We start from the raw sequence: 72,089 nt of genomic DNA on the forward strand, positions 1-72,089 counted from the left end.
AATGTTTCCAAAATACACCAAGTGTCGGAACACCAGCACGGTGTAGGTGTAGGACCTTAACTGCTGTTAACGTCACAAAATCCTTCTGGCCTCTGATGAAGCCTCTGTCTTCTCTTTTGTTTTGACACCCGTATGATTTCTACAGGTACTCCAGTGCTTGCCCTTATCCTTTCCACATATTCTGTCCTGAGCTGGTTACCATCTTTGGCTTTATTAGTGTCAGATATAGCCAGCTGAGCTTGACCACCTAATTACAAACATGTAACTCATGTCAGGCTTTGACTGGCAGTAACAAGGGTAATCTTCAGTTTCCAGAAGCCACTAAGAAACACTGTAATGAGCCACCAACCAAAAATCCAGGAAAATGAAATTAAACTGCTTGTGAGCTCAGTGGGTGCAGCTACATCACTAATTTAGTTTGATGAAGGGGTTCATTTCAAGACAGAGGTTGTCTTGTGTCCACACTTGGTGTCCTGTGATACTCTCTCAAGCACAACACTACTCACTCCAGGCCCTTTCCCTCCTGGTGGAAACAAAAACATGGAGCAGCGAGCTCTCTGAGTGTGTCCAGTCAATCTCAGAAAGAAAACTAGTGTGAAATTCATGCTGACAGAACACAGTGTGGACATCGGTTTGGGGACATGACAGATGAAATGAAATCTTACCCCACACTGGTTAGTAAAGCAGACTCACCAAGTGAACTTCTCCCTACTCCTCAAAGAATGAATGAAATGACTCAACAAAACTGTATTGAAGGGGGAGAATAAAGTAGAAATAGGAAGACAGAGTCATATATTCTTTCTCATTTTTGTTAATAGTTCTATAAAGAACAAAACTAACAGACCCGTCACAAAATGGGGAACAGTACATAGCTCAGTGAGAAGAAATACAGTCACCTGAGCAAACCAACTAAATGTGCCTCAGATGGAGTGGCTACCCTAATCCAATGCAAGAGCTTGCAGCCCTTTGGGGAGGAACTACTGAAAAATGGAGCTCTCTGAGTACCCATACAATTTAATTTTCACTGATCTCTGAATAATATCTCAACCTAATATTTATTACTTTACTCTAGGAATTGAATTTCTTCTCTGTTACTAGCAATCAAATCAATCCATTATTCTCTACACAAAGCATAATAATATTTTAAAGTCTTTCTGCTGTTTTCTTGGTGAAGCAACTGTTAAGAGCGCTTGCTGCTTTCCAGCCTGCTCTTCTAATACCAGCCTGCAAACTGTGGTTATCAAATCACAGGGCTCTATTGCCTATCCAACTAGATAGCAAGGGTATCCAGTATTATGCCCATCATCTGCTTCAGTAAGCCACTTCTTGCTTCACGAGCTATTCCATTAGCCATTCCACTCTTTCCCATCTGTAGCAGGGCTAAAGACAGAGTCCATTATTGCCTGAGGAAATTCCTTAAACAATTTTTCCTGTACTTTTCAAGTCTAGGATTTTGACACCCAAAGGCTGCAAAATCTTGCACTGGAGGAGAGAGGGTCATCGCTTAGCCCCAGGCATACTTATTTTGCCTAAGCTTCATACCATATTAATAATATGACATCCTGTTTTATAATACCATTAGTTTTGTTTGCCCCAAATATGATCAAACTTAAAATGAAAACTGAACACGTTTTGGGCTTGCCCACTGGCTTTCTTTATTAATTTCCCTTCTCTGCATGCACACCGACAATAAACTACTCCCCTCTGAGCTGCTGTCTGGAGCACTCCGGGAGGAGCCACTCTTTCTTTTAAGCTTCCTATTGCACCTAGGAGTGCCACCGTCTGCAGAATGGCATTTACATGGAAGGGAATGCAACGTTCAGAAAGCTAAAGAAACCTCAAGGGAGAACTCACTGTGTAAACCTGCAGTTAGGAAAATTTCCTGGGAGACATGATCTGTGGATTAGAGCCTTCAGCACAGGTCTGTGGATTCCCAAGAGTGTTTGCTAATCTCTGGGCACATTACGAAAACTAATCCTTCTTTTGGTCTCTGCTGAAATGAAAAACGAACGCATGTTAATTTCTTTCAAAAAATGGATGAGGGTTTCTGGCTTTATGAGATTTTGGCTTTGGATCCCAGCTGGATGGAGTCACCTTCCAGCAGTCCAAAGGGTAGACTAAAGAAGGGTGGGTTTTGAGCTATATCAGAGCGCTTACTGCTGCTGTCGGCTGGTGTGTCTCTGCTCAGCTTATTCTGAACTAATACTCTGAGCTCGCTCGCTCTTGTCTCGATACCATATTAAAGACACTGGGTCTCAGAGCAGGATCTGTAAGACCCTGCAGCGCTTATCTGTGAGTAACCCGGACCCTTCTTCAGCCTGGCTCTTTGCTTACTGCAAGCAGGTGCTGTCCATTTTGAGAGTCTCGTTCGTTCCCTGTCTTTGGACCAAATTCTTCCAAATCTTAGACTCAGTAATTTGGACTCTATTTTCAACGTGCAAATAAAGACTTTTATGAAATTTTATGTGATTATACCAATCATGATTTTCAAAGCCTCTCACAAATTAAAATAATCTAGAAAATTAGAGGAAAAATGAAATTCACAACTGCTATCTTTATTTAAATACATATGGGATGTTATAGCACCACAATCAGTTTTCATTTCACAGGCTCCTTCTGTGTCAGAAATTGGAAAAAATTTAATTATCTAGGATGTCTCTTTTAGTAACAACAGCAACTAAATTTTATAAACTTTATAAATATGAAAACAGTTGTGACTACCTCTACATTTCAGTAAAAGTATAGGCAAGTTTTGACTTAACATTATAATGAAAATGTCACCATAATGAGAAAATACAATAAACATTTATGTCTACATCAGTACAAAAATTTCCTTCCTACAGGAATTTAGAAAAACATATACAGTGGGAGTACAGTAATCTCTTAAATCATTACTCAGTTGTCTGCCACTACTTTTGGTAAACTATGCTTTGAAACTTCCAAGTAATAAAATTTATCCTTTGGAAGACTGTCCTAGACTAAATAGATCTTGCAAAGCAAGGATTCAGAAGAAAGAAAGGTATAGATCTGAACATACTAATCAGTGAAATTCAATAAAGTCACAAGGAATATTACCTGAGGAACATGTAGAGAGGAAATGGAGTCCATGTGAATTTCCCTGCAAGGAAGGGCTCAAGACAATTGTGCTGATTTAGAAGTTACAGTAATATACTGTAAAATCATGCAAGAGAATGAACTTTATGCAGCTCTTGAAAGAGAGTGACTGTTGTTAAGTAAAGTACAAGAGAAGAGGAGTTTCTGAACAATCTATTTCCTTTTGCAAGTCCTCAGGGACATGTTTTGCTGCCAGCCTCTGTGGGCACTGGTTCCCTGAATGATGTGGATCCATGCTTCTTCATTGCCTAAGCAGGTATGATATATTGGGCAACATACTTCATCAGTCAGTTAGGCTTAGTTTTGCAGAATCTTTCTGTGCCCCCCTACTTTGGATGGACTGCTGGACAGATTCAGTAACGTTAATCTGCTTTTTCCTTATGAACTATATATAATAACTGCGCTGTTTGTGATCCAAACTATAGACATGCCATTCTTTTACTGTAGTCAGTCAGTAGGATCTCAGGTAAGTAAATCAAACGCTCTCAAAAAGGATTTTATAAATTCCCATTTTGGTTGCTGCCTTCTGAGAAGGGTGTTACCAGTAAGAACACAATTAGGAGGGTGAACTGAAGCAGCTTTAGATCACTACGGTTCTATGGGATTTTAGGATGTACTGACCTAATCCTAGCCAAACTAAACAAATGCTCTAACATACTTGTGGTTTGGGTTTGGGTTGGTTTTTTTGTTTGTGTGTTTGTTTTTTAATCTCAAAGCTCATGAGTTAGCTGTGGGCTAGGAGGATTGTGAGGGGGGGAGCATTTTTTGTCCATTTTGCACTGAGTGAGAAAGAGAAGGACAATGACCTGGCATTTATTTGAATTCCTTTACATCACAGATTATATACACAAATATCATTCGTAAATGTCATTCTACCAAAGGCAAGACGTCTTAGCAGAAAATATTGTGCTATCTGATTACAGTACTAGTTGTTTAATTAATGTAATGGGTAGACAGGACAGTATCAGGCTAAGTAAATAAGCTGCTAATCTTAATGGGACTGTGTTTTGAAAGTGAAATGTACTTCTAATCTACTGATGACTTTTGTTATTCTAAGAATAATCATGGCATATTCAAAAATATTTTTCTGCATGCAATTTTGCTTTGCTTTCTTTACATAATTTTCCTTACAAGTTAATCTAAATTATTATCTAAGTATTTATATGGTGCTCACCTTTGTGGAAGAGAGCAGCTTACAATCTAAGGCTGCATACTATCAAATTAGATCTGAACTGCATACATCATCCAGGAAATTTCAGCATCTCCTTCAGCTTTGTGCAACACATTTATTCAGGTGGAATTTAATTAAACCGAACAAATTAAAGCTGACTACTGACTCATTTCAAAGCATTGGAGCAGAGAAGTAGACAGTGACACTGGAACAATTTGCAACCATCTAGGACATTGTCATCTCTCAGTAGCCCTCAATTAGCCATTAATAATTTGGTGAATTTTAAATTTGATTTGCACTGTGTAACAACTAATTTGAGAAGAAGAGAGACCTGTTAAGCTATGCATTTCAACAAGTCTCTCAAAATGTGAAAACACCAAAGTATACACTTTTTCACCACTACAAACAACCGTCATATTGGCTAAAATATATGTGTATATATATGTCACCGCATCATCTTTGCTTTATTAGCTTTTCCTTCATCTACTCAAATCATGGCTGAACATAAACTCTGCTGACCTGCTGTCTATATCCAGATTATACAAACTGAGGCTACAGCTAAATGAGCAATTTGTACACACATTTATGTACTTACCAATTTATAATTACAGGAATTGCAGAAACAAAACGAGTATTCAGAAAATACTTTGCCTCTCTTGGCTTAGTACATGTTTGATTGTCTTTACCAGTTAGATGTAACTGAAATTGAAATCTGCAGCTAGCAGTTGTAAAAGGCCATACAAAGGCCATATGCTCGCTCACCCTATGTGCTCAGACTGGCATACACCCCACCAGCTCCAGTATTGATCAGTATTTGTCCCGATCAAATCATCTGCTTCAGCCTCTTGCTTGTATAGGACCACCTCACAACCCTATAGCATTAACAACTACATGAAAACCACGTCTGACAATGTTTAACATAACCTGTGCTAAAAAGCCTCCAGTGAGGAAAGTCCCATAGCCTCCATGAGTAACCCGTTCCAGTGCTTAACTCTCCTTGCACTAGAAAGGCTTTCTAACTAAACTGATCTTCCTTGGTGCAGTTTCAGGGCACTATTTCTCCGTATGTCAATGGATGTGAAAAATAACTCAGTCCTTTAAATCTTAAAACAATCTTCTACATATTTGAAAACTGTTACTGTGTGTCTCTTTTACTCCCCTTTAGAAAAATCAACCCTAGTTCGGGGAGTCTTGTCTCCCGGACGGTGCTCTCAAGCCCTCTGAGCACTCTTGCAGGCCTCTCTTATGGAATAACCCCTCCTTGTGCTCCATCTGGAGCTGCTCGGCTCTGCCCTGGACCTGATTTTAGAAGCTGTGCAATTTCCAAGGTAGCACACAAAAGGTAAAAGAATTGACTTACAAGATTGGATGCCCAGAAACCTTTCTTCATAAAAAACAAAAGTTAAAACAGCTTGGGCTCTGACCCATGGTAGGGTCTCTAGATACCACCAAAATGCAGGAACTGCATTAACTCTGTAGTAACTCAAGAGTAGCGACAGGTTAAATATTTCACATTTCCTCAGAAAAATGGAGTGTACGGAATAGCCCTGATATGTTCCCATAAGTTTAAGCATTTAACCATATTCAAAATAAAATCTGTCTCTAAAATAAGCATTTGGAAAGCAGAAGGAAAATATAAATCACTGTGCTAAAACAAGTGCTAAAATAATGGATGAAAATAAAAATGAGCATCAAATAGCACAGAACATTTCAACAGAGTAAAATGGTGCTCAGTAAATGTTCACAACACTTGAATAGCTGAGGATGATTTTCCCTGTACTGAAAAAAAAAAAAAAAACCCGTATGGAAACGACTGCAGGAAGAAAAACTGGTAAACAAATTTACAATCAAAATCACAGTGGAAGAAAAGAATCAGAGTTGGCAGTATCAAAAATATAGGAAAAAGGAAATGTTCTGATCTACTTTTAAAGATCAGGAGCACTTAACTGACAAGGCAGATAATGCACAAATGATTCCCAACATTATATTTTCCCTACATACTAACCGGGCCATCTTCAGTGTGGTTTTATAATCTCACATGCAAAACCAGAGAAGCTGTCCATACAAACACGAGAGAAGCGCACACCTCCTGTGTTTTACACGGTGGAGGTCTGTGGAAACGCTCTATGTGCTGAGAGAGCTGGGGCTGTTCAGCCTGGAGAAGAGAAAGCACTGGGGAAACCTTATTGCAGCCTTTCAGTGCTCAAAGGGGACTCATAAGACAGACGGGGACAAACTTTTTAGTAGGGCCTGTAACAACAGAACAAGGGATAATGGTTTTAAACTAAAAGAGGCTAGATTCAGTCTAGATACAAGGAAGACTTTTTTGATTATGAGGGTGGTGAAACACTGGCACAGGTTGCCCAGAGAGGTGGTAGATCCCCCATCCCTGGAAACACTCAAGGTCAGGTTGGACGGGGCTCTGAGCAACCTGATCTAGTTGAAGATGTCCCTGCTCATGGCAGGGGAGTTGAACTAGATGACCTTTAAAGGTCCCTTCCAACCCAAATCATTCTATGATTCTATGATTCTGTGTGCGGTCCTATACTTCAGAAAGCCAAGAAATACTCATTACATGAAGAAAAGCCTACGGCTACCCATAAAAACTGTAAACCAGGTTATTTAATTTCAGTTGCAATTTAACTATGCAGGAGAAGCCAAATGAGGACAGACTTGAAGAGCAGGGCTGTATGCAGAACTTTCCATGTACTTTGATACTGGAAGTCAATACAGCTGTCACTTTCTTTTGCATGAATAATATTTGTTACTAACTTAGTTCTATTAGATTTATGAATTGTTCATGAGCAAAGTCTCATTGTCTTTAATACATTTGCTATGTGTAAGCTCTCCTGGAACAGTTTAGAAAACTAATTTTCAGGCTATTTTTTGTGAAATGTTTGGTTTATGTGTTCTCATATTTGGATAGTGGGTGGTTGCTGCACTATTTCAATTTCCATATTGGCTGACAACCTTCTTGCAAATCATAACAAATCCTCTTCCTCACCGCATGCCCAGAAGGAATTCTTAGATGCATAACTGATCCATCTCAAATAATTAAAACATCTGAGGCTTGTGCACATTTGTAAAATTAACCAGAAGAAGCTAGAAGGCTCATGACTTATGATCAGTAGCTCACTATGGAACATAAGTATTCAAAATTTGACACCTGTCCTCAGAAACATACTTGTATTTATGAATCTGATTTAAAACCTTTGTTTATTTTTGAACCAGCTGTGGACACTAGCTTGGAAACTATTTTTACTACTACATCGAAGCACAAAAAATAGACAGTGCAGATGCTATGGGCATGATGTTTGGCTAGGATAAATCAACAGATTTTATACAAAGCTGTACTCCCTTTGACAACTGCAGAGATTTGGCCAAAGATATTGAACAGACAGTTAATAGATCTTTTTGAAGCTATTAAGAAGTTAATTAGGCAGGGTCTCCACCTCTTTACTTTTGATATTAATGACATAAAGACATATAAAAGCAATGTTCCAACTTTTTCAAATTATCACTAACCAGGAAAAGGGCAGAATGATACCTATGAATAGACATAGAAGGACTTCATAGACTAGACCGCTGATTTGATGACTAGGTAAGAGTTCAGTGCACATGAATACTTTGTGAATGAAGCATACAAATGGAATTATTTACTAATAGAAGAGTGCATTAATGCAATCACTAAGCACAGAAGAGATTTAAGAGTTAAAATATTGGCAAATGTTCATCTCTGAAGACTGCAGGGATTATGAAAATACAAGCTGTGCAAAAACTATGAAGCTAAACGATTGAGCTTCTTCCTAGATTCTAGAAATGTCACTTTTCGGCTGTGTATTCTCTCTCTGAAATCTACAAGTACTACATACTGGAAAGCGTACTTATTTATGCAATGTTAAATAATGTGCAAATAGTAGAATTCTGCACGTATATGGCACTATGCAACCTTTTTCCTGGTCTGAAATACTTAAAATTTAAAGTCGTAGTCTGACAAACATTTCACAGAGCTTGTTACCAGGTACCTTCCCAGCACAGTTAATTGGGCTACACAGAATAAATGATGCCTGGTTGTAAATATTTGCAGGATCATCCCTAGAAGAGACAATATGACAGGTTTGGAATTCAACGTTAAATGCCACCTAATCAAACACTGAAAAAGTTTTGCAATAAATCATTCAAAGTAAAGGAGGACTAGATGATACTATTCAAGATAAATTATGTTCCACATATAAAAATAAAATGTTAACTTGAGCCTTTCAGCATGGTACAAGTGACTGAGTATAAAAATAACAATCAAGGCAGTCATTCAGGATTCAAAACCAAAAGAATTTAAATTAAAGACAATGGACATTATTCTGATAAAGGTTGTATTGTTATTTGGTCTCTACACAATGTCTAACGTTTTCCCCGCTAAATGCCTATGTCTACCATTCAGCACCCAGAAAGATATTATGGAGGGTTTTTTCTTTCCAATAATGTCTCCAGTTGTAATATTTATGTAAAGAGTGAAGACATAGATGTCTGCCTACCTGCACTTTCCATAGTTCAAATTAGGAATTCTTTCCTTGCATTATACACGTTAATGTCCTTGGAAGATAAACAGATTTGTTAAAGTGTCCTTAACAAGGTGATACAGTTTAGTATTTAATCAGTTATTCCCCAAAGTTTAAACATTAGAAAAGACATCACAAAAGCAGCAACTGCTAATACTTTCATTTCTACAGTCATTGACAAATTTGTATTTATCTACGTATTTTCAAAAATCTACTATCATCTAGATAGGTTTTTTTGGAAGACATAGATTATCCTAGAACAATTTAAAGAGAGACATTCAAGCTATTATTTTCCCCATGTTATTAGATGCAACATTTGACATTGGAGACTAGTAAGGAAATTTGTTTGTTTGTTTGTTAAAAAGACCATTTATTTTTTCCTGTTGACAGACTGTGTGTGGTTATTTTCCTCACTCTCCCCGCATGTAACAGGTTAGTTTTGTAGTTTGTGTGTTCTTCCCTACAACGGTAGAAAGGAAAAAAAACCAAACAGGAAAGTGTAACTGTAATTCCACCAAAACTGGCTGACAAGACCCTCTATTAGGTAAGATGCTTCTAACATTTCTAAGAATGACTAGATTACAAATTCATGGTGTTCTCTTAATGCTTGTAAAAGCTTTAAGTCTGACAGCCTGCAAAAAATGCAATCTTTTTTCATTACTTTCATTACTTCTCCCGTAGAACAAGTGTGACTGTAGTACAAGATTTCCCAACTTTACACCCAAACACCTTCCCCATTTTCAAAGGATCACTTCTACAAGAGTGAAACAGTAGTAAATTCATTTCCTGGGATGGCACTGCCAGCTGCAGTGCTAAGTGGCATACTCTCAGCTAGCTGGAGAGTCATCACATTGGTCTTGAGAGATAGACCGTATGTTGAGATCTTCAGGAGCTGGAAAAATGGTTAAAAACATTGTAGAGATTTTTTCAGCTTGAAATATATCTCCTTTAGATCTTATTTCTCCAACTCTTTTGCAGGCTCAATGAAAAAAAAAAAAAAAGAACACCTGCTCAAGAGGAAAATTGATTATTTTGAATTTTCAACACTGAGCAGCTATTCCCAGCTGCTGAGCACTCCAGAAGTTGATGAAGCTCACATGCAAGAGGGAGGAATACACTGGCAGCTCCTCATCAGTTGGCAGCAAAACTTCCACCCTTCCACATCTATATTTGGAGGTGAAAGAATGACTGACACAGTCCCTTGAAAGATATTAGCTTATAAATGATCAATAAAAGTCTCTGTTTTGGCAATGCTTTCTTGCTGCTGCTGTCAACAGCTATGAGGATTGCAAGCTTCTTTTGTCTATATATTTTACTGATGGATAAGATAACCACAACATGTACACTTTCATTGTTCAATAGGATCAATACCACTTTAATGTTGCTTTAGCACTGATTTAGAGTCGGTTTATTTTTAGAGTTTCTAGTGAGGAGAAAAATCTCTAACTAGCTACGGATTCTGAGTCCTTAACATAACATGGCCACCATTTTCATAACAGCAAATCAAGAGCAGGAAATTTGGCTGATTTTTTTCTTGACCAAACATTGCATGATCTCAGGATAGTATCAGGTCGAGCCTATAAAAGACAGAATAGTATTTATATTAAAAAGAAGCTGCTACACTTTGATTTCATTGATGTCTCTGTCACTGATTCTTTTTGTGACCTTGCACAATTCATTTACTCTCTGTTTTACTTTGTTTATCGTGAAATGAGTTCTTAACAACATTCAGTTATTGGTTATTGTAGGACTTTGTGAAAAGGGGGCTGGAAACTGGTTTGTGTTCATCAAGTAAACTAAATCGGCTTGCATTTTTATACGCTTAAATGCCTAACAATTCCCTGCGCTCTTCACAAAGAACCAGGGGTAAAAAAAGGTCTTCTGATGTTCAGTCCTTTCAAAAGTATGTTCAGCAGTGTCCATAATATGTTTGAATAAACCACTAATCAGGAATATTTATAAAAAGTACATACTTCCAGTAGAAACATTCCAATGGGTGTTTTGCCATTTTTCAGGTAAATCTCTGAATTTATTCACTCCTCTGCAATTAAACTCTTCTGTTTATCCGGGTCCTTTATGTCTTCAGCCTCAATAACTTTTCAGTTAACTATAGAAGATGTGATGAGGTACCAGGTTTGTTTGTTTCAATTTTATGGCCTACAAAGCAACATTTCCCAGGCCCTGCTAACTAACATTTTGGAGAGAAAAAAAAAAAAAAAAAAAAAAAAAAGGAAGAGAGGGAAATGAAAGAGCATTTATTTTCGGAAAACCTGTAATCTGCTATCTTTGATTATACTGACCTGAACCTGTGTCTAGAGTGCAGGACAGGCCTACGGTCCTGCTCCATGACCATCCAAACACAATACCGTTGTGTTCCACGTTTGTACTCCTACTTTTCTTCCAAAGGAATGCATGGTACAAAACAGGAAAAAGAGTCTAAAACTTATCTAGACATGGATACATACTAGGCATGCATTTATTGCTTGGAGTTAGGTAGTCTTCAAAGCTCACAGACAGGTATGTGTAATAATAAATAGAACTATTTAGTTTCACATTTTATCTTCTTCCTGCTCTCTGATCCGACAGCATTTGAAAACTTACTAATATAATAAATATGATCTAATTAAATGTTCACAAGATCTGTGTCCCATTGTTCCCTCAAAGAGTCACTAGCAGTGTGAGTTAGATCCTTGGAAATCACAAGCAACCTGTTCATTTTCAGGTGGTAGCTAACCTAGGTGATGCCACTGTGCTGGAATATTCAACAAGGGAAAAGTGCACAATCTAAAGAGGAAAAGGTGTGTTAAGGTTGGTTTATGCTTCCTCTGCCCGGTGTACCTACAAAACAAACCACTATTGAGTGCAGGGAGGAGAGTCATTACAAACCCAAGTTCTTTCTCTGATATTCACATCTTTCAGATATGCCAGTGCAAATGCTTCAAGGGATACAGCTAAGCAAGAGCAAGCCTCAGTAAAGACACAAGGCAGCCCCCAACCTGTGATTACAAACACAGTTTTACAAGCAGGCAGAAATATCACCAAGTTCTTTTCTGCAGCAGACAGCATCTGTGTCCCTATAGATAACGACTGAAAGAGGACTGTACAGTTCCCAAAGAGGAATATATCTCATAGACAGCAAACAGACTGACACTGATACTGTCATCCACTATGCTGTCCAGAAAGTAGATAATAAAGCACGAGTTTCAAAAAGCACACCTGAAGCAAGTTCGATGTGGTGTAAAAGCTGATAGTGACTCAGCTACACATAAGCAACATAAAAATCAACAGGAGTTTCAACACCATTTGGGATCACAGCCTTAAGTCAAACAGCTGAGGTCCCTCATATTGTCAAAAACCTGCGGCTAAATTATACTAGCAATTTATCTACGATAATTTGTGTTCATTATACCATGGTATCTTTTGCTTTTTCCTAATGGCAATATTCATGCTGTTATCCGATATCTTATATACAATCAGAACAATATGACTATACTTCCGTTTTATGCAAGATGTACCCTTTAGAGTTCGTTTGTCAAAAAGGTAGAGTAACATTAGATATCTACAACGCTAAATTTACCTTGCATTCACTGTATCTCCCCTTCCAGATTCGTTATGTCTTCTATACTTCCAAGTTCTTTAGATTAAATGCATAGCAGGCTTAATTCTGCAATTTCTCAATAAATATATTAATTTTTATCTCTTCCTTCTCTGGCATCCTGTCAGCGAGACATGGCAACATAAAGAAAAAAATATAATGTAATTAATGCAGAACTTTTTGATAACTATGACCTCAAAATTTTAAAAAGCAGTGGCTTGATTGACAAGCAATACCAGTTGAGATTTTTACACGGAAAACATTCCAGTTCTTTAACAAGTAATATAAAGAAGTAACCAGCATCTTTTACTAAATGGAAAGCAGTGAGTTTCAAATATCTGTTACTTATGCATTTATCTGGATTTTTACATCATCTCGTATAATGCAAACATTATAACATAACAACCTAGAACCCAAGTATTTAAGCTCTACACAGACAGAAGGTGGAGAACATAGGAATGACAAATTAAGCTTTCCTTTTCCTTGCTCTTCCCACCAGTCTGGAGCCACATGCTGGGTTTAACGCCCAGTGCCTCCCAGGCTGCTGCTCAAGCCCAGAATGTGGAGTGATGGATACAAATTTTCCTGTGGCAAGTCAGCATGAACCCACATCCCCTGTATATCACTGGCCTGCTGTCAAAATTACCTTTCCTACTGGTCTGCAGAGGTGTGGATATTATTGCCATGGCTCTTGGCAGTTGTGCAGACAATCCTTTACTTCACATCCCACAGCTCTGAGAGGAGCTCAATCTTGTCTGTGTTTGTATTTTTGAATGAAATTTTCTAAATGCCAGACATATAAATACACAGCACAGCAAGGTTTGTGTTCATACTGGTTCTAGCACCCCCACTCAACAGTATGTTCAAATAGTAAAGCAAGAAGTTTCTTTGAGCAAATTCAATCTTTGCTAAATTCTCCTTTCTCTTTCTCTGCCTTCCAGAAGCTCATAAAATAAATATAATAATGAATGGAGAGGAGTACACCAAAGAAAAATCTTAGTTCAGAATTATTAGGGGACAGGAACGATAGCATGTTGCTTTTTGGAATAAAGCAGACATTCAAAGTTCCTTGTGCTGTGAAGCAAAATCATGTAAACGCTTACTTCATAAATACATCTGGTCATGGGGATAGACATATCCACCATAGACACATAACTTTTGGAGCTGGTTCCCGCATCTCTTGTCTCTTAAGCCTCTCCAAAACAGGTCATGCAGGGAAAGAAGTGGATGTCAGGGAGGAGTTTCATTTTCATCTGCTCTTGCCCAGCATAGACTCCAACAGAGACAACATGTCACCAGCTTAGGTTTGAGGAGCTCTTTGGCTGTTCCATTTCTGCCTGCAAGTGATTTGGACTATTACACAGGGTCAGGAAGCTGTAAGTCAGTTTTTTCCAGCCGTAGGATGAAATGTTATTTTGGGATGATGATTTACATTGAGATTAATCACAATCATGGTAATGGCAAACTGTTACCCTGTTTTGTTCTAGTGATTTCATTGTACTGCACATGTTAAGCCAAAGACGATTGAGTTTGTATTCTCGGTATTGCTTGAAAGTAACCATACCGGTGCTATTACACATTGGCTGCCTGAGTTAACTGATTATATGGTTATTTAATGTAGCTAGGTGGTAAGTCTTATGTCATTATAATGATTCAATTGTTGCAGTCCTAAATAAAAGTGGACAATTTGGATCAGGAGCCCGAACATCTGACAAGCCGTGTGGTGTCTAGATCCAAAGTTGTGGTTTAGCACGCTATACATATGTGGGCAGCTGCACCATTTAGCTGTGGATCCAGGCTTGGGCTGGAACACCCCGGGCTGGTTTCAACACTTCCTTCCAAAGTCTGGTGGGTTTCAGCATGATGGTTTTCAGTTAGGCCCATTTTTAACAAAAGCAAATGCAAATGAGAAGCTACCCAGAAATAGCACTGCATATCAATTTTCTACATCAATTTATAATGCAATGGAAACAGATGGTACATTCAGGCACTGTCAGAGAAAGCCATTTGGGTTTTGGTGACTATTCCTGTTTTATTTTCGATGGTGTATTTATTCTATTTCCATTGCTGAGTTGTTTCAACACCTGTATAAAATAGGATACCACAGTAAGTGAAAGCTATGTAAATGCATTTTGGTAACATATGCAGCTTTCTCAGTCCTAAAGTGATTTTTCTGACCAATGGCATAAGCTGTAAAGAATACCACTTTTTGATGGCAATCAACACCATTCACTTGGTTGCTACTTGCAGAAAGAGGGAATAATTTATCAGGAATCCTTAGAAGCCATTTCCAAAACTATGAAAGGTTCCTTCTATTTTTAGGAGGTATGTTTTGTGTTAAAGATGAGTCAACAGACCATTTATTTTGATATTGTATTCCACACAGTATTTCTAGTCTACATTTTCTACAGTATTTACAAAAAAGGCCAGTATGGTGATTTAAATTCAGGACACAGCTCAGAGAAAAGATTAATTCAGATAAGGCTTGGGGCAACACACAGCTTATTTACTGCCACCATTTCCACTGAATCTTTGCTGATTAATTCAGCTGCAGCAAAAAAGTGACCATTGTTTTTTTAAGGGAGGAGCATGGTCAAGGTTGCTGGGTTGTATACTGATATTGTATAGTTCCAAAGTAACCCCCTTTAGTATCTACAGCCAGTCAGATATTCTCCAGTTAAATGTTTTCATCAGAAATTGTTCATTCATGAAGAAATGCAATCACTAAAATCCACCAAATATCTCATGCCCAGAATAAAATTTATGGTCGTGATGAGCAAAACAATGCAGAAGGCCCAGCTGTCTATTGTTATCACACAAAGAAGCTGATTTAATTCTGAGGACTGAACCTCGTTTTTCCATGTTCCAGTGTCCCTCACTCACTGTTCCTTCTCACACTCTTCAAGTCTTATTCCACCTTGCATTTAGTAATTTTTTTCCTGGAGCAAATACTTGAATCCCAGTCTCAGTAAAATAATAAAATCACCAAGCTAGAAAGTATTTCATCTGCTTGGTCGTCTTTTGTTCTACTCCCAAGCCCACAGTATTGAGTCTTTAAGTTCAAAAATTTTTCTCAGAACAATAAAAACATTTGCCTTCAAGTAAAGTCTCTCTTTGGGCAATACAGGCAAATAAATTTGCATCTTCTTGAACTGTTGCGTGAGCACCTAACACCAACTCTAAGAGTATAAGATTCTGAGTATCCTCTCCACTGTACGGCAAATATCTACACTGGATAAATGGATACAAGCCATTTATCATAAAACAGTTTTCCTGTATCCATCCTGTATAAATTAAGACTAATGTGAAGTATTGCAACAATTCTCACACCAGCTCAGACATATAATAGCTTTGGTAACTCAGAGAAGGGGTCACTGGGTTGTGAATGATTTTCTGACAGGTAAATCCTGAACAACTAGGGGGAAAAAAAGAAAAAAAAAAAAAAGAAAAAAAAAAGGAAGAGCTCATGTTCTGTGCTCCGTAAAGAAGCGAAGGAAAATGACTGATAGTTCAATATAGTGCATGAAAGGGGTAAAAGATCTGAATTAACTGAAACTGTGTTGTTTAAGAAAAGGATCAAGAAATGTTCTTCTGTGGGATGTAAAACAAATTGTTTAAATTTTATATGACTTGGTTTTCCCATTTTGCCAAATGGGGAGTATACGTTCTTGTTTTGCTTTTGTCTATTTATAATGTGAAGTCTCCATAGCAAGGTCTATGGAACCTGGTACAGTTGGACCAGATCACAGCCGCAGTCTTTAAATTCTACATTATTAAACAATGAACCTTATTTGTTACGTATTTATGATGGCACGGCCTTCCAGATTAGTGCTGTTGGTAATACCATTGAATTTACTAGCAATAGCTTTCAACCGGGTTGCTGTTGAGAGTCCGTACAGACAGCTCCTTAGGAGCAGTGTGAAGACATGAAATCTCACTGGAGGTGCTAGCCACAGGACCAGTGTGTGACCTACCATTGCACAGCCACCGTTTGGGACAAAAAGAGAAAACTACGTAGTATTTACTTCCCAGTGAAGGACATGATTAAAATTAGATTTACATTAAGAAGAAAATTAGCACATTATGTTATTTCCATATGTCAGAAAGTGGATGACTGTAAAAAAAAAAAAAAATCTTTGTTTACATACTGTAATCTATTTACCTGATATTTACAGATAAATAAAATAGACACAGATCAGGCATAAATCAATGCAAATCATATGTTTATGTTCATCAATTGAACATTATTTTCTGTGAATTTGTTGATAACCTATTATTTCAATAATGAAAACAAGTAAAAACTTCCCCCAAAAGAGCAAATTCTTTTTCTATTTACTATGCAAATAGAAGCAAAGTGCATTTTTCATTTCTAATTAAATCTCTACCTGTTCCTCAATCAGGTTGCTAAGTTATTTTGGGGACTATTTTGAACAGAACTATTCTGGTTGCTATAATTAAGACTTCTAAAATTAATATTTAAATTTTATAATTGCTGGACTATGGCATCCTGAGAAATAATAATTACCTGTCTGATTGCAGAGTTGAAGTGAGCTGTTACGTGCATTTGACTCTCTTTAATATTGCAGCCTGTATCCCTGTTCACTTGAACAATGTTATTAAGTTCTGAAGCTGATTACATGGGTTGGTTTGTGAGTCAGACAGCCAACCCTTCAGGCATCTAAAAATAATGTTCTGTTTCTTTCGTTAAGGGAAAAAAGAAAAAAGCCTGTACCACTTTAAGCAACCTGAGCTAGACCTTAGAGTGAAAGCCCAGCCTGGTCCAACCAATTCAAAAACCTCACATCAAACCTAAAGTTCTTTTTCGGTGCTAAAGGCAGGGAACAGAAAATTCTTGATCTCACCAGCTGAATGTCGAGCTGAGATGGATGTTAGTATCTCATCAAGTCTGTCCGCAGTTCCTGTCTTGAGGTCTGAGACTCTCTAGGCTTTGATAACAGCAGGGAATTTGAAGCAGGGAACACAAGAAATGATTAAAGTAATTGCTCAAAAATAGCATATAACTCCATCAGAGGTTATTTTCTCTGCAGTGATGTTATGTTTGTGAATGGGAGAGAGTTCAGTGCGCATATATAACCCCAAATGACAACATTCCTAGAAAACAAGGAGAACTACAAATTACTTTAAGGATGAAATACCCTGGGAGAGTAGGTGTCCATTACCTTTCATGCCTCTGTTTAGAGGTCTTCAAGAAAAGACTGGACTTCTTAGGATGCATTAAGGGACTGATGATGCAATTTTGTTTCCTTTCTTTTTGCCTCTTGGAAATTATGTTCTGAGTCAAATGTCTTGATTTCTGTATATTAAACCAAACATGAAGAGCAGCTCAATTTAAAGAATAGTAGAAAAGGCAGATGGAGGAAAGAACAAATTCTGGTATGGCATGAAAAGAAAAAATGAACCACTTCAAGAGACTAGTTTTCAAAACTAAAAGTCTACCCTCACTCTCCCTAATGTGAAGCAACCTAACTAACATTTGTTAGTAAAAAGCTGATTAAGAGTCAGTGGAGAAAGACTGCTCCTCCTGCGGTGATTGAGTTAATGTAAGACTTGAATTGCCCTCTAGAAGCTTCTCTCTATTGATTATACAGGAACCTAGGACAACTACACTCTTAATTAGGATCCTCAATTAAGTACTTAAAATTTGGTGGGATCAATGCCAACCAAAGCAATTACCCTCACTTTTTTGTACAAATAGAGCGCTACATCACGTCTTTTATTTCCTGGGAGACTCATCACTGAAGGTACAGTTCTTGAACTGAAAACAAACAGGTTTTTACCACTTTCTGTGTTGCCCTGATTCAGGGACCTTTTGGGGAGCTAAAATGGTCTCTGCAATACTATTCTTTTTTCCCCTCCCTTCCACTGAAGGATTTACCCCTGTTCTGTGTCTTCCACTGCTCCTGTATAAAACCACAGTGATATAGAGTGCAAGGAGGCAGACTCACCCCTCAATATCGAAATTAATACAACCAGGCAAGCACATTTGCAAATAGTCCCCAATGCATCTGCTCATGTCCTCCCCTCACCTTCAGTAAAAGAACTGTATTTTCCTCCTACATTAAAGTCTTTCTGTTGCTCTATAATTTCAGTTGCTCATTAGTATTTTTACCATAGCTTTCCTAGAAGATGGGGATCGGAACTGAACAGTTGTTAGGTTTCCTATCATATATTTGTAGAATTTCACAAACCTTAGTTTAATTTTGCTTCTGATTGCCCTTTTTATTTCCTATGCTTACACCATAAGCTTAAGAATATACCATGTACTAGCTATTAGTTTACATCTTGCTACAATCATTGCATAGTAATTCCATACATGACTAATTAAGCATCAAACATCAATTTGAACTATAGCTCATCAATTCTTTAGAGAACATTTAAAAAGAAAACATACTTCAGCCAACTGTTCCTTGCTTTATGTCATTTAACTTGTCAATAATAGAAGTTATGATATTTTCATCTTAATTATCATAATATGAAAATTCCTTTTTCAAATCAGAATAGTATTGCAGGATGAATTTCATGGTTTTAATTATTCCAAAATCATGCACTACTTACAATAATTAACAACTGTCTGTAATTATGGGTGCACAGGGGTTTCTCTGCTTAATGCAAAGTGCCCTGTTGAAAGTCAAGGTATTTCAGTGGGGGAAGGACATAAAATGTCAGAGGATATGCTGAACAGAAAGCTTTGCTCTTCTGATAGTAATATAATTTTGAAATTAAAGTTTAAATTTTTTACTGTCTTTAAAAACTGCTGATCTATTTTAGGAACCATAAAGACACACGTCTAGATATGCATATATAGCTGCATTTATTTGAAGTGTAATAATTATACTCAGTAGAATGAATGTGGCAGGATTATTTTACTGACAGTCTGTGTTATGTAGTCTGGTTATTACTGAGAAAATAATAACACTCTGGTCTGTGTGTGGTGGTGGGGTGGTTCTGGTAATCACATTCTGTTATTTTCTGAATCAGAAATTAGAAACATCCATAATATTTGCAGAAGATAATATAAAGCACCTAGTGAACTAATGACTTTTTCAAACTGAGAAAAAGGAGATTATTCCAAAAATGATCACAAAATTGCCTTTGTTTTTGTGCCCAAACAGGGTATCTTTCTTGGTTTAAATATAGCAGAACTGGTGATCAGAATGGTCAATGAGTTTGAAGCAGTCTCTTCAAATAAAATTTCAAAATCAGTCATGTAACATTCAATTTTCCTCCAAACTAGGAAATAATTGTTGTCAAAGTTATAAATTACTCATAAATGGAGTTATCTCTGATCTCAAAGTGTTCATTTTTTTAGTGTTCATCTTTGCCTAATGTCAAGAATTCAGACCTATATAGATTCATCTTTCCTAGCATGAGAACTTGCATTCGTATGCAGCTCTGTTCTTCTTTCTTTCCAAAATAATGGCTATGCAACAACAGTATATTTAGAAACGATTTTTCCTATAGAAAAGGGTGTTTTTTCTCAACTGACAGGTTGAAGACTGCACACGTGTGTGTGCACGCGCGCGTGTTCACATACATGTACGTTATCTGCGTACATATTTCTAGCTCTAGTAATAGAGTTGAGATTTCCTCTTTCTAAGCTTTTGTTCAATAAACAGAAACAAAGTCTTTTATAGTCAGGAATCAATGATCATTTGGAACCATTCAAGCTGTACTTTTTAATCCTGATTAGTGAGAATAGCAACACTCCCAATGAACAAAATTGTGATTGTATTAAGTAGAACTGACAAAAGTCCCATTAGAAAATGATGCACTCTGCTCTGTTTTCCTATAATGCCACTTTTTAAAACAAAAAGTCCCATATTTCTTTTGTCAAGTGCCAGCCAGAAGCTGAAATTCATCCCAAATGTCTCTGTAATGACTAAAAAAGGATTTTATTATAAAGATGATACTGCCATCTATTGGGTGACATTACTATACAAAAGAATTATGTCATTTCTCTCTGGATTCAGCAAGGACAAATAAATTGTGTGATTTCCTGTGGAGTTTATTAGCAACTAGATTACAACAACCTTTATTTAGTGTATAGTGTATGTCTTATACAAAGAGCTTGGTCCCCTCTTTGCTACCATTACCAAATTACATGGAGAGAGACATTTTAGCATAGTGATGAACTTAAATTTAAGGATGTGTCACTGGAACAGCAGCAAAATAAAAAACAAAAACAACAACAAACCCCACCAAAACCACCCATTAATACTGCCTCACATCTCAGAAAGATCTCAAAGAGATGTTTTCCTGCACAGTGTCAGTGAGAGGAACTGCATCACTTGCTGTGTTGGAATAAAAGATCTCATTTCCATGTAAGTGGCAATCTTTTGCAATACAAAGAGATTCGTGTGATATACAAAGACTTCACAGATATTTTTTTTAAGTAACCTAGTGAAACTTCAAAGAAATACTTTGCCCTTCCAAGATTGATTTTATTTTCTCATAAAATTTTAATTGAAGTTCTGGTTTCTTTTGCGACATCACCGCAGCAGCTATCTATGTCTTAGGCATATGAAATATGTGGTTTTATGAAGAATACAGGTGTCAAAAGTATAAGCACTGAAAACTTATATATGAGCTTTGATAGTTGTAGTTCAGTCCTTTACTTAGTGGGACCTCATGGAAGTAACTACATACTGTAAAATAAATGAAGTGAGTTGGAGAAGTGTCCCCCTGTGCTCTGTCAGTTCTGGCAGTGCAGAGGCCTTGAAAGCATCGATCTGCTACAGAAAACAGACAAACAAATACTAATGGCAACAGAAAATAATGGCAAAAGAATGACAGATCTCCTCCTTTAACTTCATTCTTTTTTCTCTTCTTTCTCTAGCTTGCAGAAGAGCAAGAAGTCATTTTACCTTTCACTGCCCAGGAGATTAGCTGACTACAGTAAGTATCACATACATAACCTCTGTTATTGTTGATGCATAGACCACCGTTAACTGGCTTGACTTCTTACTCCTAAAATGAACTTGGACGGACAGCAGTTGAAACCAGTAGGAAGAAAATTCCTCTCTACTTTTAAACAGAACATATGTGACTCAGAATGCTGAAGCAACAGCAAGCTGGAACCTCGCAATCCTAATTGTACTGGCACTGCAGAGCGCAGAATTTCACTTTGCAACCTCTTTGATTTTTTTTTTTATTACTGAGGTTAAACCCAGACAAGTTTAGCTACCTGTGGGCTAAGGCCAAGAGGATCCATCACAGAAAGTACAAGATTCTGTTCTGCCATGCTTGGGAAAAAAACATTTCTTCAGGCTAGTGTTCTTCTAGGTAAGTATAAATGCCTCCCATTACCATTAATGGTGTAGAAAGGATAGCTAATAAGTATTAGACTAGAACTCAGAAGATCTTGCATCTAATTATACTTCTGCTACAGCATTTCTACATGACCTTGGGCCAGACACAAAAAAAAAATCTATCAATGCTTCAGGCTACCACTGGTTAATGGAGATGATAATATATTTGCCCCTTACAGCAGTGTTGTGAGGTTAAACTCAGGTTACTCTAATATTAACATTTGTTTTCCAGTATTGAAGTGATAAAAGCCATTAGAGGTCTATTGCAGCAAGATTAGAAAGGAGTTTGACTTTCTTTTTTGTATGCTTACCTTTCCCTTAACATATCATTTAAAGAAAAAAGGGGATTCTTTTGGAAACAGTCTCTGCTAAACAGCAGCAGGAAGGTTTGTGTGTGGCAAAGCACCCGTAGAAAAAGAACATGCAGCAAAAGGGCAAGAAAGTTACACTCCCGTTCCATGGAAGATTGCAGAACCTACCTACAGAAGGGCTGATAATGTGAACTTAGTGTATTGTAGCAACCAGAATTTCGCCATTATTAAAGGGGAAATGTCTGTTAATCTCTGCCAGCTCCAATGGCAAAGGAGATATGGAAAAGTGGCACCCATGTAATATCAAAGCTGTGTTGTGGATTTTTTTTTTGAGAGGCAGCAGGTGAATTTACAGAAAATGCAATTTAGATTTGCTTTAATCGTATTTTAAAGCCACAGCACAATTTGAGTTATATTGTACCATGCTTCAAATGTTTCTACTGCCCCAACAAAGTATTCTTTTCATTCAAGTAGGCAGATGTTTTCCATAACAACTCTTGTCCTTTTGTGCAGTATCTATGGATGAGCAACATTGTGCAGTTCCCTTGGCAGGCACTGACCAAGTTCTTACTTCAATAAGCTCTTGGCCTTTGGTCTCACAGAATCTTTTTTTCTTGATCCTAATCCTAACTTGATCAAATATCCACTGGTTATACAGTCACTATGTCAGCAGGATATGTTAAAAAGGACTGAAAAAACAGCATTTTACTTTCTCCAGTCTGTTTTTCTATCTAAACCAATGCCAATTATCTAACAGAAATGGGATGTTCCTCTAGCAGCAATAAAAATCCCAAAGACGACGTCTAATTTTCTTCTCTTTAAACCCAAAGGCTGCAAACACAAGGACCACTGCGTGCTGAGTTTGCCATTGAGCTGCTCTAGAACATGCTACTTGCAGCCCAATGTTGTCTAACAAAGCAAATTCTGTCTTTAAAACTGATATTTTGAATGCTTGGGTTAGTGCTGTACAGGCTATATAGAGACAGGGTTGAATATAAGGTTGCAGATATCTGTTCAATCTCATTTCTGCAGCAATTCAATCTGGGGATGAGTATCAAGTAATTTTTGTAATACATGGTGTTATAAGTCTCCTGGACTGGAATCCTGTTTTTATTTGTACAGAAATGCATCCATTAATATAACACATTTAATTAGCAAGACTAGAAATGTAAACAATTCCTTACCCATTAACCTGGCATCACACCTCCATTCTCCCCAGGAACTTGTAAATGTAATGAAAAACAGTTCTTTTTATTGCATCTCTGACCTGAGTGGAATACATGAAGAAATAACACATGTGAGTGTGATGAGCTAGAGGAATTCGGCATTGAACTAGTACATTTGACTTAGTTATTGAGAAAAGTAAAGGATTAACTTCTGGTTAAATAGCAATTAACCAGCATACTAAAAATCTGTGTGTTTGCATGTCTATAAAATGACTTCTCTGTGCCATATAGTTATGCTGTTAGTCTATTAATTTAAATCACACTTTTCCTCTAGTGGATACTTCATATTACTTCTTTTACGGTACTCCACTTCATAGGTTTGAGCTCTGGTTTTCTAAAGGCCTGAAGACCAATAGCTAGAACTAAGTCAAAAGCATTTGTATCCTGAATACACGAAAGGTAAGCTAAAATACTGACTTTGCTAAAACGGCATGAGCCTGGCTCCGTAGCCAGTTATTTCAGATCTGAGGACCTAACATCAGCCACTTCCCCTCTTCGAGAAGCAGGAAACTTCTCAGCAAAAGAGAGCGAGAGAGAAGACTCCTACAGAGCAAAAGCCTTATTTACAGTAACTTGTATCTGACTGCTTGGACAAGTGACAAAAATCAGCCACTGAGGCAATATGGAGTCATTTGTCAAACACAAATATCAAAAGTCATCCTTTTGCATGTACCACTGAGGGAAGTGGAGGGCAGCATTTATAATTGGGAAAGGTTTGCGTGTTCAGCAGCTGGACTATGCCCAGATGTAGAAGGTGGCTATATTGTCTGTTTGCATTGCATTTGGTACTCAAACAACTGTTGTCTGTCTCTCCAATTGAAAAGACAAGAGACCTAACTGTCCAGAAAACCAGATGTGGCTAAAGGTCATTAGCAGGACCTGGCATGCCTAAAAATTCAGATCCTAGTCTCTCAGGTCAGATATTTAAAATCAGTAGAAATCTCATAGTTCAAGTCCCAATCATTCTGATCCTCAGACCTTCCTTCAAAAATAGAAATAGCAACAGAATAATGAATAGATATGGATTGTGTATAGTAATGGAAGTCATGAACACTCACAGCTGAATATAACATTATCTTCATCATTCAGGATGATGAACAGCAACAATCTTGTGATCTTTATCCCATGCAATGCATTAGTGATAATGAACTTGTACAAAAAATTACCAAGATACAGTGTCATTAAAGAATATACCATACAGCTTAGACACCAGGGATGGTGCAGCTGGAGATCAACCTTAACTCTTCATTATGATAATTCCTAAATGTCAGTGGTTGAACATATTCATTTAACAGAAAGTTTGGGGATATTTTTGAGAAGAGAGAGAAGGGAAGTGTTTTAATATTTCGCACCCACATAGATACATTCATGACACTTTTGTTTACCTTCACTTCTTAGTGTATTCCTCTCCACTTCTCCATTTCTTCTGTCTCTTTCTTGCCTGCATTTTTCCAGGCTCCTCCTTTTCTTTCCAGGCTTCCTCACTTTTCAGTCTCAGTGACCTGTATTGACCACAAGTAAACGAAAACTTGAAAACACAAGTAAAACAGAGATTGAGAGAGTTCATCTAATGGTATCAGCTCTTTCTATCTACTTTTCATATCAGTCCGTATAATAGTACTATGGATGGAAGGACATAACTTAAATGATGGAGAGTTCCTGGTATAAAGGTTTTTCCTTCCTTTTGTAGCAACCCCTGAGAGAAACAGTAAGTGAAGCAAAAAAATAGAGATTCTGTTTTATAAAGTCTCTAAAGTTCGACTTACAAAAAATACTTGTTCAGTTATGTAGTACAGCCTCCTCCAGAGAAAGCAGAAACAAGACAAGAGACAGATCCTAGTTTACAGTGTCGCTGAAAATAGAAATTATTTTCTAACTTTTATGTTTCCTGGGCATAATCCAAATGTCTCTGGCTCCCATCTTCATTTTAAATGTGCACTGGATTAGTCCCCTTTCTCCTTTTCCCTCCCGTTAATTATTTGTATGACACACATTCCTGAAGGACACGCATCTTTTAACAGATGAAGGGAGACAAACATTTCAAGCTGGGGTGAAAAGAGGAAAATATTTGTTGTTAGCCCCAAAAGTAAACACTTTGCCGGCCAGAGTTAGTAATGCAATCATGCCTAATACAAGCAGAGATCATGGCAAAAGGGAGCAGAGGACAGCAATCTTCCAAAATCCCCAACTTCGCCCACCCAGCAGCTGTTCTGGAAAACCATTATACCAATTTTATAGTCATTCCTGTAGGTGCCAAATGCTACTTAATAAACATAAATAAGTTTATTAAAGGAGAAGCTTATCTATAAACTTGGAAAGATTTTCAGTTATATTTTCTGTCAGCTCAGTTTGATGTCACTTCGGAAAATTCACTAATTCCACTGCATAATGTAGATGTCTCCATACCTTAAGCTATATTTATCCTTTACAGAGCCAGCTTGAGACAGTAGAATTAACTAATACAAGGCAAGAATGAAACCATGAGAAACAGAAAATAATATTAGAATCATATTCTTGAAAAATGCATATCATAATTGAAACAATTTAATTTCAGACTAAAATGAAATAGGAGTTTTCCTGTGTGGTTATGGTGTTGGCACCAAAGACATTGGTTTTAACAACAACGAGAAGGTAGGTGGTAAATTGTAACCGAATTGCAAGAGACCCAGAACTTGTTTTATATTGGAGTTATTATGGATTAGTGAATTCAAGCAAATGACTAATCTTTCACATTAAACAGGCCAAATTCGGAAAGTGTTGAGGACCCATAACTTTTGGGAACTGCAGATGCTCAAACTGCTCCTACTTTGGCTTGCTCTCCTCCTTTGGGTTCTATACCACTTAGTGCTGGGTATCCCTAATTCCAGGTGAGGCACTCAGCTGATGATGCTTGGGAGCAGTACAGAGGTTCCCAATAGCTGATCTTACGGTAAAGGCAATATTTACACAGAGCATATGTGTGACTACATAGCATTTAAGAAGTTCCATGCAGTTTTATACTCAGTGTTTCAGGTGTTATTGCAAAAGCCACGTTCACTGAATGAGCAGAACCTGCACTGTAATAATAACAAAGTATTTGCTATTTAGCTTACATCTAGGTTCAATCAATTTTTCAGCATCAGCTCTCCAGACTAATACTGTATGGCCCACAATAAATAAGGTAGTAGATAGCTATGCAATTATAAGAATCTATAGATTTGTATGTTGTCTGAACCACAGCAGCAGCTCTTCATGTTCATTCCAATAACATTCAATTAGCTCTAATGAGTGTAAGTTTTAATGCTTAACCCAATGCCTCTCTAAGGATATGCTTGCAAGGAGGTGTAGCTACTAGCTGGTAAAATATAACACCATCTGATTAGGACAAATTATTTTCAAAACATAACAGCCATAAAAAGCTAAAATGAAAGGTAAAGTGACAGAACAACTGCTGCTAAATTCTATTTTCAGCATTGTAATTGGGATAATATACCATAATTTATTTTAATGAGTAACAATTAAGAAATGGTTTCTAGAGTTGCATGTAATTTCTTTCAATTATTAGCTATTAGTTGTTCATGCATAAACGTGTTTTAATATTGGCTTATCTGAGCTCTATAAGGTGATTAAAGCCTTTCAGTATATTAATTTTTTGTTTGTAGAGTTGTACATTGCAGGGACAATTCTAGAACGAGGCATTTATAAGAAAGAGATCAGTGACACTTGAGAGAAATGTGTCTTACGTATTACGGAAAAATATGTAAAGCAATATGAGAAAGGTGTCAGAGAAAATCCTGATATGGTTAACATTGAATTTTGTTTTATCTAACTGCAGCTACAGTTTAATGGCCCCTGTCTTAATAAAATATTTAAGTTAACCTGGTTGCAGAGTGACTTATTACACTACATATTCTTTCACTTTATTAGGATAAAGAAATATTATCATGGGAGGCTATGCTAACAAGCCTAGACATTGCTTGTATTGTTAAAGAATAGGTTCACAGCTCAAAGGAGTGTGAAGACCTAGAGAAACTGGCACCTCTTTAACTGAAAAGGCATTCTACTTATCTTATAGAAAGCAGTCTATTTTGTGCTAAGAAGAATGGCTTATAACAACAAACAGCCTCTCTGCTATCAGTCATTCTCATATAGCACAATGTTTACTATGCTTGCTCTTATCCAAGCTACAGGGGAAAAAAGAAAAAAAAAAAAAAAAAAAACAACCCAAAACCCAAAACCAAATGCTGAACAATTCTCTTCAGAAGGCAAACATTAACCTGACCTGAGCATAGTGCATCTTAACCTCATTAGTATGAATCTTATGGGAATCAATGCCTATTCTTACAAATTCATCCATGGAAATGCTCATAACCAGGATATAAGACAACACGTATTATTATTGATATAGAGAACTTTTTTTTTCCTTTTACTTACAGTATTCTGTTAGGTTATATTTATGGTCTGTAGGCCTCCATGCATCCAGAAGCTTAAGACTAATGATTAAACCTTTGAAGATTTTTTTTGTAGTTCCACTGTAGGTCATTAAAATTTGGTTAAACTGCTTCAAGAAATATTCCTAGCCACTACGCATATGTTGCTTTTGCTGTATTTTAGAACATATTTCTTATTCCAGTTACATTTAGCCATCAAAACAATAACGTCTCACTATAATCAATAATTACCTACTGCAACCATTTCTCAGGACATTAAATAATTACAAGCAGTCTTTGTGGCAGTTGGATAATAAATAAATGTCAAATAGTCTTAAATTTCAGTGTCCCATTGCCCTGAATTTCAGTAGAAACTGACAACTTTGCTCCTTTAAGCTCCACAGAAAGGCTTGGTACTTGGATAATTGTTAACTATCAGATGAATTGAACAAAAAAAATAAGAAGCTATTTCATTTTACTGTTTCTAAACAAACTAAGTTTTGCCTGGAAAAGACTGCTGTGATCAGCACGAAGGTTTCATGCATGCTATTTCTCAGGATGTCGAGGATGGGTTTCTGTGAGGATTCCTTACTTGTTTTTCCCTTGCAATGAAGCAAAGCCTATTTTGTACAGATACAAGGTTGACTAAATCCTTCTTAGACAGCAGCACAGAGTACATGAGCAACGCAGCACAAGGAGTATTACAGTCTGCATAATAAATTTATTGAAGCCTTTATTTTCCTGTACATTTAAAATCTTTTCTTTTCCTGCTGAAGATTATATTCATCCTGAAACATTACCCTTCAAGTGTTAAAATGACAAGTGCTGATGAAGGTAAAGCTGATCAGCTGCAAGACTCCCACTGCTGAACATTATAAAGTTTCTGTTGTTCAAACAGCTCAGTTAATTATCCAAATGTGAAGGATATCAGGAGGGGACCTGCTGAGCTTTACAGCTGACTTCCAGGGAATTATCCATAATAGAGCTGTTATAAGAAAACGATGACAGATCCAACGTACAGGGACCTCTGCTTACCTCTCTTGAGGATTTGTGCAGGACCTTATAATTAGAGTTAGGACTTTCCTCAGAATCAAAGGGAAGCTGCATTTTGCAGGGAAAAGCAGTCCAATCAACCTCACGGTGTTTTATCACATAAACCCAGAGAGGATTCCAGAGTCACGCATGTTAATTGCCTGCTCTAAAGATGACTGGCATTCCTCTGGTGCCAGGGACTACTTTCTCAAATTTAGGTTCTTAAAACTACTATCATGCCTTGTCCACTGTTAAAAATGTAGTCTTTGCTGCCTCTATGCATGTTTTTCGAGAAGCCATACGATCTTTTTACAACAAGCACTCATGATGGGTGTTTATCTGACTGTAATTTGGGGGTTTTAAGCTGTTACAGTCAACATTTTGTGAACCTAGGACATACAATTCTACAGCCAAAAAAGTCACGGTGGGGAAGCCTCAGTGACTACTAAAGAGTGTGAAAGAATGGGCAGTACTGAGGTGAATAGGGTGAAACATGGAAGCTGCTAGAATCAGCTGCTAGAAAGCTCAGACCTTTGATATATCTGCACAGCACTGGCTGATACTGCAGCACCTAAAACTCTATGACTATTTTATGATCACAGTCACTTTGTCTAAAACAAGAAAGATTAATTTCAACTCTTTCTCACTCTCCCAGAAACCATAATTTGTGTACATAGCACAGTGCCGTATGAGCACACCACCAGCTAGCTCAGGGACTGGAAGCACAGTAGCTGTCTCATCCCATCTCGCTTAGCATGACTAGTACGCTTTGTTATTTTTTGCTGTTTCCAATAATCACTCTGCAGTACAGCAGCACAGCATTGCATTCACCTGCGTGGGCATGCCCTGGCTGGAGAAAATAGCATAGACTTGTGATTCAGCTATGAAAGAGAAAACTGAAGGCATTGATGAAGGTCCTACTGAGGAGTTAATACTTGAAAATGAACAGAGTCACTTTATCCAAAGTAAACAGTTAATCTTCCATGACATAGAGTGGGAAATAATAGTACTATCATATCTTACACCAAAGTTCACCATTATAATTATATAAGTCTTTCTGAGAGGCCTATCACCATACCATCTAGACACCATCAATTAATCATTTCTAGGCATTCATAATTTTTCCAGACATTAAATATCTCTCTCTCTCTGAAATATTATTTAACTTTGCAGTATAAGTTCTAAGCAGGTGCACCTAACAGCTTCTATAAAATAATGTGCAGCAGAAGGAGCAATTTTGGGTGTGATAATATCAGTGAAAGTTATGCCCTGCACTTATTATCATAAAGTTGTAAGTGGGATGGTATAATAATGGAATAGTAATGGAAACCACATTTCCATAATTGAGATATTCCATATTCTGTAGTACCACAGGTTAATTTGCAAAATTAATTTGATGTGATAAATGGTTCTAGAGTTGTCATGCAACTAACCAAAGCCAAAACCACTAAAAAGTTTCTCTGATATAACCATTCAATTTAGTATTTTTCTTTCTGTCCATCTTTTTTGCAGGCTTGGAGAGTGAAAACAATATTTTTCCACCAAATTCTTCAGCAGGAAGATTGGAAAAAAGACATCATTATCCTGGCTACAAAGCTGATGTGGCTGTACTACTTCCAGCACGGCCGCTTGTAGTGTGTTGGGCACACCATCTTTCACGAGAACCTTGGCTCATGGACCTGGACTCCAGAATCCGTGCAAGGTTCAATAGCCTAAGCGCTGATGGTATTGCCTGTGAAAGTCTTATGCCAAATCTAAGAGCTTAGGTTTAGTTAGTTTTTCCATCTTTCATTTGTATTTCCATGTATTTCTGTTTGTCCTGGCAAAAAATTCAAGCCTGGGAATGACCATATTCCCCACCAAAACAGAGACCTGCCTCTAGACCACCTCTAGAAAAAGAGAGTCTCAGAATCAAGCCAAACCCAAACAGCAGCAGTGAAATGCATCAGAAATTTGCAGTATTCAGCAAAACCTGCAAACCTTAGTAGAAACAGTATCACAGCTCCCTAACAGTATTATATAAACATATGCTCACATCTATTTTTGAACTTAATTTGGTAAAATAGTAAAACATGAATACGATAGTGACACATCAAAGCACATACACAGGAGTTTTACTCAACTCTTTCTGTTTCTGAGACAGGTTAATCTGACTCAAAACTATGCCTCTAACTCTGAAATAGATTCACTAACCTGATGCCATGGCTACTCCTCCCATATCAGCAGTCTCACCGCAGATCAGTGAAGAGAAAGGCTGGAAATGTATGTCTCCAGCCAAGACATCACTAACCGAGTATACCCCTAGCTATTGCCATACATCTGGTACCCCAAACAACAGGCCTAAAGTATTTATCTTATTTTCATAAACTAATCTGTAGAGAGCAAGTCAAGCTCCTTCAACACAGAGAAACAATATCAGTTTGACTGACTGCAATTTCTTTCTTAAGGAAAGCCCCTCAAGTGTAATTGCAACAGCATGGCGAATGGTTTCAAAGCAGTGACTTTTCTCGGAATAACCCCCCTCATCTCACACGTATATTCTTATAGGAATCCTCTCCTTACTTCGCTTACAGCAGTTTCTTCAAGGCTTCAGTATGTGGTTCTATTTATACTTGAATACTTTCCAGCTGCTTGTCTTTTCTTGCTGTAACAATTCCACTAACTCCTTTACTCATCTTTTTGTTATTATACAGTATTTCACATACAGTATTTGCATGTAGCACCACTGAGGTATAATACACGCTACTGTTATAATAGCTGTTGATAAAAGTCAAAATGTGCTGCGTGGTACTGCCTACTTCACGGATCATGCAGTACTTTGCAATTCAACTGAAACTGCAGAATCACATTTTAAGAAAAAAGAAAGTCATCTTTCTAGAGGAAAAAACCCGACCCACTGAGTTTTATAATAAATAATCTTGGGTGATTCATTACCCAAACCACTCTAGAAATGCAAGATGATTTTCAGATTTTATGTTACAAGCTCCAAAGATTTTAAGGGTATCATTCACTAGACATGAAACCTAAAATGTTCCTAATGCTGTCAAGAAAATCTCAGCTATTTTGATAATGTCTAATTGTAATTGATATATCTTTAAACTTCAGTCTGCCATAAAGAAATATGATTAGCTCTTTGTTCCCTGAGCCCTATACCTGAACTGCTCTTCCTCAATAACTTTTTACTTAGAATTGCCTTATCAAACTTCTGAAAAGTATGTTGCAAAAGCAAGCTTCTTGAGATATGTGTACATTAATGCCCTGTCAAACACAGGATCTGAAGTTGATGTAATTTGCAAAGAAACACCTCAGCTGTCACTGTAGGCTAAGAGGCCAAAGTTCCAGGTTCGGCCACAATGAAGTAGGAAAAGGGCTCACAGCAGGAAGCTTTTGGTCTATGAAAGAAACAACTACACACTAATGTTACCATCTTGAACCCAGGAAACCATCTAGCTAACTAAAACAGTTTTCTTAAATGTAAAGAAGATGGTTTAAATATTTGGAATATAAACCCACAGCTATAAACAGTAGCTATAAACTCCGTTCCATCTTCTCCAGAGCAGTGGCTTGGCATCTCACTTTTTATCATTAAATTTAGAGGATTATTTGATTCTTCCCTTCAACGGCTGAGTCAGAAACCCAAACCAAACTACTCCCCTTGCCCTCACAAAAAAACAGGGGGCGGGCAGGGAAGTTGGGACAACTGCTTTTAATAGAATGTATTTATTGTTTCCTAAACATAAGCCATAAACAGGAAAAATGTGTGTTATATAAAATATTCATATTGCTTTAAAGTTAATTTTAATTTCAAACACTTCCTAAGAATGATAAAGCTGCTTTCATAGAATTTCCTGAATCTCTGAAAATGAATCCTTGGTATTTCTATTCAATAGCCTAGTGATCCAAGTATTCATTCACTCAGAACACGAGGCCTTAGAGTTCAACTCCTTCATCCACGTTAGTGAAATAGAGTCTAATTTCCAGTGGTTCATGAAAGTACTTTAACCACTGAGCTATTGTTTATAAGCAGATCATAACACTGGGAAGTATTGTCTTAAAAGGTGGGCAGAGAAAATGTCTTTGCATATTACAGTTGTTTTGTCCTACTGAAAGAAAAAAGAAAATTTTGACTCTACTACCTGCAGTTTGGCAGATTGCACGTTCCTGACCAGTAGCTATTACTAAGACCAGTGAAGACCAAAGCCACTAAGCTAAAGAAAAAAATTGCAGCAAACACCGTTTTTAATTTAGCCAAGCTCTGACAAACATAAGCTTTCCCTGTCCTATGAAATTATGAGATGATACCATTTTTTTAAGAGAACCCCCTCTTGACTTCAGTGATATGTTAGCTCACTACTTTATTCTTCTCAACCTGTTCATTTCACGTAACTCAAGATGGTTGCAGTATTGTTTCTGTGACCATAAAGTTAATCCTATTCTAACAGGAATGTCTGCAAAGTCATTAGTGTTTTCAGCAAATGCATCTATTTGCTCCTTTTTCTAGCAGTATAATTAATTCTTTATTGTAATCTGCCCCCTTTGAACTGAAACATGTCATTTTCAAGCATTGATGTAAGTAAACAGGGTCTTCTGAAGCAACAGACAAGGTCTTCATGAGAAACAATTGTGTGGCTGGTATATTTCCCAAGAGACCACAGAAATTATTTCTAAAATACACCCGTTAGCCACCATCCAGGAGAATAAAAATCCAGCAGTTTCTCATGAAATAAGGTCTCTTGAGGGCCAGCTCTCAGGGCTGCATCTGTGCTAGCTAGCTAGTTTTTCATACTAAATTCCTGAAACTGAAATTGATTTTAATCAACTTTTTTTTTTTCAACTCATTCCACATTCACTCACTCTCTATTTTTATTTATTTATATTTTAAAGTCCAGTGATTTTGAGATATTGCCTTTCACATTTATAACCTCAAGGGCATTTGAAGTTCTGATGACATTGTGATCACTAGACTTTAGATGACTCTCAACTTTTATCTTATTTATCATCCTTGTCTTATTTCCCAGCAATATTAGGAGTAAGTACAAAATAGCCTGTACTTTTACTGGATAGTCCACAAAATGTATCAGAAGAGAGTCCTGTATTACCTCCAGGAAGAGGTACCCTTTCTTATCAATTCTATAATTGCCAGCCCAGTCAATATTAACTAATTGAATTTCCAATGATTAATGATCTATCCTTTTTATAGGCTTTCCTTATCTTCCTTTTCTTTCTAAGTCTTGCCTAGGAGGTTTATACCAATTTTCAGTGGTTTTTAGGTTTTAATTTGCCTATCTTTCATCTTCATCTAAACTGTCCCTACTCAGGTATCTAAACTACATATGTCATTTATTTCTTTGGCCAAGTAAGGTTCTTCATACATATTGCCATATGTCTTTCTGTCCTGCTGTGTCTATGCCTTTTACTATATATATTTATCAAGGCACTTCAGCCTTTCTTCTGTTTCTTGGGACATATTTACAAAGCGGATATTAGGAAGAAGAATTTGTGTACCTAATCAACATCCTACAGAGATCTGCTTTTGTAAGAAAGCTGGCACCTCTGCCTATGTGTCATAAAAAGTTCTCTGGAAACATACGTATTCCCGAAGAAATGAGGTATTTCAATTAGTGTGGTTTCACTGGATAGTCTCAGTCAAATGAAGGCATTTAGTTATTCAGTAAAAGCTGTAGATGCTCACCTCATCTGAAAAATCTGACCTTAAATTGCTTAATATTAGGCAGTTGTATCTGAAAATAGTCATTTCAACAAGCCTGTGCTACAGTTTTTTTCTGTGCACGATGGGATTAAGAATGCTTTTCTACATCACCTGTAAAGTCAAGTTTATGATTGTCATAGAATGTTGAAGATATTTTTTACATGATAACAGTACTGTTTACTGAGCCAATGACTAATGCAAATAAAGAAGTAGCTATTGTAACCGAGAACAATTACGCTGTAATCAGACATAGACTAAACTGGATAGATCTGACCCCTCTGTGTGTTTATACTATTTGGTGCTAATTTTACCCTAATGCATGAGGCAAGACTAAGTTCAAAGATAAAGATTTTTCATTATAAAAATTCCATTTCATTCAGAAGGTCAAAACACAATGGAAAACAGAAATCATGTCTGTGCTGCCGTATATGCAGCAAGCACCCGGGGCAGTCAGCATTCTTAAGCATTGTAACTTCTATTTCTGTGCAGCATCTAGACGACTTTCAGCAATGCATTGAAACATTTTAACCTGTAGAGCTCAAGCAAAGCAGAAACCTGAACTCTTGAGACTACAAGCTTGTCTCTGATAGGAATCTTTTCAATGTCACTGAAAGATTTAGTGTTACTTACCTGAGCCACTTACACAGCATTGCACAACGATGCCTTGATTTGCTTAGCTGAAAGCTTTGATACTTTTTATGTCTATCACCTTGGAAACAAAATGTGAATAGGTGGTTGTTCCCTTTAAAACATGAGGAGTGCTGGATTTATAGCCTTCATGGCTGACGCACTGCTCATAGTCATTGACATATACAGTTCAGCAGTAAAATGTTGGAGATTTCTTCTACTGTCCCGCCAAGATGCCTCAGTCCTGATCTGGAAAGAAATTGCAGATGAGGAGACACAGTTCCCCCTTGCCCTCACCCACCCTGCAATTTCTTCCTAAGTAGAGTAGTACTATCTGTGGTCTTGTAGATTTTTGTGATCTAGGGGTAAGACCCCTAGTTCATATTAATAAAAATGGTTAAAATGCAGGTTTAAGAGTTCCACTATAAAGACTCTTTTTTATTTGCTATATATTAAATAAGCCAAAATAAATCTTCTCATGCTGGCATATCATAATGTCATATATGGCTCTGCTTTCACCATCAAACACGATGCTAACGGAAAAAACACCTAGCAATTTTGCACATCATCAAATTATATTATATTCAAACTGACAAGTATAATTTAAGAAATACTTAGCCTATACTCAGTCCCCAAAATGGAAACCTACTTTGTTTCGAAATCACTTTAATCACAAATAATATTCAACAGAGAGATATCTGCAAGGTTTGCTGCTTTATATTCTGTACAATAGACGGTGGGAGAGAGAAATACATGCATGGAGAAAGGGAAGGAGTCATCCCACATGATTATTTTGTGCTGTGTGATCTGTACAGTCTGGAACAAAGGCCCGCTACATCGCCTGGGAAGCCTCACCTTAGAGCTTTTACTGGAGATTTTTCACTTCTTCCTTCTGTTGATGTAGCAAGGAAAACAAGGCACAGCCAGATTCCTCCTTTGCCAGCTCTGGATACGTTTTCAGTCACTTACAGGGAAAGTGAAAGCAGCCTGAAACGGAGTGCTAGGTCAGTCTTCATAGAAACAGCAAGAGGACAAAAGAAGCACAAAGATCAGTCTGTTGCACATAGACCAGTGAGTTGTCATTTAAGCAACAGGTCACGCCAGCGTATATCCCCATTATAAATATTTAAATCAGCTGAAGGAAATATGAAGTTTTCAGTGTTTAAATAGTGCCATCAATAGCATTTCTAGTTGTAAAAAAATGGGGAGTATATATTGAACATTAGTGAACTGCTAGTAGCGTGCATACGTACCTATCTCTTCTTTACCCAAAATTAGTGTGCAATAATAAGCAAGCTGCTTTTTGGCTAGAGTTTTTTGATTGTTATATAAAAAACTTAACTCTCAGCTGACTTTTAGGAGCAATAGCAAAAGACTACGGAATAGTAATCAGGATCCCCTTGAGCATAAACACAGACTGATTCGGGCACGTGGTGCACTGGGGAACAAGGTGTACTCCACTGCAGAACAAGGTATCATTTTTACTGCTAGATATGTGAGGTACTTTTTAGTTAACAGAAGAGGTGCTTAGTGCTGTAATAATCCAGCTGCCCTAAAGTAATGGAGTTACAAAAAAAAAAAAAAAAAAAAGAGGAGTAGACTAGATGCAGGCCAAGATTTTGGAGGTGATCTGAAAATGTATTCGGTTCCTTTAGTGGAACAAAAATCTGTGCTATATGTGAAAAATCACTCACAAATATTACACATATATTCAGTATGTACCGAAGTACCCAGACTAAGAGCCCCTTTTTCCCACACCCAACCACTTTTTTTTTTTTTTCCCCTAAAACCCATCAGAACAATAAAATTAATGCAAAACTACTTGTTACTAATTCCTTCTATTTGCAGACAGCAATCCATGCAATTCTGGAGGTCTGGCAGCAAGTTAATGAGGTTTGTGTATTCAATAACTGAGATAAAACTGACCCAGAGAAACAACAGAGCTGTCAGACTGTCATTTCTAACAGGCAGCATAATGAAACCTGTAACAGAGGGCAGTTAAGAATAAATGCACAATAATAATCTGGTTGGAAATAACAATCTAACAATCATTTTCCTTATTTAAGGATAGCCCTTCTTAACTCAGTGAATTGTTTATGTATTTATTTGTTTGACAGATATGCAGCAAAGGCAGTAACCACATGGAATAAATGTACATTTAGCTTTTTTTTTGCAAGGCATGGCAGTATTTAATTTTAAAGACAAATTCTCCAGGAGAATAATTAAATCCATGCAACTCAAGTATTACAGCAACAGTAGTTCTCACAGGGTTGAACAGTATTTAAATATATACTGTTTGAATTCTGACCTCGGTTCTCCCAATAGGAAGATGACAAAAAATAAAAGTACATAATTGCTGAATAATAAATCCATTGTTTAGATATATTCTGGAGACCAAAAAAAAAAAAAAAAAAAAAAAAAGGATGTTCATTATAGAGAGGATGTGGAAATTGTTCTCCATCAGAAATTAATTTCTCTTCCAAAATCTGAGTCAAGAGGAGGAAATGAACCTAAATTTCTTCTCTCCTAAAAAGGAAAATTTGCATATATTTCCTCAGGTGTGCTTAGCATTCAGTAAACCTTCCAGCGGGTCCCGAGGCATCAGCTCCCCTAATATGTCTCTATATGCTCCAGGGTTTCTAATGCACCCAGCACCCAGTCTGTAGCAGCCCGTGCAAAAGCTCACATGTGGGTTTGAGAGGCCCCGCGCGCTGGAGGGAAGGCACTGGGGCGGCCCCTGCACAAAGAGAATTTGGGAGTGGCGGCGGCAGCAGATCTAATTGATTGTTTCAGTGTAGTGGCAGTCGTTTTACATATCCAGCATTTGACGTTCAAGGGGCTTTTATGCTCTCTTATTCAGTATACATTTGAAACAAAGGAAAACAAACAGAAGCTCTTACAGCATTAATCTAATCGTTTCTTGCTGTAAACAGATATTACTGATTCCGTTTTTTCACCACAGACAGTGAGTAACTCACATCACTGACAATGGATAATAACGCCCTTCGTCTCTGCTACAAACTAAGAAACCATCTTTGTGCAGCCTAATTCCTACAACAAAATTAAACCATAGGAACACAATACTTAATGTAGCAGAGCTATGTTTTTGGTTGAAAACAAATTCTGCTAGTGCATAACATGGCAGGATGTTTTCAAAGCAAGATGTAGTCTTCTAGTCCCACAGCTTTTACTGGAGAGAAAGACACACAGATGATCACCGAGCGCCAGAACTGAGAGACTGCATCACCACTCACAGGGCCTAGCATCCTTCCAGTGCTGCCAAAAGAAAGACCCTTGCTGATTATCCTGCCGCTCTGGGCTACCAATATGCACAGCGATATTGAAAAAAAGGGATGAAAACATTATCATTCATTAGTATTATAACTAGATTCCTGTAGACTCTGCTTGTAATGGACAAGTACAGTAAAAAATTCTTTTCATTTATATTTCTCTGCTAATTTTCAGAGTTTATTTAAGAAGCTTGCTGAAAAATTTGTCCTTTATTTTTGTTATTTTTTGTGTATATTAAGGTGTTTTCTTCCTGGATGCTATAAGAATGGCAGTTTTTTGTAAGCGGTTCCTTACGCCTGCAAATATCAAGGCTTAGAAAACAGATGTGTGCTATCTTTTTAAATCTAAGAAGGATGTTCTTGCAGTTCATACTTGGCTTAACGTCAAATACCATAAGCCAGTATGATCTTTACTTCTGCACAAACGTACTCTTGAAAGATGTGGTCTGTTTGGTTTCCATTGTTATTTCCATTATTGTTATGAAACACATCTGTTATGCATAATGCTATGTTAAGTAGAAAAACAAAGAACAATATTTTCAAAGATGTGGTTTCTGATGGTTTTGGGGTTTTTTTTGGATTATTGGTGCAGACACTGCATGGAATAAAATTTACAGCCTGGTAAACAGGGACCAGTGTCAGAAAACTGTTCCCACATCCCCGGAGTTGGAGAAGTCACAAAACAGCGTTTGCCATTGTTGCCAACAACAGTCATTTGTTTTAGTTTAGCTGAATTTATTTTCCCCTTGAACAAAGTAACAGCTGCACAACTGCAGGGAGGTTTCTTTTTGCTTCCAGAACTTACACAAGCTGAATTTTGAACTGTAATAGGCACTGAGTAAAGGACAGTAACATCTTCCTTAGGCACCGCTGATTGGAATCTATGCCTGCCTTCATGTTGTAAAGGAAAAATTCAGCTGATATTTCCCTCTACCTGATATAGGAACATATTCAGTGTTCCTTTGCTCATCACACTTTTACAGGTGGTGACACCTTTATGTGCTTTAAAAAGCAGTAAGCTTGGGTTTAAGGTCATTGTAAGATGCCAAAATAGCTACTGAGAGTACCGAAAGTCCTTTTCTCTACTAGTAGCTCATGCAATTTGTAAATTAAGGCTACCATTAATATTTGTGGGTCTAATTTCACGTGCCCCAAAATGGAACTTCTAGAAGGAAAAGTAATAAGGACCTTTGTTTTCTCTCTCTTTTTCTAACGCAAGCTTTAAAAATAAAACCCACTTAGATTCATATCCTTCATCTGTGTGAGATGACCCACCATAGTCCTTCACACTAGACCGAATAATTCACAAACGCACCGATAAATAGAACTTTGTATGAACTACTTAAATAGTAATTGTATCAGATACCAAAAATAAAAATAACTACAATCTGGAGCCTAGAACATTTGCCAGGTAGGTGAAACACAATGGGTAAAAGCTGCTGAAAAGAGATCTGAAACAGAGTCCTCTGTTTCGTAAGAGAATAGTCTAACCTATGAGATACTGAGGGAAATGAGGATAAATTACCATTTTCATTCTGTGGCAGTTTTGCGAATGTAGTCCTTCATTTCCTTGGCTTTTATTGCAACCGTTGAAACATTTCTCAGTATTTCAAAATACTGTTTCAGCATTGTGTTCTCATTTCAGCTATTCTGAAAGTGCATTTTTGAGGAACAAATAACACAAAAATAAAATATCATTCAGCTCAAGTTCTGAGTGATCTGATTACCTTATATCACCCCACTGTCTGGTCAGCGTCTAAAATAAGGTTCCAAAGTTATAGCATAGACAGTTTAGGGTGTATAGCAAAAGGTTAGCAAGTGTGTTCCCTACCATTAACTTCAGAACTGATAACAGAGTTTTCAACATTTTTGGAAATGATTTCAATGAAAAAATTACAACTGTTCTTGTTGATCAAAGCATTCCAGTTTCAAAATACTTGCAACATAAACAATGTGAAGACCTCCTAATTTATTTTAGTATTTAAAACAAAACTGAAAAAGTATCCTGTGACAATGGTCTCCTGCTCCTCGGATTAATAAAACCAACCAAACAACCCTCACTTACACTCTTTTCCAACCTGAAAAGTGTTTACATAATAAGGACTGCATAAAAAGAATATATGTTCACTTTTCTGTCACTATTATAAGCCAATTGTTTATCATGGGAAATTAATTTTAATTTCAACCTAGCTGAAGCTAAATCTACACTATCAATATTCATAAAGATAGAGAAGTCCTTAATTCTAGGCCAGGACATGTGGATGATCTTCTTACACAAATATTAGGAACACCAGAATTTTTGTTTGCTTTTCCTTGTTGTTTCCACCCCTTTTTCGTTTTTCATCTGTGTCTGTGATCATTTTCTTCTGTCCTTTATTAATTTATTTTTTTCAGGTTTTCTTCCATCTTGTCTCTGCTATATTTTGTGTTAAGTTGTCCCTTACATAAAACAGGAATTAAGTTTTAGCTCCAGCTCAGGTAATCTTAAATTTTCATGTCTGGAGCTAGGCAATATAAATCCGTGCATCTCTCGTAAATACAGCTTATCTAAGAAAACAGAAAATGTTCTACTATTTTTTTTTTTCTTTCTGTTGAATAATATTGATAATCCAGTATGAAAAATCATGCCATTTAAGATTTCCACAGCATCAGATGATACAATTTCAGGGAATAATACAAACACTTTTAAAGTCTGGAACTATTTCCTCCTTACTTATTGACCCAACTACGTTAAGTTCCGCTTATCACTCCAAATCTGTGATCTTGAGGTGGCATCATAGAAGGAGTTAAAAAAATGTTGAGACCTTTTCTTCCACTATAATCTTAATATAAAAAGGAGCACTAATATTCCTTTAAAGGCCTTTTACCCTGTTTTGACAAAATCACTCTTGGAGCACTCTTGTCAATTCTATTTAAAAATATCTTATTGCTAGAAAGGTAAAGAAAAAAAGTAATTGCATTGATCTTGCTGCTGGAAATATGAGTTATGAATGACAGCCTGAGAAATCCTAATCAATATAAAAAGAGAGCTTTAAAGATCATTTAATTGAAGTAGAGTAAGTAGAATCTTACATGGTTTAAATAATGTCAACAGAAAAGTTACTGTTTTCAGCTCAGTACACATGATAAGACTTTGAGAGTCATAAGCACCTAATACCATCTCAGGAATTTAGTAGTGGGTAAAGATTAAAGCTTACTGTCTCCACAGGGTGCTGAGCTCTTGATTCATGTTTTTTATAACATCAAGTCTGGATTATTGTAATACCCTGTTTTTAGGCCTCTCTGATACAGCGGTTTGCCGTTCACAAGCTTCAACATGCACAGATTATAACAACTCGAATTCTCCGTGGAATTGAACTGTATCAACATCCTACCAGACTTGATTGCCTTTTTGTCAGATTTAAAATGATTTTTGAAACATGCATGTTACCTACTTTTTTTCTGAAGCATTCAATGACTTTTTTTCAACTTTTTTTTTTTTAGACTAACTTAAAGATTTCTCATTTTCTCTGCTTGCTGCATATTATGGTGACAACTGTACTATTGGCTAAAGACTCTGAAAGCAGATGTACCCTCAACATAACATGGAATATGGTGAGACAAAGCACTCAGACTGGGATAAATATTATAAACTCTACAGAACAGATTTCTTAATGCATGTTTTGCTTGTTCTCTTGTTCCATGTTTCAGAGTGTGTCTGGCTGTGGTGAAATAACATTGAAATCTTGAGGAGTATAAGATAATTTAGTCTTTTTAAATATACTTCTTAATATTTGAAAATTACCATTGGAGAATAGCAGATAATACTTTATGAATCTATACAAATTAGCTATCCCAGCTATGTATTCTAATGCATGAAGGCAATAAGTTAATGAGCTCACTATACTACTCACAATTTCTGAAGAGCCATGGAAATGGGAGGAGGTAATAAGTGATTGGAAAAATACCATTTGGTAATAGTGATACTTTAAAGAAAAAAGAAGAGGGTAATCTTTTTTCATTCACTGTATCTATTCCCCTCATGAAAGAAATATTTAAACTAGAAAAAAATATCAAATATTTAGGCTTAATTTCAAGAGAATTCAGCACTCCAAAGATGACTGTAAATTTCATTACAAAGTCTTCTAGTTAAATAAATAAAAGCTACTTGAATATGCAGGCAATACTAAATCAACATGTACTGCAACTCCGGCTCTGAAAAGAAATGTACATAACAGGAATGTGAACAAGAACTGAGTGAAATTTAATATGAAAAATTTAGTATATTAAACAATTAATTACAGTATTTCAGTGGGTTGAAAGGTTTCAAAATCAAAACCTAGGCAACTACTGTGCAAGTGATTTTGTTTCTCTGCTAGGTAAGTAAAATAAATATGTAGATAAGTAAGAAAAACTATAATGTCACAGAATGTAATGTCAATTATCTATAAGTATCTGAAGGTATAAACAACAATTGAGTACATAAATTATTCAGTTTGGTCTATGGGAATGTAATCACATTTTTGCTGAAAATAGAGGGAAAGGAGTTATTGTGAGCATTGCAAATGTCTCACAAAATGACAGCAGCCCTCCTTATTGCAGCGGGCAAAACACTAGAAGCTGCAATGTCTTGAACAATCTTGTATTATCATAAGAATTGATTGGAAATTAACGTATAATCCCTTCTCTAGCATCCAAGATTCTGTTACAGCTCTGAATTATCCCATTCTTGAAAAAGGACTTCTCTCTCAAAAGCCCTCTGAATGAATATTGATTCTAGTCGTATGCAGTATTGCAGAAAATATACACGATAATACTCTTGATCAGAGATTTTTCTAATATATATATTAAAATTAGACAATCATATACAAATCCGTCAAAACCACAAAACTTAGAACATTTAAATACCTACAGTTAATCAACAACATGATTCATGGAGGCCTTTTCCTTAGCACAGAACTTTAACCACAATGCCAAAAATTACCTTGAGGAAAAGACATCTTAGACAAAGTTCTCATCAGGTGCTCTCCTTTTTCCCCCACAAGAAATTTTTCATAATGATACTTTATTATCTAGTTTTAGAATGTGTGATATTGGCTAAGGTGTGATTCTGCCTTTGTGGGGAAGAGAAAGCATTGCACTTCTGATTTTTCCCTGCTCTTAATTAAAATGTAGGCATATTTCCAAGACTGCATGTACTATGAAGACCATGAGATCTATAATAAGTAGCATGTCCATTCACATTTGTGAAGCCCTAGTATTAGAAATCTGTAGAAACTTGGAAATTATGTAGTACTATTTATGGAATATGAAACAATTTGACTTTTAATTTTATTGGAAATTTTTCAAAAAATTACCTACCTGCAGAAAATACATAAGAATATAGGGGAGTTTATTTTGTTATTATCAGAAATTCTTCCTTCTTATAGTAATAAGCACAAAACTCCTTGAATCTTAAGCAAAGTTTTTCAGACAGCTTGTGTAAGTTTCATTCTAAACCAAAAATATACATATAAAGCTGTGATTATACAATTATGGTCCTCCTAGGAAAAAAGAAAAGTATTTACTTTTGCATTGCAGTGAAAGGGTTGCGGGCCAAGAGAAGTCATGCAAGACAGTTGATTTAATTCTAGATTTGTATATGGATTTACCTGATTGCCTCACAACTTCAGGTTTCATTGGAGAAAGTTCACAATGCTGGTCTCAACAACAAATCCCTGACTTGAATTTATAGATAAACACATCCTCCTAAGGAAAAAAAAAAAAAAAAACCACAAAACCAACCCTACCACAGTATAAGATGATAAATATTTTCTGTTAGTTACTCAGAGTCTGTTTTCAGAAAATTGTGGCAGATGTTAGAAAATTACTTCCAGAATCCAGTCATGATATATCTATATAAGCTGATAATATATATATGTCTATAAATCTCAACTCTTTCACAAACCAAAAGATGAATTATAGATAAATCTATCGAAAACTGAGATGATTTTACTTTCCTATACATGTATCTGCAAGCCAATGATAGGTCAGTGACAGCACCATTGGGTGAGTAGGAAAGCATCTACTCTACCCATGGCTGACATCTAAAGAAATGACCCTAAATCATCTGGGTGTATATTAATTGAGTAATGTACAGGCAACATGTTAAGAACTTTCAATTTTCTTTAACTTTAACCAGTCAAGAATCTATCTGTGCACATTTAGAAAGTTAAAGACAGAAAGGAACAGGGGAAAAAACAAAAACATTAGAGAAAAATAAAAAGAATAGAATAGAGATATAAAAAAGATTGAGAAGGAAATTCTTATTGAACAATCCTGCATTCTTACTCATTTAAGAGTAATATTTATCATTATAGGTAATCACTGAATTTAATATTCTATTGTTTATCACTGAGTGCTGATTCACTAGGCCAACAGAAATTAACAGGGTCTTCAAGCATAGTGCAGCAAGCCACTGAAGTCAATGACAAGTGTCTTTGGTTTTAGCTGTAAAAATTTTACCCAAAATATCAAGGATCTAAAAATTCACTGAGATCTTGATGCCACTAGAATAGAAAGGTCTGTAAATTGGTATTAAACATATTAATATTAAACAGAAACAACATATTAAAGTGTGATTATTTTGCTGTTACCTCACTCTCACTGTCTGCTCATCTCCTCTCACTCTATTCTTCCACCTACGCATGGTACTGTCATAAAGCGAGACTCAAGTTCTCTGGGACAGCCTCTGCTTTTTTGTTATTTATTTGTAAAAGCCTTAATAAAGTGGGACCCTTTGCTTTGGGGCTCGTCATAGGAGAAAGTAAGTACATCAGCTTTACTACTTCTCAAGCTCTAATCCATGTTCACTTTTACAGTGTGCTGTTATAAAAGCAAACCTGTTAAAGCTGTCACAAAAATATAAACAAACATTTTCATTACAGTCAAATCCAGTCTTAAAATCTATTTTTCTGCTAACCAATTATCATCAACAATTTAGATTCAAAACCTTTTATTTTGTTCTCTTCCTCTGTTTGCAATGGTCTGAGAGGCTATTCTATCTCCTTTACAACCATACATATTTTTCGTTCCACCAATTCCCATGTAGAAATACCTTACTTCCTTATTTTTTTTTAATAAGGGTTCTTATTTTTTGTTCACGTTTGCTCACTTACTTGTCTTTAGCCTTTAAGTCTTTCTTTTCCCCAGACTATAGTAAATATTCTCCTAATCTAAATAAGCACTCTGGTTCAGACCTGTTTAACTTTGTTGTTCAGCCTGGAGAAGAGAAGGCTCTGGGGAGACCTTAGAGATACCTTCCGGTACCTGAAGGGGTCTACAGGAAAGCTGGACAGGGACTGTTTACAAGGGCATACAGTGATAGGACAAGGGGTGATGGATTTAAACTAAAAGAGGGTCGATTTAGACTAGATATCAGGAAGAAATTCTTCACTGTGAGGGTGGTGAGGCACTGCAACAGGTTGCCCAGAGGCGTTGTGGATGCCCCTGGATCCCTGGCAGTGTCCAAGGCCAGGTTGGATGGGGCTTTGGGCAACCTGGTCTAGTGGAGGGTGTCCCTGCCCATGGCAGGGGGGATGGAACTACATGAGCTTTAAGGTCCCTTCCAACCCAAACCATTCAATGATTCTATGGTTCTAACTTTTGCTCAATGTTCAGATTCCAAGGAGGTTTTGTATGTGCACCGCCTTGTGTGTAAACTACAATCTTAATACTTTCATAGCCTTTACTCTTCCTGCTACTGAGGTAAAATTTAAATATAACACCAAAGAAGGTATGTTGATGGAAGATACTCGGTATTAGGGAAAAGATTCTTTCTTGGGATGATTAGCATTTAGTGTAGCTGAAAAGGGACTTTTCTGCCCAAGCTGCTGTGGATGGCACACCAAAATCATGGTAAACTAAATGCTCTGGTGTCATCAGCCCAAAGCCACCAAAGGAGTGGTCAGACTTCAGCCCACAGGTTCAGGCTGGCATGAGAGCAGCTGCACGCTGTACAGGGATTCCCCAGGAAATGGTGTTATCCATCTGGCCTGGTTACATAGAAATAAACATGAATCTTTCTCACCCCTATTCCCCACCACCATTTCAGCGAGGTCTTTGTGTCATCCCAACTAATTAGAGGTGCAGGGATATGGCGCAGTATTTGTCAGGCAGTTTCAAAAATGCAGCCTTTTTTAGTATGATTGCTTAGCTTCTTTGTCTTATTTAGTTTTACATTTTCTGTGGTTTTATTCTGATAGCATCATTTCCTAGTTATACAGATAAAGCACATTCACAGAAAAATGCTTTGTAGGAATTCCTTCATGGGTGCTCTCCTTCCAGATTAGTTTCTCCTTTAAAACACTCATTCAATATCATCATCTCAGATTTACATCAGGGTAACTGAATACAGTACTGTAGACAAGCAGCTTCTCCATATTGATTTTCTTGGGCAATCCCTCTTATTCCTTTTTTTTTTTTTTTTATAAAATTACAGGTTTCCTTAGAAGTTTCTTTTGGTTTGGTTTTTTCCCAGCTCAACTGTTTTCCTTAGCACTGAATGTATTTCACTGATGTGTCTGATGGATCTGCTGCTTTCACAAACTCAGGTTATTTATTACCTTCCTGCAATGAAGTGGACAAGCCCCTGAATTACAATATGCTATTAAAAATGATGCATACGAAGTGTCTTTCAACCAACGTTTTCAGAGATCTGTCTAAATGTTGATCATCTGATACAATAATTGACCTTAAGAAACAAACACTGCTCACTTAAGAGTGATGAGACTTCTATTGAAGTCATTTATAAATTAGGTATTTCACAGAATCATTCAGGATTTTGTTTGTTTGTTCGTTTCACGTAACATGATACCAAAACTTTTTAGAGGGAAAAAGAAAGGAGAGAAGGAAGAGAGAACCCTGCTTGCTTGCCTTCTCTTCTTGACATACTTCAAAAGGTACACACTCACTTTTTAAAGAAAATAGTAGGCTTAGTACTGAAAATCCCAATTAAAGAAAGCAATCTCCAGGAAGCATTGTATAAGATGCCTAAATCCCAGAGAGAGGCAGACACATCGCTGTCCTCACCGTTTCCCACTGGCTGGTTACACTGCTTTTCAGCTGGTTTCGTGTCTTACATGGATGTATTAGACACTGATCTTTCTCGCACTGCACAAAGAGTCAGTGTGACAGTCTGCCTACAGAGCAAATGTCTAAACAAGGGACATGATGACATTGCATACTATTGCATTAAAACTCCTTTGGGGTTCTAGGTATTCGGTACTCATTCAGTATTATTCTGTGCAACTGAGTTCTGGATTTATTTTATGACAGCAAGATAATTTACTAAGTGTCTCTGGCTTTGAAGTCAGTGCTCTGCTTTTATATCATTTCAGCAGCCAGCACTTTAAATGATGTACATATTAACATGAACTGGTACAGCAAAGGAAAGCCAGAAAGACAACAGATTCTTCAGGCTTCTGGTAATTTTTTTGTACTTATGAGGGAGATTGAAATGTAAAGTCCTAGACAAGAGCTAAGTCTGCCACTCATGATCCAATTTTTACTCAGCCAGCAAACCCAGAGAGCTGAACAGCCAAGTTACTGGGCTGAAGTACTGCTATCTAGCTCTTTATAGTAGATACTCAAGCATTTTTTTTTTTTTACAGCATATATTTTCTTCTTTGTTCAAATAGTCACTCTTTTACACTAACAACAGTATTCAGACTGAAAGCCTGGAAATACACAGACACTTCCTCAAAAACAAAACTCCCTTGACAACTAAGACCATACTATCTCTCCTAAAATCTCTATGTTCATGAAATTGAACTTCTTAATTATCCCCTTTTAAATTCCACCTGATAATTTCCCTTTGCAAGTAAAAGGTAGAGATTTGTCCCCAAGTGTTTTTACGTTTGCAGAACTCAGATTTATTTTTACTACTTAGTTCAAAAAGAACAGAAGTAAATGGAATCCAAAGCAATTTTCCTTTCGGGCTGAGAATGCCAGATCTGTAAAATTGGACCAACAATAAATTTATTTGTACTATGATTTCATATTTTACAGTGAATGGAATTATATCCTGCATATATATATATGTGATGAATGCAATAAAACAATGAATAGTCTCAACAGTACATGAAATACAGAAAAAACAGAAAACAAAAGCACTGTGAACAGTTCTTCAGTGTTGTATATGAGCACAGGATATGTAAAGTATTCATTGGCGTTTAATTCTGTAATCAATGAAATGCTCCCAGACTGAGAACGTCTTCTGTGCATTTTTTAATCTTAAATGTCATGATGTAAAAATAGGGAATGCAAAGACTGTAATAATTTTACTGAGAGTGCTTAGACTGGTTAGCACCAGTAATAATTAATACTAAGAAAAGAGGAGGAAAAATTTCTGGAAAAATATTGCATTTATGTACTTGGATTAAATAAATCATTAAATATTAAGCTAATTTAATTATGATATTCAACAAAATTTACAGTCACTTACAGGGAAGAAAAATCAAACTATAAGTGACTTACCTTTAAAGTGGGCAGAAACTTACTCCCATTCAGGAACTTCCCTTAGATACTATCATTGTCCAGTGGAGTGGGGCTTAGAAATCAAATATATTGTATGATAAGGTAGTAAACATTTCATAGAATCACAGAATGGTTTGGGTTAGAAGGGACCTTAAAGCTCATCTAGTTCCAACCCCCTACCATGGGCAGGGACACCCTCCACTAGAGCAGGTTGCCCAAAGCCCCATCCAACCTGGCCTTGAGCACTGCCAGGGAGGGGGCTAAAGAATAAATTAAAAAACTATTCTGAAGAGCATTCTGACAGAGACCTTTGATTTAGTTCAGTATTCACTCTGTAGGAAACTCAAATGCTTTTGCTCTAACACACAATCACTATTTACAGAGAAGGATCCCAAACTGTAACACATTAAGGTCATTTTTTCTCTTGCATTTTGTTTCCAGAAATCACACCTGAAGCGCACCATCAAAATTATCTGATATTGATGCTACTCAAGGAACAGATAACAAAACACCCTAATGTCAAAAGTCATTTCATTTTTCCATCAAGAAGAATGAGGCCATCTCTAAACATATTAAAATATTATTCACTTTGACAATAAAACTAGTTCCAAGACATGAACTATTGCTATATTAAAGAAGGGAAGCAATCAGTATTTTTCATCTTCTAAGAATCTCTATAATACAAAAAATCCATCATGTCTAATGGAATCGGTAAGTACCTGGAAGGCAAATGTCTTTTCTTATTTCCATTGCGAAATCTGGTTTGAAACAAGCACTTACAGTTAACTCACTTCTCTAATATCCAGAAAAGTTTGACCAATAATGAATAAATATTATCCATATCTTTTTTTGAAATGACATAATTTTTTCATTACTATTCTATGGTGCATTGTTGCACCAGTAAAGACTCCTAAAGGGATGTATATGTGGCTGCACTTAATACGCAACAGTATTTACAAATGGTAATGTTTCCAAAGATTTTAACCTACAGCAGTTAGTTGTTCAAAGTTAACTGTTATTACCCACTTGCTATTATAGTTTTTTCTGCTAATCTATTAGAGTTACTACAGTCTGTTACACTAGTGACAACATTTGTACTACATATACTAGCTGCATTCTATGTAAGTATTTTTAAATGTGCTTCATGTCAGATATCAAATCAAGCAATATGGGTGTTAAGAATAGAGTTTCATGCATTTCATTATGAAAAAGCTTCATTTTGACTTAGTGATAATCATCTCTCATGGATTTAATGAAACCATACACTAAAAAGAAATGCACAGGAACGTTGAGTAAACTTTTAAGATTACTTTCATATGTGCAAATCAAGAATTTCAGCACTTTAGCTGTGACAGGCTGACCCTTTCTCTGTCAATATTTAAGTTGTTGCTGCTCTATTTCAGCTCTAGGAGTTCAGTGATTGTCACAGAGACCATTGCGGTTTCATGATCAGTACAGTGTATCTAATCCCTCTAACTTTATACATCAAGAAGCTGGATTATTGTGATGGAATTTCTCTTTGCTTGGGAAAGACAGAATTCTCTCTAAAGTAGGGACAGTTAGTTACTTTTTCTTTATTTCAGACTCAGTCAGAACAGCCACTCCGTATTGTTTACTTTCTTCTCCACTGAGGAGCAACCTGTGGATCCACTGAGCTCATCCTTCCTTTGTTCCTAAAAAACCACCGCTGTGTCATAGAGCCAGCGGCGTTGAGTTCCATAGCTAAGGCACAAGCAAGCCTGAATGAGCTTTTTGTATTATATTGTTTTCACAAGGAGTGGAATGTGACTAAAGGCTTTAGTTCTCTCACAGCATAGTTCTCTGGACCTGCACAGGATGGGGAAGAATACTATCCTAATTTAATTTACAGGAATTGTTACCATTTAACTTTACTGTCAGTTTTACTGCCAATATTAATTACTTAAGCCAGTTTGACTGTGTGAATCATAACTGTAAGCAGGTTGTGTTTTACATGTTTAATGGGGTTTAGAACATGAAACATTATTATGATTAGCTAACAGGAGGCTTTGTTGTGATGCCAGAGATATAACATAGAAACCATAGTACACACACATCTTCAGATTGGTCTATCAGAGAGACACTTGTTTAAGGTCTCTTAGTTGCATATTTTATTATCTTTATGGCAACTTCCCGTCACCATTACTAAAGCAGCCAGTTCATTGCCATTAGAAATAAATGCCACAGTACCTAAATATCTACAGCTTCCTGAAGATCACAAATGCATTTTACCAGTGCAACCAAATCATGATCTTGAAAGAGCTTCCTTTTACCACCAACCTGAGCTGTATTTGAAAGGACGTAAATAGACATATGCTTCAACATCCTTGTCAAAGCCTCTGAGCTATCTAGCCACTTTTTTTAGTTAGTCTTTTAAAGGCTGTGTAATATTATTATTTTTGAAAACATAGATTTAAATAAGCTATTTTTATGGTGTATTAAATCATGATTTTCTTTAATTTAAAATTGCTACTTACTTTGTTTGATGCATATCATTTTGCAAATACACTCTGGTTAATTGGACTTTACAAAGTGCAAAATTAATCGTCAGTTTTCTTATTTAAAGACCAGTGGCTAATGTCTCTTTTCTGTGTGAAAATACATCACAAAAGCACAGCATTCAGACTGAACTCTTAGTTACTATGGTGATATCATGAAGCATGGTAGCGAATGTTATTTTAAAGCATTCTTCCATTTCCTATTCAAATGGTTAGCACAAAGTATTCTCCAGTATATTTAGTTAATAGCAGATCAATGTCTTTGTTCCTCTCCTGCCAGGCAAACTATAGACAAAGAAGAGTCATACTGCTTAACAATATTGCTATGGGAGACTGGATTAAAATAATCAATATGGCTTTTAACACATGCTTTTCATTTTAAACAAAACTCTAAAATTCCAATTCTTGGATTGTCTCCTGCCAGTAATTGTATTGGATTACTTTATAACTATTATTTCCCATAGCAACTAACTGTAGGAACATAGGAATTACTACACTAAAATCAGATGTGTGGTCCATCCTGTCTGATACCCTGTTTTTCAGACGGCCTGATCATACATGCCCTACCAAAACACACAAGAAAACTCACATATCAGAAGAAAGAGATGGGTGAGATAGCCTCTATGTCTTTCATGTTATATGGGGCTACTGAAAAGACTAAGCATGGTTCCAATGTCAGAACTATGTCGGGTAACCCACTATGGGGCTGTTGGATCGGCTGTAGCTCTGAGTTATATTGGCTTTAGAGATCTCAGTTCCTAGGTGGAATCTAGTGTTTAAATCACATAAATTCTGCTGGAATTATAACTTAAAGAGTAAACATTACAATGAAAGCCTTCCTTACTTTTAAAATCCATTTAATTTCTAACAAACAGTACACCTCATACCTCAGAACAGGATCAGATAGCCCTCGTCCTCTCAAATTCGTCAAGTAAAGTAAAATTGCTATATCTATGTGTATCACGACAAATGTGACACTGCAGCTTTGCACTAGATTTCATTAATGGAATGTATTAGCCACAATCCCGGGTACAGTAAATGAACATAATCTCATCTGTGAAAAAACCCTAGTGTATATTTCCTAAGGATCTATTCTTTCTAATTCTACCACTGTCTACAAAGCCAGTATTTTAGAGTTGTACGGTGACAGTATTGACTAATCCTGCATTATCCGACTTCGGTGCCAACACCACTAAGCAGTTCAGTTCTAAGTAGCCATCTGCTGTTAACACTTTCAAAGAAAGACACACTCATTTATGAGGGCAAACTAGCCACCTAAACTCAACAGGACTTAATTCTCACTTTGCTAAAAACTATGAGTCATATATTCAACTATAGATATCGGTAGAAAGAGATTAAGAAAATAGGAGAGTATCATTTTGATTACTAAGTACAAAAGTAAAATTTTAAAAGCAGTTTTCATAACTCCAGTTCATGTGCAACGCCAGGAAAGCTTGCTGTTCAGAAAACCAAAACAAATTATTCTTTTCAAAATAAGACAATAGAAAATTAAAAAAGGTTAATTTTTCAACAACATTACGTTGTGCACAGTAGTTCTTGTATTACCAATCCACTCTCCTCCTCTCTTCTAAGTTTTGAAGTACTACTTAAGGCCTCTCTTGCAAGGAGCCTAAATAAAAAGCTTGCTGTACAAGAAGCATGCTTATTCAGTTACATGTCTCCTTGCTTTCTGCCTCTAAAATTTAAATTTTTCATAAGTCACTGGTGATTTGGGAGTATCTGAATCTGCAGTTCAAAAAGCTGCCATAATTTTAAAGTATTTCACATATAACTGGGCATGTTTCCAGAAAAAGGAAACAGTCAATGATTCACTGAAATTTACTCTTTTTAGGGCCCAAACTTACTGCAACATTACAATTAAATTATTTTTGCCAAGAAAATAAAAAGGAGCGGAAAAAAGGAAAAATGCTTATTTTGGCATTTCTGGAACACTTCATTTTACAAGGGAATTTAATATATCTAAATATATCTAAAAGTATACGTATATATTTACACACACACATACGCACAACAATAGAATTTGGATATAGTCACTCTTGTGAGTTGGGAGACCAAAGTTACTCTGAATGAGGCGAGGAGGGGCTAGGACTTGGGGTTACACCCTGAGCCAACACCGTGCCCCTGAACCACATGGTGAGCAACAGCAGCACCTCTGCCTCAAGGCTTTCTTCAGGCAAGATTTCCAAATTTCCTCTCCTTAGCTAAAAATGGCTGCGACAGAAATGCAATACATCCTTTAAGGTTCCATAAACCTTTTTTCCGCTCCTTACTTTCTAGGGGGAAAATATTAACTCTATTTTGCATCCAAGTTCAGCCTCCTCAAGCCAAACATGGAGCATCCAGCATGTTTGGAAGAGAGCAATAACTATTTAATAATCCCACATGTGACCCATGAATAAGGTTGGCCATTTTAACATTTCACGTGCGTATTAGACACAAAGGTGGGGTGTGTCTTGCTTTTATGTTATTACTCTGTAATTGATGATGCCTAAAAATAATGTCCTTGAGAGACTGGCCCTTTAACTTTTATTCGTATAAAACTTGATTTTACAAATTACTAAGGACTCAAGGCTAGACATAAGTTACATGCTTAATTTTCAACATACAGCTAAGTATTAGTGATGTAAATTACATTACTGACGAATGCATGTTTGTGTGCTCTTCTGTCTCAGGTCAAAGAAGTTCCAACATCCCTTAGAGCTAAAAAGAAAACAAGTAATCACACAGAATTAGAGCAATTGAATAAGTGTTGCTGGACTGAGACTTGTGATTTGCAAAAAATATTGGAATTGTTTTCCCTCAAGTATGCTACCACATTTTTTTCATTTTTATTTTGTTGTAGAGATTCACTAGTAATTAATCCTGAAAGACTTCCAGAAGCCAAATTAATTAAAAAAAAAAAGAACAAAAAGGAGATATCCAGTTGAAGTCTGCCAAAATTTCAGACTGTGAACTTATTAGATGAATGGACAAGCATACAGAAATTATGAGACAAGCTGTTATTTTCTGCAAGAATATTTGCAATGCTCTGCTCATTCACGTTAATATCTTATGATGTCCTTAAAAAAAACAACCTGGAGTCAGCTGTTCATCATAGTTTCATTTTCTAACTAACTAGTCCTTCCAGGCTTCTTAGGAAAGGAAATGATTCACAGGTTTTCTCTATAGGCAAAAGATAAAAATTAAGGATGAAATTTGCCAGTGTTTAAATATCTATTGTTTTACTCATGAGGAAGATAAGCCACAGGGAAAGACAGATAGTCTGGAACAAACTCAACACTTTTAAGTGCTTCATTCTACAGAATTTTTTCTTAGACTCCTATTTACATTTCCATAACTGTTTCTGCTTTAGTTTGTAATATCTGGGGAAGCTCCATTTCTGATTACTAAAGTGGCTCTGAATTAAGGAAATGTCAAAGATATCACTGGCAATGACTTCCCATTTACTTTCCAGGATAATTCCTTATATACAATCTTAACATCTACTAAACTTATTTTAAATAATTTCAGAAACCTACACTCCACTACCTTCCTCAAACATTTCAGGATCCATCAGAGGATTCCAAATCTATTCTTGAATATATGGTGTATATATTCAAGTCATTCCAAAAGTCAAGTTTGTTGACAATTCATCACAGTTCAAATGACCAACCTCAGACAAACAGCTAAAGCATATTTTTTTGGCAAATCATTTAACTGATTACAGGATATACCTGAGAAGAATTTGCTCACTTACCTTTTGCCTGGAGGAGAGAAATAACAGGCTTGGTGCTGTCTAGTGAGGACAATTTAATTTAAAATTTTCTTTTTAAATTAATATAATGGGTAGATCTAAGTGTTATGACAATGTTGGATACAGTGATAGCTTGAACAAGGACATAGCATTTAAACTTCCAGTTAAAGAGGAGAGAAAAAAAAAGCATTATGATTGATACCTTTCTGTGGCCTACAAAAGAAGGGTAATTATACTACGGCATTTCACACAGAGATCAAGGAAAAAGTGTCTTCCTTTGCTTGGATTTATGTGTGTATGGCCATATACTCATATATTGGTGCATGTTGCTAGGATTTTCACATCTTGTCAGTCATCAACTATTGGCTCTGTCAGAACAAGCCACAAGACTTTAACAATAAATAGTATGATCCAGTATAGCAAATTCCATTTTCTCATTCTCTTCAGAAAAATTATAAATACACACCTTTTTCTTCACTTACATAGTTCTTTCTTTTATTGAAAGCTGACACTCAAACTGATACAGTACATAAAATATACATAAAAGGAGACAAATCCTCATCTGGAGAGTTTGTCAGTGTAACACCACAGAAAGCTATTAAAACTTAAAAGTTCTGATATTTTTTTCCCATTTATACACACATACATATATATGCACACACTTCACATACATACACATGCACACATAGATGGAGCTAAGAATATGAAACCAATTTTATTTAAATATATGGTGGAGGCATTACGGGAGAGAAAGACATGAGGCTATAATGAAACTGAGTGAGGCAAAGTGTCACAAATGTCAAGAATATAAGAAAATTCTTTTACTAGAGATTGTGAACACCTTACTGTAAAGAAATTGAATTTGTGTTCTAAGATCTACCTGATAGATATTTACCTCCTGTGGTTCTCCCATAAAAGTAGCCATAAAATTTGAATAAAGGTGGTTGATTTGCCTTAGTCTGAAAAGCATGACAAAAACAGTTATGTTTTGTTTGGGTAGATTTATCCTGTATTATATCGAGGATTATGCTATTTATTACAGTTATGTAATGAACAGAACTTTAGAAATTAGTTGGCACTGGGCATGAGGGTTTAAGTAATGGTTCAAATAAAAAAAAAAAACCACCAACAACAAATTAGCTCTTCTGCTAGGATGTGACCGTGTATTACTTTTAATGGGCCTCACAAACACAGAAGATCAGCCCTCATGAGGAAAGGTTGAAACATTCCACCAGCCAAGCAATTTAAATTCTAAACGTTTACCAGAAGACATAAAGGTCAGATATGTACCAGTATCTCTAGACACATAGATATGTTATCTCCTTCTCTTGAAGGAAAAGAATTATTAGAGAGAGATGGTAGATGAGAATCAGAAATTAGATGCAAGCACTTCTGCTAGAAACAGCATCAGGTGAAATCTTACCCACGGGATGATATATCCTTCCAAACTCAAATTCTAAAAGATCTGCTGATCAAAGGAGAATACTCAAAATATGCCCCAAAGCTTGACTATTCTTGCTGAGCATCCTTTTATTCTTACAATATCAATTATGTGAACTGTTAGGCTCACATGAATATTTTGGGATAACATAAATAATGGAAGTATGAGTAAAAGCAAGTCAATAGTCAGGGAGTAAATATGCTGAAAGTTCATCAGAAAGAGTGACTCTGAGTGTGGATGCTTGGATAATTGGGATTCCACTTTTATTTCCTTTTCAAAAATATCCAGAATGCTATCTTACTTTGGAATAATGAAAAACAAATGAAAGCTACACAGTTAATTTGATTTATTTCAGCCTCCCTCCAAAGCTTTGTTTCTCCAATCTGTTCAGTTCCTGCTGTTGGTTAGAGTTGATCTCCTTCCTAAATGAACCTCTTTGGAGGGATAAATCTATTTATAAATAGAAAACAAATCAAGCAGGCAGGCAGAGCAGTGTCTCTCTGATTGCTGAGCTGTGACAAAGTTTTTTATCTAGGAAAGAGAAAAGAACTCTGATAAACTCTTTTTTAAAATGCCAGGAGTTCTTAATGCAATTGCTAAATTAGGAGATGTATGACCACTAACTCTGGCAATGACTGGCAAATCCATGCGGGCAGAGCGCTATCTGGGGAGAATGAGGTAGCACATAATAAGCTATGTTTAATAGCAAAACCATTTGCATAAAAAAAAAAAAATCGGGATTCTTCTCATTCAGATCCTGCTAGATTCAACCATGTAGTTGGAAGACAATAACTTTAAATGTTGCTAGCAAGTCTGAAGCCATAAATGGTTTTAGGGGAGAAAAACTGGTGATATATGGAAGAGAAGGGAATTTAAATAGGAGATGAAACTATAGCTTTTATGTATCTCATGGCTCTAGAGATTCAGGTCTTAAAATCATGGTCAAACTGGAAGACATGGTAAATTTGAGACCCTCTAAATTTTATTAAGTAGCAAACCGAAGAAATTATATTGACTTCTCCTCCTTCCAAGCCACTTCATCAGAACTTCACAAGACATCTTGTTTAAGGTAATTTGGGCTGAGTTTGGTTTGCATTTGTTCAAAGTTTGAAAACTCAAAAAACTAACCCCATTATTGTGCCTGACTTTACTACAACAACAACAACAATCTTAGTAATTAGGGCATTCCTTAACATCCTTAATGAAAATGGAATCTTTCTCTATATGCACAGCTCTTGTTCAGATGGGTAAAGTAAAACAAAAAAAAAGCTGTGGCAAAATAGAAGAAACAAGAAAAAGCGGTGACTAAAACAGACAATAGACATACCTTCCTGAAGACAGAAACAGAAGAGATTATGATAGATATACTTCGCATTAGCTTTCCTTAATGACTTTAAGGCATTGTTACCTCTTTGTCCTGGGCCCTGTTGGTAATTTTAGGCTCAGACAATAAAGACAACTAACAATACTAAGAATATGCAAGATGGAAACATACTAAGGAAAGTATTTGGTAAGGGTAAGAATATGCAAGATGGAAACATACTAAGGAAAGTATTTGGTAAGGGACTGTCGTATTAGAGACAGTTTTCAGGCTGAAAGCACAGTTATCTTCAGACACTCTTTCAAAAATATTATGACTGATTTTTAAATATACTGCCTTCTACATAAGTAATAAAATCCTGTAATTGTTACATTCCCATTCCCATAAGAGATTATTTCAGCCCAAAATTATTCCCCATCAATATATTATTTGTAAGAAGAAGGTTGAGGTTTTCTTTTCCTTTATCCTTCTCTTTTAGTTCCCTTTCTAGGTATGCTTTAGCACCAACCGATTCCCTGGCAATTAAGTCAACTGCAGGTACATCAGAACCTCTTCCTGAACCTCTTCATAAGCTCAATAGAAAAGTTGCCCAAAAGTCAAATTTGACTAAAAAATTAGGACATAGACAAGTAACCCTGAAGAGGTGTTTTGTTGGAAGAAACTGAAAGAGAAAGGTTAGCTGTGAAAAAGAGAGTTGCCGGGATTTTTACTCTAAACAGCAGGGAAAATCAGTCAAAATATCTCTCAAAAATTGATATGATGTGTTGAATTTTCTGAAGTCAACACTGTCGTTCTTTCAGTAAAATACTCATGTTATATGCTTCTTATGCAGGAAAGGAAGAATTCCTTGCAAAAAATGCTGGGCTTTCAAATGGTTTTAGAAGGTGTAAGGAATGTTTAATAAATTTTAGTAAGAACTCTTGCAAGAAGCCTTGCTGTTGACAAGGCTTCTTCTACATGAACAGGCCCTGGGAGAGGATTTCCGGACAACTAGGGCAGGCTGCACAGCATGCTGCTCTACTGTACCCATTGTTTAACTCCAGGCAGAGCTCCTACTGCAAACTATATTCACTAATACTAGAACACAATGACGCTATTGTTTACTATACAACTCAAAGGATTCAGCCCCCATTTTTTCTTTTTATTAGCAGTCCATTGTTATGCAGTAGCAATTTGAAATTAAGAAATAAATTCACCTTTACAGAAACTAGCAAATACCTCTTTTTCTATAGTAAAGGAAATCTACGCAAACTCAGGCATTGTATAAGCCAGCAGGATGTCCACATCTTGCACATGCTTTGCAAGACTTCATAGAACTTCAAGATTATTTCCCACATGTTCATCAGGGCACTACTGGACTTCTCTTGAATTGCAAATTCTATACTAGGGCCACAGCCCACCATTTTAACTTACGTGGACAGTATCAGAATTTTCCAAACAGAAAGAATGCTGTCTGTTCCTCCTGCTGATGTGTCGGTAGTACCAAGGTAGTGAGCTGCTCAGTCCTCTTCTTCACACCGTACAACCGAGACACGAGCACGCTGTGTAAAAACATGTGCATATTTCATAAGGCATATGAAAAATCTGGGGCTGAACAGGTAATGTTAATTTTGGTTTTGCTAAATTTTAGAATACTTGTGGGTATAATTACTAAGAACAGAAGGCATAGCATATCAAAGTCAATACTGTGATTTTTAAATTGATTAAGACCTGTAGTATTAAAGAAAAGATGCTAATTTTCAGAATACCAGACTTCTGAGCATTCGATCATACTTTGGACAGAAAATATTTTGCACTTTTAAATGCTCACTTTCCATTTCTCTTCTATAGATATTAAAAAAAAGTTTAAAGAAAATATTTTAGCTGTTCCTTCCTAATCTCTATTAGTACGGAAGTTCCTTGAACCTGAGCTATCATGTCTGGGTCTTACCCAGTGAAGCTTATAACTTGATCTGGAGCTATTTGGTTTTGTACCTCCTGGACTAAGTCCCTCTGGACCCATCTGACCTTAAAAGAATTGCTGTTGACTCAGACATCCTTAATTCTGCTGTCAACTTTAGCAGTAGTTGGACTGAAGTTAAATCATCCTTTACCTAAGCTAGTTTGCTGGAATCCACTCAGTCTAACTGAGGCATCCTTTTAATAAGAGACCTTCCACTAAGCTATTCTTAATGAATACAAGAAGAATACATCAAACACATTAAAATCCTTATGTGTTGTAAGACTGTGTTGGGTTTGCGTGGCAAGGTTTTGGTAGTGGGGGGGGGGGAGGAGGGGGGCTACAGGGATGGCTTCTGCAAGAAGCTGCTAGAACCTTCACCTGTGTCTGATAGAGCCAATGCCAGCCGGCTCTAAGACGGGCCCGCCGCTGGCCAAGGCCAAGCCAATCAGTGCCTCTGTGATAACATATTTAAGAAGGGAAAAAAGCAGTTAGGGAGAGCTTTTGCAGCCGGAGAGAGGAGTGAGAAGATGTAAGAAACTCCACAGACACCAAGGTCAGTGCAGAAGGAGAGGCAGGAGGTGCTCCAGGCACCAGAGCAGAGATCCCCCTGCAGCCCATGGTGAAGGCCATGGTGAAGCAGGCTGTCCCCCTGCAGCCCATGGAGGAAGGATGAGGGGGTGTAGAGATTCCACCTACAGCCTGTGGAGGACCCCATGCCAGAGCAGGTGGAGGTACCTGAAGGAGGCTGTGGCCTGTGGGAAGCCCGCGCTGGAGCAAGCTCCTGACCGGACCTGAGGCCCCGCAGAGAGAGGAGCCCACGCCAGGGCAGATTTGCTGGCAGGACTTGTGACCCCATGGGGGACCCACGCTGGAGCAGGTTGCTCCTGAAGGTCTGCACCCCATGGAAGAGACCCACACTGGAGCAGTTTGTGAAGGACTGTAGCCCGTGGGAGAGACTCACGTTGGAGAAGTTGGTGGAGGACTGTCTCCCGTGAGAGGGACTCCATGCTGGAGCAGGGGAATGATGAGAGGAGTCCTCCCCCTGAGGATGAAGAAGCGGCAGAAACACCGTGTGATGAACTGACCGTAACCCCCATTCCCCGTCCCCCTGTGCTGCTGAGGGGGGAGGAGATTGAAGCCAGGAGTGAAGTTGAGCCTGGGAAGATGGGAGGGGTGGGCGGAGGTATTTTAAGAGTTGATTTTATTTCTCATTCCTCTACTCTGTTTTGTTTAGTAACAAATTAGATGAATTTGCTCTCTAAGTTCAGTCTGGTTTGCCCATGATGATAATTAGTGAGTGATCTCTCCCTGTCCTTATCTCGACCCACAAGCTTTTTGTTATACTTTTTCTCCCCTGTCTAGTGAACGAGGGGAGTGATAGAGTGGCTCTGGTGGGCACCTGGCCCCCAGCCAGGGTTAACCCACCACAAAGACAAATTTGTACATGCATTTTAAAAACAATGAGGCATTTTTTTTTCATACCTGCCTTCATTGTTAAGGCTTGATACAACTCATATTTGACATTTCCAAGTAGTTATTTCTGAGTTATTTCATGGCAAAACTCTGAACATAATCTATATGGGAAGATGTACTCTGTTACGTCCATCAAACTCATGAACATCTGCTTCAGTTCCACATAAGGAGAGACTGGGAGTGATTTGCTAGGGGATCAAGGGTATTTTCTTCTCCACTCATATTAGAACTAGCTAGTACAAAGTAAACCACAAAGTCATGTGGCACCGCAGTTGTTTACACAGGTTGAACTCTCCCCAATGAGCTTGAATATGCCAAATTTTATACCAAAAAGAAAACTGTGCTGAAAGGCTCATTCACAAATTCTGTAAAGAGAGATAGAGATGAGTGGGATTTTCATTCTATTGATAACATGTCCTGATTACACTTGAAACAGGCGGTGAGGATTTATACATCAGACAATAACCAGGTACTACATAATGGTCCCATCCAAACAACAGCCTGAGCAACCACCTTTCTTCTGCCAGTCATATTCAGTGTCTGTGCCACCATTTTTGGAAAGTGTGACCTATTGCTAAGATTTTCCAATTAAAGACACTATGGTAAATATTATTTTTTTAAATGGTTTGAGAAGTTATTTATATTATTGCTTCAATAAGGCAGTGAACTGCCATTATATTGCAGAACTCATTAAGCATCATACATTTAACATTTTTCTGACCTTAGTGTCATACTTCTAAAACAAAGATTATAGGTCATGCTTACAGGACTGTTCTAGCAGTGACTATGGAAAAAAGAATAGAAGTCTTTCTAAATATGCATTTCAGACTGACTTCTTAGAAGGTTGTCTAGCTGGAAGAGTTAATAGTCTCTAGCAGCATACAGGTGGATATCTGAAAAAAAAGTAAAGTGATGGTATTATTTCAGATGTTTACTGGAATAATATATCCAAATCTATTCTCCACACACTTAAAACGATGTTGCAAAATTTGAAAGAGTAAAAAACTGCAAGAATGATTTAAAGACTGGAAAATCTGCCTTACAGAAAGAGATTTAAGAGGTTCAATCTATTTAGCTCATCAAAGTCAAGCTTAAGGGATCTATAAGTACAGACAGGGAAACAGGATATCTTACACCAGAGGGCTTTTCCACATAGCAGGCTAAGATACAACTTTGTGCCTTGACTGGAAGTTAAAGCTCAAGAAATGCAAATTAGAAATAAGGTATGTTTTAAACAGTAAGAATTATTAAGCAGGGAGGAAACTTAATAAGGGATGTTCTGGATTCTCTCATATTTAAAATGTTTAAAAAACCCCTAGATTTTCCCTTTTGTTTCTTAAAAGACATGATATGGCATAGCTTGATGTTGAGCTAGAAGATTATGAGCCTAACCTCGCAGGCTCCTGAAGACAGCTCTAAGTTTGTGTTGTTCCCTCTCTGGAATGGCTGGTGACCAAGCTTGTGTCTAGTCTGTTCAGCAGAGGCAGAGAAAGCTCTGGTCCATCTGCAAAATTCCACTACAGCCATATCCATTAAATGTCCCAGTGGAGTCAACCAATGGGTTGACTCCTCTTTTAGTCAATAATAAGAATTAGAAACACACTGTAATGGTGAATTTATCTGATCTACTGGATGAGATGAATCTCCAGAATAAGCCTCCAGAAAAGATTTCTTTCTCACTGTGGATTAATGCTACAGTCATAATCTTGTTATGAGAAAAAGGAAAAACAGTGTGCATGTGGAATGAAGAATTTATTATTAGCCCAGTTAATGCTTTAACAAGCTAAAATTCCAAATTATCTAATTAATTTAAGAAAGCCTTATTGATAATACAGTTTAAATTGTCTTGCAAAACATTTCTAGTGTATCCCCTTTCCAGTGCTCCTCTAGGTCCTAATGTTGATAGTTTCAGACTTCCTCCAGAAGAGTGGAGGAAGGTGACATCTTTGTTGGTCTTTGTTGGGAGGATTCTAATGTCCCTGGTGAGGGGGGTCCTTCCTTCTAAGTGTTGGGGTCAGTAAGGGTTATTTGCATATGTTTTCCTTATCAGTCTGCTTCCTTCTTCGCAGTGCCCAGTTAAAGCCTGCAAGTTGCAAGAGATTTTCCCCAACCCAGTGAACACAAAGGACTGTTGCTTGTTATGAAGGAACCACCAAGGGGTGCCAGATCATCCTCAGAGCCAGTGATAGCACAGAAGGCAATGAATGGTCACTTGCCCCCTTGGTAACTGTTATCCCAGCTAAGCTCAAATGGGGCCATGGGAAGGCCAAACAGCCCTGAGAGCTGGTGCTGTTAGGTCAGTTCAAAGCCTCTGGCTACCTACTAGGAAATGGAAAGAAATGTTTTTCCTAGACTACATGTGAAGAGATCATAGAGTGACTACTTCAGCTGCAGATATCAACATTTGGTCAGACTGCATCACTCATTCAATTATCAGCAACTTCTAATAAGGTCAGGAGCAGAGGATATCAAGCACTGTATAGAAGTAACAGAGATCCTACAGAGATGAACTTTTAGGTGCTTTTAGAACTCTCACCATTAGTTCTAGTCTTTAATTACTTCATAAAGACACAAATTGTTAGTTTATTTTGTGTAACCTTCTTAAAGGTCTTGGTTGTTTAGTTTAATCTTTCTCTGTGTTTTTTTTTTTTTTTTAAGGCAAACATACCATCTAAGCAAGCAACCACATAATCTTCCATCTAATCTCCACTAATAGCTACTTTTGGTTCCTAGAGTATAAGGCATAAATGCCTTATCCAGCAAGTCACTCACTTCTGAGTGTTACAGCTTTTGGTGAAATTTATTCTTGATCCCAATTAGTACTCAGTATGTGTCCCGAGCCCCAAGGATTCATTAGCTTCATAATTTTCATCACAGTTGGTGTAACTGTAAATGCTATTATTCATATAGAAAAATCAGCCTTTGAAGGGTCACAGCTGATTATTACTCTTTGAAGCTTAATCAGCACTTCACTGCAAAGCTGGTATTACTGCTCTGAATGGCAGGGAACTTCCTACCTGTGTAGGGAATCTGAATGGAAGGTAGCTGCATGGGACTTCTACTAAAAGCAAATGTTAATTTACATTTATGTCCAAATACTGATTACTTCAAACATTTCCTAGAGTAATTACTCACTTATAGTATATCCCACATATGAATCAAGGGACTAAGAATGTCCTCTTCATCCTTTGGTTATTTTTTAAGTTTTCTGTCTACGAAAGTAACCATCAGAAACCTTCAGTAGTTGTTTTCACAGCCCACCTTCCTGTTTAAATGATGTAATTTTAATCTTTCTGATCAGCAGCTTCTTATAAATCCTGCATTTAATCACACATTTAACTTTAACTTTCTTTACCAAAGTAGTTACTAAAATGTAGTTAAATTAGAATTCAAAGTGACATGTAGGAAAGGGTTTTCTCAATAATGGCTATTATACTGAAAGAAATTGTGGACTAATTTTCAAATGCACCTTTTAATCATTATGCAGTTCAGGCAATATTTAGATACTTAACTTGACCTGATGGCAACTGAAGGTCTTCAGAAGCGATTTGGATTTGACTCTGTAAAAGAATCAATAAAAAAAGAAGCATTGTGAAATATTAAAATTAATACAACAAATATTGAAATTACTTCTAATGCTTGCATTAAAGGCTTATGAAGTTGAAGGCCACCTGACACAAAAGTTGCAGTTCACATTAGTGCATAAGACAAATAGAAGGAAGAAGTTAATGTAGGCAGAAAATCATGAGCACAAGGGGTAGGTAACCTCAGAGGAAAATCTTTCACCAGCACTGTGGGGGAAGAGAAGAATGGGAGAATAGTCTGGAGAAAGCAGTGACAAAAGTAGTATTTTCCAAACAAAGGAAGCACTGTGTGTTGTAGCTGCTCTATGTTTTGTTTGTACAAAACCCCCCATCATTCACAGAGTTGGGTTCTCCTGTTATTTTATTGGACACTTTACAGGTAAGAAGTAGCTTTAACTTTTTACTTTGAGATAGGACATACGAATAGTATGTTTCATATCCCTCAGATAGCATTCCACTTGCGTTTTCAAAATGGGATTTAGAAGATGGTAGACACTGAGGGTAGATTTAACTCTCTGCAAGTACAGCAAATTTATGCACAGCTTCTAGTAAAAAGCAGTGATTAAGATTGTTAGCTGCTATGAAAAGGCATACTGAAGAGCATTCTAACATATGGATACAATCACCATAGCAGTGTACTGGATGTAGAAAAACATGAAAAAATATTTCACAGCGTTGAGTGCTGACAACCAGCAGAAAGCTGTGGTCCACCAAAACATATCTCTACATGTAAAATTATCTTCAAGCTCAATTATACAATTTATGACGCAAAAGTTGGACACACACACTGAGTCAGCTATTGCTTTGCTTTCCTTTGAATTGTTTTCTAGTATCTAGTATTCAGTATCCTGAATCTGCAGAGCCTGGCAGTTCAATTTTTTAAAGTTTTTCTTATTTAGTCCTGGCGTCAATGTGTTTGTGCAATATTTAGAGTACTCCTCAGGAAAACTCAGTAGTCAGGCTTTTTTATGAATAGCATAGTTCAAAGAGTGAAAGAGACAGATGTGTGCAGACCATTTGGCATTTCTTTATTTCTTTATATATTTATATCTTTCGTATATTGATTTTTGCTACACAGGTGGGAAAAAACTCTTTTGTGAAATAAACTTTTTGAAAAAAAAAATCTCAGGTAAGGCTCTGGAGTTTCTCTGCCAAAGGAAAAACTAATCAGCAAGCAACAAGGACAACAACAACAAAAAAAACCCACAAAGAATATTACTTCAGAAGATCAAGCTTGTTCTAATTAGGTCTTTTAAATCTGAAAGTAAGAAGCCGAGCAATCACATGCTTAACATTTCTGCAAAGACATAGTAGGCTTCTTCAGTTTGTCTGAGATTAATTTCCATCTGAATTGGAATAGACATAATTCTAGTTTGCATCAGCCACATAGACCACAGCTAATAACTGGTGAGTGTAGGACTGAAGTGACTTGGTTTTTAATCTCAAAGTACAGTTGCTTGGTAAGTGCCCTGCAAAGACCGTTTGCCTGCAGAGAAACCACAGTAACAGCTTGAAGCACCTGTGTTGTTCTGGACCACAAAAATAATACAAATAGGAAGAATGATGTATATAAGTATATAAAAACCCCCACCTTAAATCTAATCCTGCCTCCCTAGAATCCGGTATCAAAACTTTGCTGATTCCAGAGGATCAATACTGTCTCTTTTAAAGACAATGGAATGGCAGGCACCTAACAGTTACTCTCCCGTGAAACACTTAATGATAAAAACTTCTACTCAATGAAGTAAATGCACAAAACAGACTATAAGGAATGAGCTTTCAAAAACTATAACCAAACAGGATTAATTTATTTCAATAGTTTTCACTGGGACTTTTTTCTTCTATGTTATTGCCAGTGCCAGAACCATTATTTAAGAATTGCTACATTGAAAGTACATAATTAAAACCTCTATTATGCACCAGAAATGGTTTGTGCTTTACTTCCAAGTTATAGGATTATTGCATTTTTTTCTCTAATTAAGCATTATATGCTAATTCTGCTTTCTTCCCTTTAAGTCATTAGCATATAAATACAGGCACTGACTCTATCTGCATTTCTCTGTAAAAGATTAAGTTTTTAAATTCCAATGGACTAATGATTTATTAAAAAATAAATATGCTTCATGAAATTACTGTTGCCCTAACATTTCCATTAATAAATGCACATCTAGAACAGAAGTGATTCTAAAACTAATTTGGACAAGATAGACAAATGAAATTTTAAATAATTAAATGGGTATTTACTATTTAAAATGTTATACTTTGTTTAAAATGTATGCCTTTGGTTTAGAGGATATTTTCCATTTCAAAACATTCAAGAAATATACAGTTAAGCATTTCTTGGTTGACATTTCTTATCTTTTGTAGCAAATCAAAAATCAGATGATACAGTCTCAATATTAATTATTGAAGATTGTGGCAATATTCTGAAGAAAGTTGCTGAATTGGAAGAAGTCTGAGAAATATGTTTTTCTACAAAACAGGAGAAATGAAATATTCAATTTCCAAAGAAAACAGGAATCTATGTTGTTCTTCATATCCTATCCATTCTTTGTACTGTCATCAATTGAAATTATATCTATCTATCTCTATATCCATTTTTCTTATCATAAAAGAGGCAAAGACCATAGGTTCTACCCAGTGATACAGATAACACTCAACACCACTAGTGAAAACCAAAGTCTGCTGTGTGAGAGATGGCATGTTAGTTTTCAGTTTTAAAGCATATTCCTCTCGGAAGGGTGACGAAGAACTCCCTGGCAGAAGGGGGATGTTATTCCTACCTCCTGAGTTCTCGCCCACCTTCCAGAGCGTGACAGAAGCAGCTGTGACAGTCACGGAAAAGAACAGCATTCACATCTCAGGCAAGGAGCCTACAAAAAGATCAAGGAGCACACGGTCATGGGGTCCCCTGACTTGGGCACTTTTTTTTTCAGTTTACATTTTGGAAAAACAGTACTGATTTGAAAGAGAATTCAGAATTAACTAGCATAATCCTACTCCTATAGCTTGCCAAATGTCAGGGTCTCTTCTTTTGCTGACAGCCTTTGTAAATCAGACTGGGTGATGTCTGTTAATCCACAGGGAATTTCCACATCTTCCTTTGCTTGTGAATCAGATGGTAAGCTCTTGGCAGCTGACCAGAAAGAAAGTACCTTTTCTCTACTGCATTATAAATTGGAAAAGTTTGTTACTGTTCTTAGCTGCAGAGATATTCTTTCATATGCTAAATTGACCTATTGTAGTGAGGTTAATACAGTAAACCCATTTGGCTAGATTGCATAAAACTCTTTATTACTACACAGACACAGTTCTATCAGCTATTCATGTATTTGAGGGGTCTAAAGGAGTTTTCTATATGGCCTTTTCAGTAGTTAATATATGTTCTGTAACAGCTTCTCTGGCAAGTTTCTTACAGTAGCGCCCTATAGGCTGTATAGACCACTACACCAACTAAATATCCTGATGACATAGGGGGGCTGAGATAAGACACATGAGAAACAACAAGCAATTCAATGTTTCACATAGCCTCAGTTCAGCTCTGCAAACTCTCCATCCAACTCAGAAAATATTGGCAAATCCCACTGAAATATCATACCACAGCAAGAAAACACTCATTCCTTTCCTACCTCGGGCAAGACACATGTAACAAACACCTAGTTCATTTTCAGTGGCAGCGGTTATCAAGTGATGTCTCAGCTCTCCCTATAGCCTTCTCTAGCTTCCTCCTCTTTCTGCAGCATTTTCCTTTTGGTTTTTTTAGTTGCTTTTTTTTCCTTTTTTCTAATCATATTGCTTTAGAATAGTAAATTATGTACTCTGTACTGTGAAGGTATTCAACCCATGTCCCACAGCACTCTCATTTGGAAGCCGTGGATGTTTAGGCTGGCCAAGCAAACTGTTAGTGGAATGTGAACTGACTGGACAACTGGACCAGTGGCCCAGCACATGCTGGCAGCTGCTAATAAGCCAACACTTCAACGTGGGATCCATATTTGTCAACGTTTTCATCACCAACCTGGATGATAACACAGACTGCATCTTCAGCTACTTTGAAGATGAAAATACACTAGGGAACTGGCTGACATGACAAATGGCAGAGCTTTGCTACAGACACACCTTGAAAATCCCCCCCTAACCCCCCAATATTCCCTCAACCAGTGAAGAGATGAGCAGAAAATACTATCAGCATTGTATAGAATATGGTATTATAAGTATATACATTTTGCAGGTCACAGATCTGCGTATGTAATCCTTGTGCCAGGCAATACCTGCCACTTAACAGCAGTGGTCTGGAGCAGAAAACATCTGGCTGTAGCTAATGAGCTGTTTTTCAGCCTCCTTCAATGTTAATAGCACTGAGCAAAGGTGACGGTGGAAGGCTATCTGCTTTACTTCATACGGCATTAGAGGGAAGTCTCTGTTATAGTGCAATGCCACTGATGTTCCAGCCTACAGTGCATTTAATTATATTCTCATGTATGGTTCTCTTGTGCATTATTAATGTTTTATTATTACCTGTAATTATTATTTTTAAATATACCACTGTTTTTCCAAACTTACTGGTTCTCAGAAAGCCCAACAAAAATGCAACAGTATAAAGAACTAGCAAATTCTCAACGATCAATAAACCTGAAAAGCCACAATGGCTTTCATAAATATGTTAATCTCATTATGACTTCTATCACTTTCTAAGATTGCTAGCAATGATAAGGATGCTGGTAAAATGACAAGGAAAATGCCCTTTTTTGTCCACCCATTTAAAATAAAATTTTACAGGACATATAAAATATTGCAGTACTTTTTTTTTTAACCAATGCAGTATCCACTGTATACACTAAATGCTCAAAAAAGACCACAGAATCTATTCAATTAAGGAGGCAATCAATAGCATGGGATTTAGTGGCAAGGAATTTTGCCCTCTGTGTCAAATCAGAAGGAATTTCACTTGGGAAATACCAGGAGAAGAAACATGCTACTGACTTTCAAAGCTAAGTCTCAAGTAAAGACAATGCAGCTTTGGTTTTATGCTTTGTTTCATTCACATAAAAATGTGAAAGATGGACTCAAACAGATCTCATGCATTTTAATAACTAGGATTGTTGTTAGGAAAAAAATATATTCACCAAAGACTCTGTAAAGCCTGTTGCTAAAAAATTTTTGCATTGAAATAGAAATAGAAAAACAACTGTATCAGGAAAAAAAAGTCTTTGAAAGTTCCCTTAAAAAATTGAGACGTTTCCTGTTCATGGAAGGTATAGTATTTAGTAAAGGACAGGCAGACTTCTGCCCACAAAAGATAACTGATTTTGATGTAACCAAAACTTCTGACTGTAGAAGTGGGAGATACTCATCTCGGGACAAACACCTGTATCTCTATATAAAAGACAGTTTTCAAAGATAACTGCTACAGGTAACAAATGGACTTGGGGCACTGCCTGCCAGATGGACACAGGGGCTTATTCTTGAAAGAAAATGTTTGGTTTGGTATTTTCCCCTCCAGTTCAACTGAATCAGACCACTCAACTGAAATGCAGCCTCTCAAATGAGAAACCAGGTTAAAATAACTTCTGTCAACCTCAGCTGACCCTAACAATTTATATGTGTTTAGATAGATACTCATCACCAAAGTATGTGCCTTTTCCAAGGAGTAATATAAGAAAAATATTTCTCATTTTTTTGCTGGCTGGCAAGAAGAAGGTTTCATAGACAGTGTCATCTTATTTAAAAGTCTGCTCAGGTTACTATTTAAAAGCATTTGTGGGAAAGTTTAGGCTCAAAGATGGATTTTTGCATTTTCTTCGAAATGAGAAAGCAAAAATCATCTCGTGTTGACTTGCCTTGGTGAAAATTCTATGGACACAATAGTTTCCAGCCACTGGCCCTTAATTCAATTTACAGTAGCAAATAGCTGTTGTGAAAATTTTATAGACAAAAATGGGACCTTTTTGAGGATTACTGTGTGATATATTCTGCCAATTAAACCATCAAGAGAAAAAAAAAAAAACAAAAACACATGACCTCCACTGCATATACTGCCTGATCCCTCTTCACAGGCTAGAACTCCAATTTGCCATGAAAATCAGACTGATATTTTTGGGGGGAAAAAAAAGAAAAAAGAAAAAGACAAAAGAAGATAAATGATCCCACCCAAATCCCTCCTTCCAAACCGTTAACTGTAGCTTGCCAGCAAATTAATTTTTGAGACAACCAAATCTCAGGCAGATTCAGAATAAAGCTATACGTCATTGCTGTCGATAGCTGGGTCAAGTAGTTCATACCTCTCCACTCCAGGGTCACTGAAAAACAGTAATTTGGTTTAAAATGTTCAGAAGCAAAAATTAACCTATCCTTGTTCAAGCTACCACTTAAGGTAACATTCTGATTCTGCATATACAGTTTTAAATGAATACATTAACTGAAAAGGTAATTAATTTATTACAAAGGACTATTTTTATAGGCTATAGTAGTGGCTGAAAGCTTAAAGGATTTTCTGCTTTAAAGAGTAATATTAATTTTTTTTTTGAAGATCAAAAGGAGATTGGAAAAATTATTTCTGTAAGAAGCAGTAGTCTTCTGAAGCAATGTCATTTACTTTTAGCCATAATATGATTTCCTTTGGATATAAATGTGCTGAACCTCAACCAGGATGCAGAGCAGCCAGTTAAAGGAGAACTTCAAAAAGCCCTGAAAAAGGGAGATCTGTGTGAAAGTTCACAGTAATTTCTGCATACAGTTCTGAAAAGGAAAGGGCTCTGTAACATGAGTTCTCAATTTGCAATTTAAGGTGCACTGTTCATCTAAGATGCTTTTCTTAAGACTGCTTTTTGCTTTAAGATCCAGACAGACAAAAATTAGCCTTTAGATGTTTTCTCTTTTCAAATTCTGTTTCTTCTTACATTTCAGAAGCCTGAAAGTCCTTAAAATGGGGCCTTCTTTACGTAGCTTTTTGGACAAAAAGAAGAGCATCTAACTGTATCATTTTCCACACTTTTAATATGAAATGTTAGAAAAGTAACTCACCTCAGTGGATAAGAATGAGTAATCGTTCAAAAATATGGATAAAGAAAATTGAGAATAGCTAGAATGATGCTGTAAAATAGAGCATAACCTATCTTAACACAATTTTAATATTGTAATACCTTTCAAATATCTTTCCAATTATGAAAAAATAAAGAGTATGATTTTAATAAA

General features: G+C 36.8%; 1 long non-coding RNA gene across 1 annotated transcript; it reads right to left on the bottom strand.

Moving 5' to 3' along the window:
• Nucleotides 1-24,738: 24,738 nt before the first annotated feature.
• LOC129206473 (uncharacterized) lies at nucleotides 24,739-36,067 on the bottom strand. Its single transcript, XR_008577156.1, has 3 exons — nucleotides 35,936-36,067; nucleotides 35,084-35,329; nucleotides 24,739-24,804 (listed from the first exon to the last, which is right to left on the bottom strand). It is a non-coding gene; the product is annotated as an uncharacterized LOC129206473 (long non-coding RNA).
• Nucleotides 36,068-72,089: the final 36,022 nt, after the last annotated feature.

This window comes from Grus americana, chromosome 4, assembly GCF_028858705.1.
Source record: "Grus americana isolate bGruAme1 chromosome 4, bGruAme1.mat, whole genome shotgun sequence".
Taxonomy (NCBI): domain Eukaryota; kingdom Metazoa; phylum Chordata; class Aves; order Gruiformes; family Gruidae; genus Grus; species Grus americana.